Below are 72,089 nucleotides of genomic sequence, written 5' to 3'. Positions count from 1 at the left end.
ACATCAGAGGACAGAGAATTACACTTTACTTTTTTTTTTTTTTTTTTGCGGTCGCCGGTAAACAGTTAATTACCGGCGTTCGCAAAACAGGGGTCGGTAAAATCGACCCCAATCATGCTCTTTGGGGTCTCGGCTACCCCCGGCAGCCGAGATCCCAAAGATTCTCCCGGTGCCGGCCGGTGGGCGCACTGCGCATGCGCCCGCCATTTTGAAGATGGCGGCGCCCACCGGGAGACACGAGGAGCATCGGGGGAGATAGGTGTGTATTGGGGGGCCACCTGGGACCCCTTTTCTCTGTCCTCCGATGTGCGATCACATTGGAGGACAGAGAAATTAAAAAGAGATCGCAGTTTTTTTTTTTTTTTTTTGCGATCGCCGGTAAACGGTTAATTACCGGCGATCGCAAATGCGGGGTGGGTTAAAAACCCCCCGAATCATGTTCTCTGGGGTCTCGGCTACCCCCGGCAGCCGAGACCCCGGAGAAAATCGGCCTCTGGGGGGCGCTATTCACTTTTTCCACAGCGCCGTTAATTAACGGCGCTGTGGTTTAAGTACCCTTAGCGGCCGCCGTTAAAAGGCGTATCGGCGGTCGCTAAGGGTATGTGTCCACATTCAGGATTGCATCAGGATTTGGTCAGGATTTTCCATCAGTTTTTGTAAGCCAAAACCAGGAGTGGGTGATAAATACAGGAATTGTGCATATGTTTCTATTATACTTTTCCTCTAATTGTTCCACTCCTGGTTTTGGCTTACAAATACTGTTGGAAAATCCTGACCAAATCCTGATGCAATCCTGAACGTGGACACATACCCTAAGGGGTTAATGCATATATGGAAATCCAAATAACAGTTCCAACCGCCCATCCCAGGCTTTTATTAATTATTGATGATAGCCTGAGATGAGCTTAAACGTCAGTGATTTGGATTACCACATGTAGATTCAATGAACCAGGGATTCAAGCTTCAGGAGGCTAATTTGCATATTCCAGGTGCCTTCTGGGAGAAGCGAAGTCTCCCTAAGCTAGAAGATCGTTGGGTACAGCCGGGACCAGCTGCTTCGAAAGCATCACCAAACCAGGGATTCAAGCTTCAGGAGGCTAATTTGCATATTCCAGGTGCCTTCTGGGAGAAGCGAAGTCTCCCTAAGCTAGAAGATCGTTGGGTACAGCCGGGACCAGCTGCTTCGAAAGCATCACCAAACCAGGGATTCAAGCTTCAGGAGGCTAATTTGCATATTCCAGGTGCCTTCTGGGAGAAGCGAAGTCTCCCTAAGCTAGAAGATCGTTGGGTACAGCCGGGACCAGCTGCTTCGAAAGCATCACCAAACCAGGGATTCAAGCTTCAGGAGGCTAATTTGCATATTCCAGGTGCCTTCTGGGAGAAGCGAAGTCTCCCTAAGCTAGAAGATCGTTGGGTACAGCCGGGACCAGCTGCTTCGAAAGCATCACCAAACCAGGGATTCAAGCTTCAGGAGGCTAATTTGCATATTCCAGGTGCCTTCTGGGAGAAGCGAAGTCTCCCTAAGCTAGAAGATCGTTGGGTACAGCCGGGACCAGCTGCTTCGAAAGCATCACCAAACCAGGGATTCAAGCTTCAGGAGGCTAATTTGCATATTCCAGGTGCCTTCTGGGAGAAGCGAAGTCTCCCTAAGCTAGAAGATCGTTGGGTACAGCCGGGACCAGCTGCTTCGAAAGCATCACCAAACCAGGGATTCAAGCTTCAGGAGGCTAATTTGCATATTCCAGGTGCCTTCTGGGAGAAGCGAAGTCTCCCTAAGCTAGAAGATCGTTGGGTACAGCCGGGACCAGCTGCTTCGAAAGCATCACCAAACCAGGGATTCAAGCTTCAGGAGGCTAATTTGCATATTCCAGGTGCCTTCTGGGAGAAGCGAAGTCTCCCTAAGCTAGAAGATCGTTGGGTACAGCCGGGACCAGCTGCTTCGAAAGCATCACCAAACCAGGGATTCAAGCTTCAGGAGGCTAATTTGCATATTCCAGGTGCCTTCTGGGAGAAGCGAAGTCTCCCTAAGCTAGAAGATCGTTGGGTACAGCCGGGACCAGCTGCTTCGAAAGCATCACCAAACCAGGGATTCAAGCTTCAGGAGGCTAATTTGCATATTCCAGGTGCCTTCTGGGAGAAGCGAAGTCTCCCTAAGCTAGAAGATCGTTGGGTACAGCCGGGACCAGCTGCTTCGAAAGCATCACCAAACCAGGGATTCAAGCTTCAGGAGGCTAATTTGCATATTCCAGGTGCCTTCTGGGAGAAGCGAAGTCTCCCTAAGCTAGAAGATCGTTGGGTACAGCCGGGACCAGCTGCTTCGAAAGCATCACCAAACCAGGGATTCAAGCTTCAGGAGGCTAATTTGCATATTCCAGGTGCCTTCTGGGAGAAGCGAAGTCTCCCTAAGCTAGAAGATCGTTGGGTACAGCCGGGACCAGCTGCTTCGAAAGCATCACCAAACCAGGGATTCAAGCTTCAGGAGGCTAATTTGCATATTCCAGGTGCCTTCTGGGAGAAGCGAAGTCTCCCTAAGCTAGAAGATCGTTGGGTACAGCCGGGACCAGCTGCTTCGAAAGCATCACCAAACCAGGGATTCAAGCTTCAGGAGGCTAATTTGCATATTCCAGGTGCCTTCTGGGAGAAGCGAAGTCTCCCTAAGCTAGAAGATCGTTGGGTACAGCCGGGACCAGCTGCTTCGAAAGCATCACCAAACCGCGCGCCTTACGGCGCGCGGATTTTTGCCTGTAGGACATTATTGCAAGAGAGCTTGGCTGAGTAGATTACACAAGAAGGAAAACACACAGCAAGTCAGCAGGATCTAGGAGCAACATGGCAGATGTGACAACCTACATGGTGAGCTGCAGCATGTGCTACATGTTCACAGATCGACCAGAAGAAGAATCCAATTTCACCTGTCAGAAGTGTAGACTAGTGTCCCTTTTAGAAGAAAAGGTGCGGGGTCTGGAAGAAAGAATAGCAACTTTGAAACTCATCAAAGAGAATGAAGACTTTCTAGACAGAACAGAAGCATCTCTACTGGTCACAGAAGGTGCAAAAAGTGCCAGAGAACCTCCAAAAGCAGATGAGTGGAAGCATGTGACCAAAAGAAGCAAGAAGACCATGGAGAAATCACCAACCACACAACTGAAGAACCGATATCAAATCTTTGTAGAGGATGAAGATGGCACACCTAAGAATGAAGCAATACCAGCAAGCAAAAAAGAAAAGGGCACACAGCAACAAGTGACAGCAAAAAGTACAGCCAAGAAGCAACGAAGAGTGGTGGTGGTGGGAGACTCACTACTGAGAGGCACCGAAGCAGCCATCTGCAGACCGGACATAACTGCAAGAGAAGTATGCTGCCTTCCAGGTGCGATGATCAAGGATGTGACCGATAGGATACCAAAGCTCTTCAGCTCCAAGGACGTCCACCCATTTCTTCTGATACATGTTGGCACCAATGACACGGCAAGGAAGGACCTACCGACAATCTGCAAGGACTTTGAAGAGTTGGGGAAGAAAGTAAAGGAACTGGATGCACAGGTAGTTTTTTCTTCTATCCTTCCAGTAGACGGGCATGGCACCAGGAGATGGAACAGGATCCTTGATGCAAACAACTGGCTAAGACGATGGTGCAGACAACAAGGATTTGGATTCCTGGACCACGGTGTGAATTACTGGTATGATGGACTCCTCGCCAGAGACGGACTACACCTCAACAAACCTGGGAAACACACATTCGCCAGAAGACTCGCTACACTCATCAGGAGGGCGTTAAACTAGAAGAAGAGGGGACGGGAAGAAAAACATTAGACTCGAACAAAGACGACCCAGGAAAACATACTCAGAAGGGAGGTAAGAACATTTCTAAAACAATCCACAGTGAGGAGATTGGAACAAAACAAAATCCTCTAAACTGCATGCTCGCAAACGCCAGAAGCCTGACAAACAAGATGGAAGAACTAGAAGCAGAAATATCTACAGGTAACTTTGACATAGTGGGAATAACCGAGACATGGTTAGATGAAAGCTATGACTGGGCAGTTAACTTACAGGGTTACAGTCTGTTTAGAAAGGATCGTAAAAATCGGAGAGGAGGAGGGGTTTGTCTCTATGTAAAGTCTTGTCTAAAATCCACTTTAAGGGAGGATATTAGCGAAGGGAATGAGGATGTCGAGTCCATATGGGTTGAAATTCATGGAGGGAAAAATGGTAACAAAATTCTCATTGGGGTCTGTTACAAACCCCCAAATATAACAGAAAGCATGGAAAGTCTACTTCTAAAGCAGATAGATGAAGCTGCAACCCATAATGAGGTCCTGGTTATGGGGGACTTTAACTACCCGGATATTAACTGGGAAACAGAAACCTGTGAAACCCATAAAGGCAACAGGTTTCTGCTAATAACCAAGAAAAATTATCTTTCACAATTGGTGCAGAATCCAACCAGAGGAGCAGCACTTTTAGACCTAATACTATCTAATAGACCTGACAGAATAACAAATCTGCAGGTGGTTGGGCATTTAGGAAATAGCGACCACAATATTGTGCATTTTCACCTGTCTTTCACTAGGGGGACTTGTCAGGGAGTCACAAAAACATTGAACTTTAGGAAGGCAAAGTTTGAACAGCTTAGAGATGCCCTTAATCTGGTAGACTGGGACAATATCCTCAGAAATGAGAATACAGATAATAAATGGGAAATGTTTAAGAACATCCTAAATAGGCAGTGTAAGCGGTTTATACCTTGTGGGAATAAAAGAACTAGAAATAGGAAAAACCCAATGTGGCTAAACAAAGAAGTAAGACAGGCAATTAACAGTAAAAAGAAAGCATTTGCACTACTAAAGCAGGATGGCACCATTGAAGCTCTAAAAAACTATAGGGAGAAAAATACTTTATCTAAAAAACTAATTAAAGCTGCCAAAAAGGAAACAGAGAAGCACATTGCTAAGGAGAGTAAAACTAATCCCAAACTGTTCTTCAACTATATCAATAGTAAAAGAATAAAAACTGAAAATGTAGGCCCCTTAAAAAATAGTGAGGAAAGAATGGTTGTAGATGACGAGGAAAAAGCTAACATATTAAACACCTTCTTCTCCACGGTATTCACGGTGGAAAATGAAATGCTAGGTGAAATCCCAAGAAACAATGAAAACCCTATATTAAGGGTCACCAATCTAACCCAAGAAGAGGTGCGAAACCGGCTAAATAAGATTAAAATAGATAAATCTCCGGGTCCGGATGGCATACACCCACGAGTACTAAGAGAACTAAGTAATGTAATAGATAAACCATTATTTCTTATTTTTAGTGACTCTATAGCGACAGGGTCTGTTCCGCAGGACTGGCGCATAGCAAATGTGGTGCCAATATTCAAAAAGGGCTCTAAAAGTGAACCTGGAAATTATAGGCCAGTAAGTCTAACCTCTATTGTTGGTAAAATATTTGAAGGGTTTCTGAGGGATGTTATTCTGGATTATCTCAATGAGAATAACTGTTTAACTCCATATCAGCATGGGTTTATGAGAAATCGCTCCTGTCAAACCAATCTAATCAGTTTTTATGAAGAGGTAAGCTATAGACTGGACCACGGTGAGTCATTGGACGTGGTATATCTCGATTTTTCCAAAGCGTTTGATACCGTGCCGCACAAGAGGTTGGTACACAAAATGAGAATGCTTGGTCTGGGGGAAAATGTGTGTAAATGGGTTAGTAACTGGCTTAGTGATAGAAAGCAGAGGGTGGTTATAAATGGTATAGTCTCTAACTGGGTCGCTGTGACCAGTGGGGTACCGCAGGGGTCAGTATTGGGACCTGTTCTCTTCAACATATTCATTAATGATCTGGTAGAAGGTTTACACAGTAAAATATCGATATTTGCAGATGATACAAAACTATGTAAAGCAGTTAATACAAGAGAAGATAGTATTCTGCTACAGATGGATCTGGATAAGTTGGAAACTTGGGCTGAAAGGTGGCAGATGAGGTTTAACAATGATAAATGTAAGGTTATACACATGGGAAGAGGGAATCAATATCACCATTACACACTGAACGGGAAACCACTGGGTAAATCTGACAGGGAGAAGGACTTGGGGATCCTAGTTAATGATAAACTTACCTGGAGCAGCCAGTGCCAGGCAGCAGCTGCCAAGGCAAACAGGATCATGGGGTGCATTAAAAGAGGTCTGGATACACATGATGAGAGCATTATACTGCCTCTGTACAAATCCCTAGTTAGACCGCACATGGAGTACTGTGTCCAGTTTTGGGCACCGGTGCTCAGGAAGGATATAATGGAACTAGAGAGAGTACAAAGGAGGGCAACAAAATTAATAAAGGGGATGGGAGAACTACAATACCCAGATAGATTAGCGAAATTAGGATTATTTAGTCTAGAAAAAAGACGACTGAGGGGCGATCTAATAACCATGTATAAGTATATAAGGGGACAATACAAATATCTCGCTGAGGATCTGTTTATACCAAGGAAGGTGACGGGCACAAGGGGGCATTCTTTGCGTCTGGAGGAGAGAAGGTTTTTCCACCAACATAGAAGAGGATTCTTTACTGTTAGGGCAGTGAGAATCTGGAATTGCTTGCCTGAGGAGGTGGTGATGGCGAACTCAGTCGAGGGGTTCAAGAGAGGCCTGGATGTCTTCCTGGAGCAGAACAATATTGTATCATACAATTATTAGGTTCTGTAGAAGGACGTAGATCTGGGTATTTATTATGATGGAATATAGGCTGAACTGGATGGACAAATGTCTTTTTTCGGCCTTACTAACTATGTTACTATGTTACTATGTAACTTCAATGCATGTAAGTGCCAGGATTCTATTTTATCTCCTGCTTTTTCTCCACGAGCATAACTATTGAAAACGTAATGCCAACCCACTTTTTTCTTTCTATCAGTGATTTGAGACTGGGACGGAGGTTCATCCATCAACAAAACATTGACCCAAAGGATACTGCTAAATCAACACTCGAGTGGTTTAAGTGGACACATGTAAATGTTTTGGAGTGGCTGAGTTAAAGCCCAGACCTTAACGACCACCGATACACCTTTTAACTGTGGCAGTTAAGGGGCCTTATTCCTCAGTGCCTCTTTTTAACAGTGCTGAGTAATAAGGGTATAGTGCCTCCTCGCGTGGGAAAATCTCCTGGATCTTGGCTACCGGGGGTAGTTGAGACCCCGGAGAACATGATTTGGGTTGGTTTTTTACCATTTGCAAAAAAAAAAAAAATCTGATTACCCATTCATTTCTCTCTCCTCTGATATGATCTAGCATATCAGAGGAGAGAGAAATGGGGACTTCCAAGCCCCTCTGGTCCACCATCCCTGGACCCTCCTGCTCCATTCCCTGACACTCCGTGTTTTTTTCCTGGAAGAAAATGGTGGGCGCATGCGCGGTGCCCCTGCCGTGATCTGCCGACCGGTATCTGGTGACAATAGGAGATTTTTCCTATTGGTTCATTTTGATCACTGTAATATCACAGTGATCAAATTTAAAAAAATAGTGATCCCCTTAGTTACTTAGTTATTATAATAAAATAAAAAAATTTTTTTTCCATTCTTTGCAGTTAGGGTTAGGGTTGGGGCTAGGGTTGGGGTTAGAGCTGGGCTAGGGTTAGGGTTGGTGCTAGGGTTAGGGTTGAGGTTATAGTTCTGTTGAGGTTAGGGTTGTGTTGGGGTTAGGGTTTTGTTGGGGTTAGGGTTTTGTTGGGGTTAAGATTGTATTGTGGTGTTGGGACTAGGGTTGGGATTACGGGTAGGGTTGGAATCAGGTTTAGGGGTGTGTTGGGGTTAGAGGTGTGTTAGGATTGGAGTTAGAATTTGGGGGTTTCCACTGTTCAGACACATCAGGGGGTCTCCAAATGGGACATGGCGCCTGCCATTGATTCCAGCCAATTTTGCATTCAAAAAGTTAAACGGTGCTCCCTCCATTCTGGGCCCTGCCATGCGCCCAAATAGTGGCTTTCCCCCACATACGGGGTATCGGTGTACTCAGGAGAAAGTGCATAACAAACTTCGTGGTCCATTTTCTCCTGATACCCTTGTAAAAAAATTTAAAAAAATTGTTGCAAGTACATTTTTTGTGAAAAAAGTAAGATGTTCATTTTTTCCTTCCACATTGCTTTAGTAACATAGTAACATAGATAGCAAGGCCAAAAAAAAGACATTTGTCCATCTAGTTCATCCTATATTCTGTCAGAATAAATCCTCATATCTATGTCCTTCTAAAGAACCTTCTCAGGCAAGGAATTCCAAATTCTCACTGCCCTAACAGTAAAGAATCCTCTTCTATGTTGGTGGAAAAACCTTCTCTCCTCCAGACGCAGAGAATGTCCCCTTGTGACCGTCCCCTTCCTTGGTATAAACAGATTCTCGGAGAGATATTTGTATTGTCCCCCATACTTATACATGGTTATTAGATCGCCCCTCAGTCGTCTTTTCTAGACTAAATAATCCTAATTTTGCTAATCTCTCTGGGTATTGTAGTATCCCCATCCCCTTTATTAATTTCATTGCCCTCCTTTGTACTCGCTCTAGTTCCATTATATCCGTCCTGAGCCCCAGTGCCCAAAACTGTACACAGTACTCCATGTGCGGTCTAACCAGAGATTTGTACAGAGGCAGTATAATGCTCTCATCATGTGTATCCAGACCTCTTTTAATGATCCTGTTTGCCTTGGCAGCCGCTGCCTGGCACTGGCTGCTCCAGGTAAGTTTATCATTAACTAGGATCCCCAAGTCCTTCTCCCTGTCAGATTTACCCAGTGGTTTCCTGTTCAGTGTGTAATGGTGATACTGATTCCTTCTTCCCATGTGTATAACTTTACATTTATCATTGTTAAACCTCATCTGCCACCTTTCAGCCCAAGTTTCCAAATTATCCAGATCCATCTGTAGCAGAATACTATCTTCTCTTGTATTAACTGCTTTACATAGTTTTGTATCATCTGCAAATATCGATATTTTACTGTGTAAACCTTCTACCAGATCATTAATAAATATGTTGAAGAGAACAGGTCCCAACACCGACCCCTGCGGTACCCCACTGGTCACAGCGACCCAGTTAGAGACTATACCATTTGTAACCACCCTCTGCTTTCTATCACTGAGCCAGTTACTAACCCATTTACACCCATTTTCTCCCAGACCCAGCATTCTCATTTTGTATACCAACCTCTTGTGTGGCACGGTATCAAACGCTTTGGAAAAATCAAGATATACCACGTCCAATGACTCACCGTGGTCCAGCCTATAGCTTACCTCTTCATAAAAGCTCATTAGATTGGTTTGACAGGAGCGATTCCTCATAAACCCATGCTGATATGGAGATAAACAGTTATTCTCATTGAAATAATCCAGAATAACATCCCTCAGAAACCCTTCAAATATTTTACCAACAATAGAGGTTAGACTTACTGGCCTATAATTTCCAGATTCACTTTTAGAGCCCTTTTTGAATATTGGTACCACATTTGCTATGCGCCAGTCCTGAGGAACAGACCCCGTCGCTATAGAGTCCCTAAATATAAGAAATAATGTCTATTACATAACTTAGTTCTCTTAGTACTCGTGGGTAGGGTTGAGCGAAACGGATCGGCCAATTTCAAAAGTGGGATCGGGTCGGCGGTCGGCGATCTTCGCTCCAAAGTCCGGTTTCGTTTTATATATATATATATATATATATATATATATATATATATATATATATACATATATATATATATATATGTCATTGAGACACATATATATATATATATTTATATTTACTTCAGCGCGATATAGCAGAACAGCCAGTAATTCAATTGCCGGCTTTTCATTTCTCCTTCCTAAACCCGACATGATAGGAGACATGGTTTACATACAGTAAACCATCTCATATCACTGTATGTGCAAAATTTCGGCACTCTAGCTATTAAATTTAAGGGTTAAATCGCGGAAAAAATTGGCGTGGGCTCCCGCACAATTTTCTCCACCAGAGTAGTAAAGCCAGTGATTGAGGGCAGATATTAATAGCCTGGAGAGGGTCCACGGTTATTGGCCCCCCCTGGCTAAAAACATCTGCCCCCAGCCACCCCAGAAAAGGCACATCTGTAAGATGCGCCTATTCTGGCACTTGGCCACTCTCTTCCCATTCCCGTGTAGTGGTGGGATATGGGGTAATGAAGGGTTAATGTCACCTTGCTATTGTAAGGTGACATTAAGCCAGATTAATAATGGAGAGGCGTCAATTATGACACCTATCCATTATTAATCCAATTGTATGAAATGGTTAAAAAAACACACACACAATATTGCAAAGTATTTTAATGAAATAAACACACAGGTTGTTGTAATATTTTATTGCACTCTCAATCCACCTGAAGACCCTCGACCTGTAACAAATTAAAAATAATAAACCAACAATATCTCATACCGAGCAGAAAGACAATCAGTGGAAGCAGCTGCAGACATCTAAATCCAAGGAGCAGCCATTCCACTTAAAACCACCGGAGGGAGCCCAAGAGCAGAACTCACAAAAGTGCCACTTACAACCACCGGAGGGAGCCCAAGAGCGGAATTCACAACAGTACCCCCCCCTTGAGGAGGGGTCACCAAACCCTCACCAGAGCCCCCAGGCGGTCCAGGACGAGCCAAGTGAAAAGCACAAACCAAATCAGCGGCATGGACATCGGAGGCAACAACCCAAGAATTATCCTCCTGGCCATAACCCTTCCACTTGACAAGATACTGAAGCCTCCGCCTCGAAAAACGAGAATCCAAAATTTTCTCAACCTCATATTCCAACTCTCCCTCAACCAACACCGGGGCAGGAGGATCAACCGAGGGAACAACGGGCACCACATATCTCCGCAACAAAGATCTATGGAAAACATTATGAATGGCAAAAGGGGCTGGAAGAGCCAAACGAAGAGACACCGGATTGATAATTTCAGAAATCTTATGAGGACCAATAAACCGAGGCTTAAACTTAGGGGAAGAAACCATCATAGGAACATGACGAGAAGACAACCAAACCAAATCCCCCACACAAAGCCGGGGACCAACACACCGACGGCGGTTAGCAAAACGTTGAGCCTTTTCCTGAGACAACGTCAAATTGTCCACCACATGAGTCCAAATCTGCTGCAGCCTGACCACCACAGAATCCACACCAGGACAATCAGAAGGCTCAACCTGCCCCGAAGAAAAACGAGGATGAAAACCAAAATTACAAAAGAAAGGTGAATCCAAAGTAGCCGAACTAGCCCTATTATTAAGGGCAAACTCGGCCAACGGCAAGAAAGCCACCCAAACATCCTGATCAGCAGACACAAAGCATCTCAAATAGGTTTCCAAGGTCTGATTAGTTTGCTCAGTTTGGCCATTAGTCTGAGGATGAAACGCCGAAGAAAAAGACAAATCAATGCCCATCCTAGCACAAAAGGCCCGCCAAAACCTAGAGACAAACTGAGAACCTCTGTCAGACACAATATTCTCCGGAATGCCATGCAAACGAACCACATGCTGAAAAAACAATGGAACCAAATCTGAGGAGGAAGGCAACTTAGGCAAAGGTACCAGATGGACCATTTTAGAGAACCAGTCACAAACAACCCAGATAACAGACATCTTCTGGGAAACAGGAAGATCCGAAATAAAATCCATGGAAATATGCGTCCAGAGCCTCTCAGGGACCGGCAAAGGCAAAAGCAACCCACTAGTGCGGGAACAGCAAGGCTTGGCTCGGGCGCAAGTCCCACAGGACTGCACAAAAGCACGCACATCGCGCGAGAAGGAAGGCCACCAAAAGGACCTAGCAACCAAATCTCTGGTACCAAAAATCCCAGGATGACCAGCCAACACTGAACAATGAACCTCAGATATTACCTTACTTGTCCATCTATCAGGAACAAACAGCTTCCCCACTGGACAGCGGTCAGGCTTATCAGCCTGAAATTCCCGAAGCACCCGCCGCAAATCAGGGGAGATGGCAAAAAGAATCACCCCTTCCTTAAGAATGCCAACCGGCTCAAGGACTCCAGGAGAATCAGGCAAAAAACTCCTAGAGAGGGCATCAGCCTTAACATTCTTAGATCCCGGAAGATACGAGACCACAAAATCAAAACGGGAGAAAAAGAGGGACCATCGAGCCTGTCTAGGATTCAGCCGCTTGGCCGACTCGAGGTAAATCAGATTCTTATGATCAGTCAAGACCACAACGCGGTGCTTAGCTCCCTCAAGCCAATGTCGCCACTCCTCAAACGCCCACTTCATAGCCAACAACTCCCGATTGCCGACATCATAATTGCGTTCCGCAGGCGAAAACTTTCTGGAAAAAAAAGCACACGGTTTCATCAAAGAACCATCAGAATCCCTCTGAGACAAAACGGCCCCTGCCCCAATCTCAGAAGCGTCAACCTCAACCTGAAAAGGAAGAGAAACATCCGGCTGACGCAACACAGGGGCAGAAGTAAATCGGCGTTTAAGCTCCCGAAAGGCCTCAACAGCCGCAGAGGACCAATTCGTCACATCAGCGCCTTTCTTCGTCAAATCAGTAAGGGGCTTAACCACACTGGAAAAGTTGGCAATTAAACGGCGATAGAAATTAGCAAAGCTCAAAAATTTTTGAAGGCCCTTCACAGATTTGGTTTGAATCCAGTCATGAATAGCTTGGACCTTAACAGGATCCATTTCCATAGACGAGGGAGAAAAAATAAAACCCAAAGAGACCTTCTGAACTCCGAATAGGCACTTAGACCCCTTCACAAACAAAGCATTATCACGAAGGATCTGAAATACCATCCTGACCTGCTTCACATGAGACTCCCAATCATCGGAAAAAATCAAAATATCATCCAAATATACAACCATGAATTTATCAAGATAATTGCAGAAAATATCATGCATGAAAGATTGGAACACAGATGGAGCATTAGAGAGCCCGAATGGCATCACGAGGTATTCAAAATGGCCTTCGGGCGTATTAAATGCAGTTTTCCATTCGTCACCCTGTTTAATACGAACAAGATTATATGCCCCTCGAAGGTCAATCTTAGTAAACCAACTAGCCCCCTTAATCTGAGCAAACAAATCAGAAAGCAAAGGCAAGGGGTATTGGAATTTGACCGTGATCTTATTAAGAAGATGATAATCTATACAGGGTCTCAAGGAGCATCCTTCTTAGCAACAAAAAAGAAACCCGTTCCCAATGGTGATGAAGATGGCCGAATATGCCCCTTCTCCAAAGATTCCTTAACATAACTCCGCATGGCGGCATGCTCTGGCACAGACAGATTGAAAAGTCGGCCCTTAGGGAACTTACAACCTGGAATCAAGTTAATAGCACAATCACAGTCCCTATGTGGAGTAAGGGAACTGGACTTGGGTTCATCAAATACATCCTGGAAATCCGACAAAAACTCAGGGACCTCAGAAGAGGGGGAAGAGGAAATTGACATCAAAGGAATGTCACTATGTACCCCTTGACAACCCCAACTAGTCACAGACATAGTTTTCCAATCCAGCACCGGATTATGTTCCTGTAACCATGGAAAACCCAGTACAACAACATCATGCAGGTTATGCAACACCAGAAAACGGCAATCTTCCTGATGTGCTGGAGCCATGTACATGGTCATCTGAGTCCAGTACTGAGGTTTATCCTTGGCCAATGGTGTAGCATCAATGCCCCTCAAAGGAATAGGGCTCTGCAAAGGCTGCAAGGAAAAACCACAGCGCCTGGCGAATTCTAAGTCCATTAAGTTCAGGGCAGCGCCTGAATCCACAAATGCCATGACAGAAAAGGACGATAATGAGCAAATCAGGGTCACAGATAAAAGAAATTTAGGCTGTACAGTACTGATGGTAACAGACCTAGCGACCCTCCTAGTACGCTTAGGGCAATCAGAAATAACATGAGCAGAATCACCACAGTAAAAACACAGCCTATTCTGATGTCTGAATTCCTGCCGTTCTGTTCTAGTCAAAATCCTATCACATTGCATAGGCTCAGGACTCTGCTCAGAGGACACCGCCATATGGTGCACAGCTTTGCGCTCGCGCAGACGCCGATCAATCTGAATGGCTAGAGACATAGACTCGCTCAAACCAGCAGGCGTAGGGAAGCCCACCATAACATCTTTAAGGGCTTCAGAAAGACCTTTTCTGAAAATAGCAGCCAGAGCATCCTCATTCCATTTAGTGAGCACAGACCATTTCCTAAATTTCTGGCAGTATAATTCTGCAGCTTCCTGACCTTGACACAGGGCCAACAGGGTTTTTTCTGCATGATCCACAGAATTAGGTTCGTCATACAATAATCCGAGCGCTTGAAAAAATGCATCTACATTCAGCAATGCCGGATCCCCTGATTCAAGGGAGAATGCCCAGTCCTGAGGGTCACCACGCAGCAAGGATATGATGATTTTAACTTGCTGAATGGGATCACCAGAAGAACGGGGTTTCAAAGCAAAAAACAATTTGCAGTTATTTTTAAAGTTCAAAAACTTGGATCTGTCCCCAAAAAACAAATCAGGAGTAGGAATTTTAGGCTCCAAAGCCGGAGTCTGGACAACATAATCTTGGCTACTCTGTACTCTTGCAGCAAGTTGATCCACACGAGAAAACAAACCCTGAACATCCATGCCAGAGCATAAATCCTGAACCACCCTGAGATCAAGAGGGAAAAAAAGACAAAACAGAGCACAGAAAAAAAAATGGCTCAGAATTTTTTTTTCCTTCTTTTGAGATGCATTTAATTCATTTTTGGCCACTTGTACTGTTATGAACTGGTGGTTTAGGAGCAACATGAGACGAGCTCTGAAGGAGGTGGTACCTGTACTGACCACAGTCCCTAAGCTCAACACAACACTAGAAGTAGTTGTGGGATGCTCCTGTCACTCCCTAGTCACCCCGTCACAGCCTGAGAATTAACTACCCCTAAAGATAGAAACAGGAAAACTATCTTGCCTCAGAGAAAATCCCCAAAGGATAGATAGCCCCCCACAAGTAATGACTGTGAGTGGAGAGGGAAAAGACATACACAGAATGAAACCAGGATGTAGCACAGGAGGCCAGTCTAGCTAGATAGATAGGACAGGATAGAATACTGTGCGGTCAGTATTAAAAACTACAAAAATCCACACAGAGTTTAGAAAAATCTCCACACCTGACTAAAGGTGTGGAGGGTAAATCTGCTTCCCAGAGCTTCCAGCTTAACTGAATTAATCCATACTGACAAGCTGGACAAAACATAGAATGCACAGAACGATTAAGTCCACAACATGTGGACAAAAAAGAGCAAAGCAAGGACTTATATTTGCTGAACTGGTCAGGATATCAGGGAAATCCAAGAGAGATGTGAATCCAACCAGGAACGATTGACAAGTGGCACTGGCTGAAGGATAGAGCCAGGCATAAATAGCCGAGCAGAAAGACAATCAGTGGAAGCAGCTGCAGACAGCTAAATCCAAGGAGCAGCCATTCTACTTAAAACCACCGGAGGGAGCTCAAGAGCAGAACTCACAAAAGTGCCACTTACAACCACCGGAGGGAGCCCAAGAGCGGAATTCACAACACTCAACCACTGGTGTCTGCTGCTCACAAATCCTTGCCAGCATGTACAGTGTTGCATTCCAGTGTGGCGCCCTAGGAGTTCAGGTACCACAGTGGTATTGTCTTCCTCTCGGGAAGGGTAAGGCCATGCCTGGAGACAGGTGGAATCCCTTTGGCAGGTAACCTTACATGCAACACATTCTGACTCCAGGCCAGAAGGGGGAGCTCTACACCCAACTTCAGGGGAGCTGCTCTCTCTAGTCGGGAGGATGAGGCAGTTGCTAGGCAGACAAGCAGACAGTTGACAGTTGGTAGCAGACAGTGAAGGAGCACAGAGGTACTTAGGAGCTAGAGAAAGACTGCTACTGGACCTGGGCTGAGGGGGACTGCAAGCCCCACGGCAGAACTGGAGAGCAGAAAACTAAAAGAGACTTGCCCACATAATACCTAACACATGCGCCATAACAGGGTGGCATACAGCCCCAGGTTCTACAATGTTCACTCAGTGTGCCATCAGGGAAATGTAGCATCCCTGGCCACAAGCCCTTGTCCACGTCTTGGTTATTAAGTGGACAATCCCAGTAATCACGTTGGTGTAGTATGTTAGCAGGTGCGTAGTATGCAGTGACACACAGGATGCAGAACAAGGGTTAACAGGTTCTTTACATATATAAACGGTAATGGTGCAAGCAGGGGGGTAGCGGATGTGAACTTGAGGATGGGAGAAAGTCAAATGCAGAAGAAAGTAATAGGTTAACTTATTAGTCTCTGTGCGCTGGAGGAAGGTGGCTGGAAGATCCCTAGGCAGCGCCGCAGGCATCGCGAGATGTCTCCGATCCGGTCCCGCAGAAGGGCGATGGTGACGATGAATCCTTCTGGTTCTTCGGCATGGGATCTCCTGATCTGGGCACACAGTGGGGTAGAGGTAATGGTCGGCTTCACAGTGGGAGAAACGGAAAGTTCAGTAGACAAGGCCGCAGTAGGAGCACACAGTCCATGGGACACAGCCACAGGCATGGGCCGGTCCTCAGCAGGCACTGCAAGGATGGGACTATAAGCAGTGCCTCCACAGTGGTGAGCGGAGCCAAGGAATGTACTCTATCCTGGTCACTACCTGGTGCAGATGTCTCTTTGGGCTGGGGGTAGTATGTGTTGGCAGTATAGCTAGCCGGGAATACAGGGACAGTCAGCTGACGTGGGTCCGTCGAGAAGGAGTCAACTGTCTCACTACTCATAGACTCGTTCCCCGCCAAAAGTCTCATCTTCCTGCTCAGACTGCTATTTATGTCGGACCCACCCCCATCAGGTAGGTGTCCTGAATTGCTCCGGTCTGAAATCTCTTCCCCCTGAAACACTGGTGACAGTCCCAACATGCAAGACACGGAATATGTTGGCGCTATATAAATAATATTATTATTATTAGTTGGCTCTCCTCCCTACATTGGTATGGGCATGGGTGATGTTCCTGGACATGTGCTGGTAGAAGGTGGGGACGCCACACCGGGAGAAATAGTGGTGGCTGGGGACTGAGTACTGAGGGATCAAATTTCTACACCGTAGCAGGCCATTTTTTGTTTTTATTTGTGAACAACGAGTTTTCACACAAACTAAGTTCTACTGTGTATATGAAAATAGTAAATTTTTGAAGAACTAAGTTTGTAGCAGGCCAGTTTTTCTTTTTTATTTCAATCCAATTAAATTTCACACAAGACAGATCCTGCAGTGCGCAGGCGCTGGGTCTCTGAACTTTGCCGGCACCTGCTCACTGCAGTACTTTGCTGGCAATCACTGCATGCTTATTGGCTGTGTAATAGGTGCAAACAAGTGGGGAGGGAATTCGCGCTTCAAATCCGAGCACCAACCAATCCTGTCGAGTGCCAAGCACACTGGGGCATCCAGTCATATCTGAGTATCACCAATCGCATTCGTTCATCTCAAGTGGCAAGCCAATACATTACTATATACAAACCATATACATATCTATAATTATAGATGTGTAAAGCGATAGTATAAACCATGCTGTACCATTACAGAGCAAAACATCCAGCGCAAGAAGGCTTTGTGTAAATAATACGGCCACAACTTGACATCTGGAAAATTGAAAATAAATAATTGATATGATGGGACTTCTCCATAGAGTATAAATAATGCTGGGAATATAATTGGAAAGATGATGGGAAAATCTCTTGAACAAGTCAAATAAACTTCTCCACGATTGTCTATTACAACACCTAACTTTCTTGTATCATCAGCTTTTCTACAGGTTCCTAGCGGTGGACAATATGGATAAATACAGACATCCACCATTCAAGGTGTTCAAACAACCCAACATCAGCAACTCCTTTACGACGGTCTTTCCAATGAAGTCCAGTTTATCAGAACTTCTCAAGCTCATTGACTGGCCTGAGCCTCCATCAACTGTCAGTCACGTTAATTTCTCGACAAGTCCCAAGAAATGTGATTACCATTTGTTAAATCCACGGGATACGTATAGGGTTGGTGAGTTTCTGAAAGTGTTAATCATGGCTCGTGATCACTTTGGACAACCTAAGAACTATGGTGGAGATTTCTTCCAGGCTAAGCTTCATTCCAGAAAAGTGAAGGCCGGAGTGACAGGGCAGGTTAAGGACCATGGTAATGGTAGTTATGTAGCTACGTTCCTCCTTCCGTGGACAGGGGATGCTGAAGTGCACATCAGGCTAATTCATTCCAGTGAGGCCGTGGATGTTCTGAAGAAGAAGAGAGAAAGTCATCCTGAAAAGGTGATCCAGCTTATAAAATATCTAGTCACATCTAGATCAAATTTGTGATCATTCTTGGACAACCTAATTTCCCTAGTGACCAGATTGTATCTGTGTTTGTGTGAAAGTTCTCATGAAAGACTGTATTCACATCTGTATACTATCTTGGCTCTGACCATTAATAATTCTTCCACAGCTGTATTACCTGAGGAGCCCGTGAAGTCAAAGGAGCACTTCATTTTTTTTCATTTCTTCATTTGTTGGCAGTCAGGTCTGTATATGTAATTAGTGCAGTAATATACTCACCAGTTGCCATCTTCTGCTGTTTGTAACCTCATTTGTAACCTGCCAAATCACACAGTGACTTCTGTGTGGAGCGGCAACTTTTTTCAATGTAAGTCTATGAAACTTAGACTGAGATTCTCTATAAAATTTGAACAAATGCTGTGTGATTCGGCAGATCACAAATGCGGTCATGTGATACTGGAGCTCTGCTGGAAACGTCAGAAAAGGACTACTGGTGAGTAAATTACTCAACTGTCATGGTTTCATCACTGACTGTGGCCTAGGAATGCTGTGAGTGAGAGCTCAGCCACCCCATGGAATCTGTAGTGTGCTGGACTGTCAGTTTTGTGAGTGACAGTCCAGTCATCCAATCTGATCCTGTGGCGTGCTGGGCTGTCAGCATTTTGATTGACAGCCCTGCTGCTCAATCTGATCTAGCCTGTGGGCGTTTCCACACATCTCCTGTTCTCAATTATTTGCACGCTTTTTAGCTTGCTGTGATCAGCACACTGTCAGTTGTAGCTTAGCTTGCTTAGGTGTGTTTGCTTGCTCTCTGTATGACTTTTTGATCTTGTTTCTGAACCTCGGGCTTGTCATGACACTTCGTTTGGATTATCCCTTCTGCTTTTGACGCTCTCTGACTTCAGGTATCTGATCCTGGACTTGGCTCCTGACTATGTCCTCCTTTGTCTTGATGTACCCTCCTGGCATTTGACCTGGACTGTTATCACACCATGCCCTTTCATTATCCCTATGTACCAAGAGCTCTCCTGGTATCTGACCTCAGACCTTTTGACCAGGGTTGGCATTAGGTTGGCATTAGGGGCAGGCCAACTAGGCATTTGCCTAGGGCCCACACTACCCCAAGGGCACCAGTCAGTGGCATACTGCTAATAGCAGCAGACCACATGGCCACTATGCGGCCTGTGAGTGAGGGGGGGCCGGTGCCAGTGCCCCCCCACATTCAACTGTATCAGCATCATAGATGCTAATACAATGGAAAGCAATGATGGAGGAGAGCACAACAGCTGACACTCCGTCTCCTATCATCCCCCCTTTGCCTTTGACATCACTTCATCATGCAGTGGAGTTGCTAAGGTGAGGAGATGCCCTGCGGAGACCGGGGCAGGGAATGAGGAGAGGAGTATTGCATTTATTTATTTATTTTTTAAATCAGTGAGTACATGTGTTGTGAATTCTGTTCTTGGGCTCCCTCCGGTGGTTATGAGTGGTAGTGCTGCGGTAGTTGGATCGCAGCATTTATCAGGTGTTTCTATTTTTTGCAATTTAGGCTGGGCTATTTAGTCCTGCTTTATCCTTTAGTCAGTGCCAGTTGTCCATTGTTTTTGGAGGATTCACATCCATACCTGGTCTCTTCTATTCTGCTGTTCATTTCAACAAAGAAAAGTTCTGGCTTTGTTTTTGCTGTGCACCTGCTGTGGACCTTATAGTTCTGTGCATTTTCATGTTTTGTCTAGTCCAGCTTTGTCTGTGAAGGATTTTTTGCAGCCAAGCTGTGTCTCTGGAGATGCAGATATACCCTCCATGTCTTTAGTCAGATGTGGTGATTTGTATTTTCTGTGGTGGATATTTTCTAGTGTTTTAATACTGACCGCATAGTACTCTGTCCTATTCTTTCTTTTTAGCTAGTATGGCCTCCTATGCTAAATCCTGATTTCATGTCTGCGTATGTTTTTTCCCTCTCCTCTCACAGTCAATATTTGTGGGGGGCTGTCTATCCTTTGGGGATTTTCTCTGAGGCAAGATAGGTTTCCTGTTTCTGTCATTAGGGGAAGTTAGTTCTTAGGCTGTGTCGAGGGGTCTAGGGAGTGTTAGGTACCCCCCACGGCTACTTCTAGTTGCGCTGCTAAGTTCAGGGTTTGCGGTCAGTACAGGTACCACCTTCTCCAGAGTACGTCTCATGCTGCTCCTAGGCCACCAGATCATAACATACATGGTGGCAATAATACTGAAGGATTATGGCCTGCATTATACTATATGTACTCTATGGGGCTGAATTATACTCCTCTGGAGTTTCATTATACTCCTATGAGGCTGCATTATACTCTGGTGGTGCTGCACTGTATTATATAGGGCATCATTATATCTCTGTGGGACTGCATTATACTGTATGGGGGCTGCACTATACTGTACGGGGGCTGCATTATTCTAGATGGGGTGGCATTATACTTTATGGGACTGCATTATACTCTATGGGGTTGAATTACATTCCTGTGGGGCTGCATTATACCTGTGGGGCTGCATTATACTGTATGGAGGCTGCATTACACTATATGGAGGCTGCATTACACTATATGGGGGCTCCATTATACTCTTTAGAGGTTGCAATATACTTCATAGGGCTGCAATATACATTATCGAGCTGCAATATACTCTATGGGACTGCATCATACCTCTGTGGTGGGACTACATTATACCTCTACGGGAGCTGCTTTATACTCCTGTGAGGTGCATTATACTCCTGTGGGGCTGCAATATACTTTATGGGGCTACAATATACTCTATGGGGTTGCATTATACCTCTCTGTGGCTGTATTATACTCCTGTGGGGCTGCATTATTCTCTTGTGGGGCTACGTTATACCTGTGGGACTGCATTATACTCCTATGGGGCTGCACTATACTCCTGTGAGGCTGCATTATAGTATTGTGGGGCTGCATTATACTACTGTGGGGCTGCATTAAACTTCTGTGGATAAATAAAAATGGTGTGCAGTCAGTCTGGTAAGAACGTGGTGCTGGTGTAATGGATTGTAAAAAGTCCCCGAACATGAGATATATAGACACACTGCACAATCTCTTGGTAATTGCATGCAAAATATTATAAGGTTTTATTCACATAACATCAGTATGGGAGCAAAATCAAATATGTACAGTGAGCGACCAAAATATTTTGACGTTTCGACCCTCCCGAGTCTTACTCATGAAGTCACTTCAAAGTAGAATGTAGATTTAGGGTAGATCCCTAAGAGGGTATAAGGGTTGCTGCTGGTATGCAGTATTAGTATGAATAGAGAAGGACAATGTCCAAATTAGGTAAGAGACCTGGTATATGCTGATGCTCAGCATTGCTGAAGCGGGAAGCGACTTTGAGTAAGACTTGAGAGGTTTGAAACGTCAAAATATTTTGGTCGCTCACTGTACATGTTTAATTTTGCTCCCATACTGAAGTTATGTATATAAAACCTTATAATTTTTTTGCATACAATTACCAAGAGAGTGTGAGGTGTATCTATATATCTCTTAAATTCCTGTGGGACAGCATTAAACTCTATGGAGCTGCATTATACTTTATGGGGCTGCATTATACTTTATGGGGATGCATTATACTTTATGGGGATGCATTATACTCCTGTGGGGCTGCATTATACGCCTCTGGGGCTGCATTATACCCCTGTGGGGCTGCATTATACTCCTGTGGGACAGCATTAAATTCCTGTAGGTTTGTATTATACCCTTGTGGGGCTGCACTATACCCCTGTGGGGCTGCACTATACCCCTGTGTGGCTACATTATACTCCTGTGGGGCTGCATTATACTCCTGTGGGGATTTATTATACCCCTTGTGGGGCTGCATTATACTCCTGTGGGGCTGCATTATACTCATGTGGGGCTGCATTATACCCCTGTGGGGCTGCATTTTACTCCTGTGGGACAGCATTAAATTCCTTTGGGGCTGTAGTATACCCCTGTGTGGCTGCATTATACCCCTGTGTGGCTGCATTATACCCCTCTGGGACTGCACTATACCCCTGTGGGGTTGCACTATACCCCTGTGTGGCTGCATTATACTCTTGTGGGGCTGCATTATACTCCTGTGGGTCTGCATTATACCCTGTGGGCTGCATTACACCCCTGTGGGGCTGCATTATACCTCTGTTGAGGACTATGGGGTGCATTATGCTAAACAAGCAAAATGCTGCTGATTCTGATTGGATTGTTTATGTCGATGCAAAAAAAATTGTTCTCAGCAGCACATCGCCCTGTGAAAACTGCAGATATGCTGCTGATAGCATAATACTGTCTGGGGATAGATTGATCTACTAGTGAATGTGATAGTTCTGTCCCCATCATTCTTCCTAAGCCGAAGTAAAGAAGCCAGGAAACAAGCGTCGTACGACTTCTATATTATCTATCACACTCGTTTAACAGCCTGAATCCTGCGTATGTAAATACAACCGAAATGTTTCAGTGTGATGGTCCAATATGTGAGCACTTGGGACCCCACTTTAAACTTTTGTCTAAAAGCGGCACTGCTCCTGACTGCCCTGTCTCATGGCTTGCACACAACTCATTACAAATACAGCTCTGGCAAAAAATAAGAGACCACTGCAAATTTTTCAGTTTCTCTGATTTTTCTCTTTATAGGTATATTTTTCAGTAAAATCTAAATTGTTCTTTTATTCTATAAACTACTGACAACATGTCTCTGATGTTCCTAGCAATAAATTTTGTATTTATTTTCTGAAAATGAGAAATGGTCAAAATAACAAACAAATCCATTGCTTGCAGACCTCAAATAATGCAAAAAAAAAAAGTTCATAATCATTTAGAAACAACAATACTAATGTTTTAACTCAGGAAGAGTTCAGAAATCAATATTTTGTGGAATAGCCATGATTTTTAATCACAGGTTCCATGCGTCTTGGCATGCTTTCCACCAGTCTTTCACACTGCTTCTGGCACAAAAATGTCAGCAGTTCTTCTTTGTTTGATGGCTTATGACTATCCATCATCTTCTTGATTACATTCCAGAGGTTTTCAATGGGGTTCAGGTCTGGAGATTGGGCTGGCCATGACAGGGATTTGATGTGGTGGTCTTTCATCCACACCTTGATTGACCTAGCTGTGTCCTGCTGGAAAAAAACAGTCCTCAGAGTTGGGGAACATTGCCTGAGCAGAAGGAATCGTCTTAGACTTGATACATCCTTTCCTCAATGACAAGTTGTGGGTTCCCGTCACTGTGAGGCTTCCTTTCACCAATCCTAATTTACTTTTGTGAGTCTGAAACTGTGGAGAACCTCATTTGTTTTATCCTGGTCAAAAAACTCAAATTTTTCCTGTCATTGCTCCATGAAACCCTATGAATTTAATGTAATGGATGATGATTTATCACATGTTACCAGTACATTGATGTTCTGCATTCCGAAGAGGATACACTCCAAATTCTTCAGCCTCTCCCTTCTTCTTTGCTCTTAGATTTCACCTGGTTTAGCTGTCCAACCAGATCTTGGGATGACTCCTATATCTGTCAATTTCCACCTGAACCAGGTTGCATTATTCCACTCTGAAACAATTTACCCTCTGACTGGGTTTCCAACTCTTTATCTATAGTTTGTAGTGATGGGCGAGCATTAAAATGCTCGGGTGCTTGTTGCTCAGGTCGAGCAAATTGGAATGCTCGGGTGCTCGACCCGAGCAACGAGCCCAATGTAAGTCTATGGGAAGTCCGAGCATTTTTACCGTGATCCTCCCCGTGGTCCTTTTAGAATCTAAAAACGTCAGAAATCGATGGGAACAGTGCCCAAATGACATAATGGGGAATACCCCTGGAAGCATTTCTGACTCCCAGGTCACAGCTGTGAACAATGTTGTTAGAGTCTTACGCCATTTTTACAGGCGCACAATAAAACATACAAAAACAAAACCAAGATGGATTTTCCTGGGAAATATGTTAAGGAACATCCTTTCCAGGGTAATGATCTGTATGTAAGGTGAGTCACCCGCCTGCGCAGTGGGGTACTCTGTACCGGGTCCGGTCTAAATAGGGATGTCACGGTGGCTGCGACCTGGTCCGTAGCTCTGGGTGCCCAATTAAAGGGAAAAGTCTTTAAGGGGATTTGTAATGTTTATGTTCGTGATGCCACCTGTGGTTTTCGGTCAGTAAGGATCGACGCTGCTTAAAGGGGTCCTCTGAGGTGATATTATGCAGCAAGATGGTGACGCTTCCCACAGGTGAAGCGGGGTCCCCAGGGCTTCCAAGGTGTATGGCACAGATGATGTGGTGGATGGTATAGTAAAGAACCAGGACACAGGTTTGCAGTCTTTACCTGGTTTACTGATGGTAGCAGTCAGCCTCAGTCCAGGGTACCAAGTGCAGGGGTAGCTGTGGTCCGGTCGGCTTGGAGGCAATAGAGGGTCCCTCTCCCAGGTGAGGTCCGTAAGCCTTTCCTATTTGCGCTAGTTGGCGAGGTCCCTGCTGCTTGTAGCTTGCTTGCAAGGTTCACTCTCTCCTGTCCTGAGACAGATGTCTGTACGATAGACAGTGCGAGCCGTTTTATAGAGTCTCTATCATGACCCAGGCTCTCAGGTTACTGCTTCACCTCAGACTTGGTGTGGGCAATTAGCATATAGTCCTATGAACCGGTTCTGCCGTGCATCCTGGAGAACAACACGACCTCGGGCTCCCAGTTCCCTGTTTCTGCATTCTGGCCAGCTCCTCCATCTCTGCACCGAGGAGCTCCGGATCGATGGTGGTCATCAGGTCTGGGGTTTCTTGCGGCTGCTGACCGGGGACACCATGTCTGGTGTTGGCAGGTCCCAGTGGTTCTCCACTTCTGCCCACCAACTCATTTACCGGGTAGCGTGCAGCCATGCTGCAGCCACGCTTTCCTGTGTCTTCCTCCATTTTGTGGATGGTCTCTCCCCCACTTTCCCGCCTGACATCTCCAAGGGCAGTGCCGTCCTGGTGACGGACATGTTTTATTTGCATCAAAGTCACTGTAGTGGGTAGATCCAGCTTTCGCGCCGGTTCTTGAACTCCACCCATGACAACACATCTTCCTCCTTTATCCGCCTCGTGGTGCAATGATGGAGGCCACTACACAAATCAATACAGTCCATTACAGTCCATGATGCACAGAACCAATTCCAATGGGTCGGTCAATCCTGTTTGTGACACCAAAGTTCAGTCGCCCACCTGGGCAGTGGGGTACTCGGTACAGGGTCCGGTCTTAAAGGGGATGGCACGGTGGCTGCAACCCGGTCCATGGCCCTGGGCTCCCAATTAAAGGGAAATGGCTTTAAGGGGACTTGTAATGTCTATGTTCATAATGCCACCTGTGGTTTTCCTCTCAATCTCCACTGCATTCCAACCCTTCTGGTTTACTTCTTTCCCTGGAGCTGCAGCTCCATCCTGGCTGCCAGCTCCGCTGTCTGCTCTCTCAGACTTCCTTCTCTCTTCAGTGTCTCTCAACCACTGCCTAACTCCTCTGTTGTGAATTCTGTTGTCAAGCTCCCTCCTGTGGTCATGAATGGTACTTTGGCTGGTTCTGTCCATGGGCTTCCTCTGGTGGTTGTGAGTGGAGCTGCTGCTTCTGAGTTTCCTTCCACAGGTGACGAGGTTAATTCGTTAGCTGGCTGCTCTATTTAACTCCACTTAGATCATTGCTCTATGCCACCTGTCAATGTTCCAGTATTGGTCTTGTTCTCTCCTGGATCGTTCTTGTGACCTGTCTTCCCAGCAGAAGCTAAGTTCCTGTTTGCTTTTCTCTGGTTTGCTATTTTTCTGTCCAGCTTGCTGTTTTGATTTTGTCTTGCTTGCTGGAAGCTCTGGGACGCAGAGGGAGCGCCTCCGCACCGTGAGTCGGTGCAGAGGGTCTTTTTGTGTCCTCTGCGTGGTCTTTTTGTAGTTTTTTGTGCTGACCGCAAAGTTACCTTTCCTATCCTCTGTCTGTTCAGTAAGTCGGGCCTCACTTTGCTAAATCTATTCCATCTCTGTGTTTGTAATTTTCATCTTTACTCACAGTCATTATATGTGGGGGGCTGCCTTTTCCTTTGGGGATTTCTCTGAGGCAAGGTAGGCTTTATTTTTCTATCTCTAGGGCTAGCTAGTTTCTTAGGCTGTGTCAAGTTGCATAGGGAGCGTTAGGAGCAATCCACGGCTATTTCTAGTGTGTGTGATAGGATTAGGGATTGCGGTCAGCAGAGTTCCCACGTCTCAGAGCTCGTCCTATATTATTAGTAACTATCAGGTCATTCCGTGTGCTCTTAACCACTAGGTCCATTATTGTCCTAACCACCAGGTCATAACACTCCTCCTCCAGACCAGAACACATATAGCTGGGGGATGCTCCCCTGAATCCAGGTTCAGAGCTCCCCCTTCTGGCCTGGATTCGGAATGTGTTGCATGCAGATGCTTACCTCGTAAAGAGAATCCTCCTTGCCTCCAAGAATGATATCGCGCTCCCCGAAGGGAAGGCAACATCACTGTAACAACTGGTTACCTGGGGTGTTACATAAGGCAAAATAAATAACCCAAAACAAAATATTCCTCCATCACTTGGGCTATGTTCACACATAGCGTTTTTAATGCGTTTTTCAACTTTATAATTGCTTTCAACCACTACAAATGCATTCACTGGGAATTGTCATTGTAACATTTTACTACCTTATCTGGCCATGTGGTGTGTGACACATCATCAGACACATCCTGTTTCATTTTTGAAGGAGGGACTCTGAAACGTACAAAGTCTATTTTTATAGGGCCAGCAGTCGGCCCTCACTTTTCTTAGAGAGCCATCAGCCGGCTATGCTCTGTTGTTCCCATTATTAAACAGTGGTTCTCCTATACTGTTATTGCGCATGCAGTTAGTGTACGGGCTGCACAAAATTTGGACGCACCTCAACAGACATCATAGATGACCACATGCAACCAGAATTCTCATTATTCATTTGGTACTCCCATACTGTTTGCTTATGCATTGAATACAAGGCCTGCCCTCCACTAAAGTTACACGCACCCCAATAAGCCTTTGAGCACACGTACTGCATGACCACATGAAACCAAAGTTTCCATTATTTTTTTTTTAAAGTCACCTAAAGTTTGCCCCTGAAGTGAACACAAGGCCTGCCAAAAATTTGCACGCACTCCAATCCCCCAAGGAAGAAATGTGGAGGATGGCCTCTGAAAAATGTTTTCCCAGTTTAAAGGAGCGGGTCTCCTATACTTGTATTGCCCATACACTTAGGAAACACAAAACCAAGCAGAGCGACCTCTTGGCACCCCGCAGCATAATACGCGGGTGCAGTCTCCCTCGGCAACCGGATGCATTTACAAGACTGTCTTGTCTCCCGGCTGCGATCCGGAGGATACCGTTTTTGTTTGTAAGTTTTGGCCATTAAAAACTATGTTTACTTTGAACTTTCTTAGGTCACTGCCTCATCACTGCACAGTGAGGGCACCGATGCACTATATTTCCTATTGATCTCTACTGTAAACTGCTCAATTACATTAAGAGGCCTGGTACTTTACTATTAAGTTGAATTGGAGCCGACAATCTGATTTGCATCAAAAATGACAAACAATGGAAGATGACCTTCTTCACTTAAGTTGAGCACTAAAAGTTTCTTGCGCAGCCTTTTTGTCTCTGTTATGGCCCTGCTGTCTTTCAGCCATTTGTTGTCTTTTATAACTATGTTGAAGTCTATTTGGATAACATTTGACATTGCCTAATCTTCACTGCGAGGCCTTGGGCACATTTTTCTCTTGTCTTTGGTTATCCAGAAAAGTATATAAGTGAAGTACTTTCCTGCTCATATACATGGCCAGGCTGGAGAAAAGATACTAAGAAAATCTACAGGTCTTCTGCCCGCTGACCAACTGAGCCTTGGAATATCTTGATGGACTCCATTTTCAGAAACTCCTAGTAATAAAAAAGGATCAGTTAGCAGTGCCTCCAGCATTTATACAACATTGTTCTTTGATATGTACTAGTAAACATGTCACTACCCATGGTTCAGCCAAAGGACTATTTGCTATTCCAATAATAAAGTTGAAAAGTTGAATTTATTAGTTGCCAAAAGTCAAATAAAGGCTTGGGAAATATCGTCTATATACCTGCTCTTCGCATTGTTAAATTGGGCACATCTTTTCATGAAATTCCCCCATCTCCAAAAAATTGTTCCCATCCTTAGTAGACAAATAATTTTATGATAAACATTAAAACTTAATATTTATCTATAATTGGATTCTTATCAATAAACTATAAGCTTTAACATAGGAAGCTGCACAATTTTCACACCATTTTGATGGAACACTGCTCAATGACGTATATAACTGCAGGAATTTATGGCTAATATTTTGTTTTCTTCACTTCTTGTCAATGAATTGGAACTTGTTGATTTCTAAACATTAAAAGCGTGTCCCGGTCTTGGGTAGACACAATGTTGTATAGCTTATATGACCAATTTGTCTTTCTATTTAATGACAGCAGCCAAAATCTTTTAAGAATTTAAAAAATAAGATATAAAATTATCATAAAACTTCATTGTAAAAGTTATTTTCTAAAAATATGTTGTGGAGAGGCAAAGATTATACAAAGGTGTCTTGAAATGCGAGCTTCTGGGATGTCTGAAGGATGATTCTAAGCATAATGGGGGGTTGGGGCTTAAACAGAGATTTAATGAGAGCATATATAATGTTTTTTGAATACAAGGAAGGTTCTTCCTCATGGATTTTATCATTACGTTGTCCTTTTCCTGCTCTTGGTTAAAGCAAAAGAACAAAATGGGCAGAGATACAATGAAAATGACAAGGTCTACACTCTCTAGAGATTATACAAAATTGGAAAAAACATCACATTTTTGTTCCAGAGACTGCTCCACTCCGGTCTTCTGGTTGTATGTGCTGTTGCAAGTCACCTGTACTCAATTTATTGAATCTAAGCTGCAATACCTGTCTCAACCTGAAGACAATTGTAGTATTATTTCTTGAAGTAAGCAAGCAAATTTTTCTAATTCTGTTCAATTTCTTTAGTGTTTTCATTCCATTCTACTGGTAATGGTTTTTCTCAATGTGTTTTGATTTTTAGGTATATTTCAGTGGATATTTCCGCTATAATGGCACCAGCGCAGTGGCAGAGTGCAATCTTCAGTCTGTTGGAAAAGATGTCTGCACATACATAGATCCTGTTAGCGGTGACAAGTGGCATTGTGTGAGACCTCAGAACCTGCCATGCCATTCACTAATATTTCACTCGATGGGTGGATACCGAAAAGTGACAAACGCTCTGGAGGACTCTCTTCTTAGTGCGTGAGTGATGCCTTCTTTCCACAAAAATTTTCATCACACCTTTATTTCAGTAAATAGAAAAGACCAATAAAGTCGTGCAGTGGAAGTATCTATGGACATCACAACTACATGGACTTGTTAGACAATATAAAGTAATCAGTGTCAGGCAACTCCGCCAAGGAATTTTCCACTAATATTAGGCAATTAACTGATTCATGTGGATCTTAACTTCTTCTGGATCAACACTGTCAGACAGTAGAATCTCCTGGAGGGTTTTACCAAAGACAAATCAGTGGAACCAAGGTCACACGTGATTTTTGACAATGTCATTAAGGTTCACTTACCACCTCACACACTTTAGCGTCTCCTGGTTCAGGAATACTCTGGCTCACATTCTCGGGTAGCTCTAGCTTATGCAGTAGAAGATCATCACGTCTAAGGTTCCCACAATTAGTTTTGGGGAGTTTTGCATAGTGCACATTTTTGCAAAAAAAAAAATACCCCCAGCATCTTACAGTTCGAGAAAAGCATATGGGATTTATAGAAATTTCATGATTTTTTTTTTTAACAATGACCTGCGGTACATTTTTGGTATCTGCAACTTTCTTTTGCTGGTTTGTGTAGATTTTCCATCAAACACCAGTAGCCTAATTTAGCTAATAGTGACTGAAGAAAAACGTGACTCCATCGTCCAGGATGAACTCTTGTTCTTTATTCAAAAAATCACATGCATAGACAACATTTAAGAAATAGATCACAGACTGCACAAGAGTCAACCGTGTGATGCAGCAGCAAAAACGGCAAACCCAGTTCAGTGATGTATTACAACCTCGATCATGACAAGTAATTATCCCCCCTCTACTCATCCTTGGTCAGGCCTCATCTGGAATCCTGTGTCCAGTCTGGGCACCACATTTAAAAAAAAGATATCGAAAAACTGGAGCAAGTTCAGAAAAGAGTGACCAGGATGGTGAGCGGACTGCAAAATATGTCCTACGAGGAACGATTAAAGAATCTGGGAATGTTTAGCTTGCAAAAAAGAAGGCTAAGAGGAGACTTAAAGCTGTCTACAAATATGTGAAGGGATGTCACAGTGTAGAAGGGGTCATCCTTATTCTCATTTGCACATGGAAACACGAGAAGCAATGGAATGAAACTGAAAGGGAGAAGATACAGATTAGATATTAGAAAAACAAATTGACAGTGAGGGTGATCAATGAGTATAACAGGCTGCCACGAGAGGTGGTGAGTTCTCTTTCAATAAGATGGCTTAGTGAATCCTGCATTGAGCAGGGGGTTGGACACGACGACCCAGGGGGTCCCTTCCAACTCTGAAATTCTATGTTTCTATGAACTACTGTACTTATTAAAACATCTTATGCATTTCGGAATACAATTCCTTAATCATAGCTGTTCAATACATGTTACCATCACCTTTAAAAAGATTATATCATACCCATCCTCTTTTACATTTCAGGTCAAATACAAAAAAAACAGACAGAAAACACAAAAAAATAAATAAAAATTTATAAAAACAGATGCCTCGATAAACCAATCAATAATGGTGAATAAGATCTTGTCTCAAGTTTAATCCATTAGACTGTGAAAAAAATATCCGGTGGGCTTCTGTGTTTAGTAGAACCTCCTACGATCTCCTCCTCTGACATCTCTCTGACATCCATTTTTTTCCCTTTCTATCCCAGTAACTTCCATGCTAATGACATCTCCTGTGTGAACAACGGCAAGATGCCATGAAACTGCTAAAACACCCTTAAGATCTTTTTTGTCACTGTCCGCAATATATGCCCCCAAATTCTTACTGTAAGAGGGCATGTGGGCCATCCAACATACTGTACTTTGCACTTATTGTAATTTATTAAATAGTCTACAAAGTTACTGTTACAATTGATATAGGATTTAATGGGGAATGTCTGACCTGTTTCCATTGACATATATTTAAGACACAGATAAAAACCTGCATAATTTACATATATTGTGCCCCCATTCATAGCTACCGATGCTTTTTAGCCATGAATCTCCTGTTTTATCTGAACTCTGAAACAGCGTGGGAGACAATTTTTGTGATAAACTTCGGAATAATGCATATTCCTTTTGTAATGATCTATCACAACGCCAGTGGCGTATCTAGGGGAGGCAGCCGGGGCATTTGCCCCGGGCGCAGCCGGCAGGGGGGCGCAGTCGGCCGCCTAATTCGGCGGTCCGCAGTGTCTCCCCCGGCGGCTGCATTCTGCCGCCCCCCGCACTGGGAGTCAGCTGTTCTCTGTGCCGACTGTCAAGCTGACAGCCGGCACAGAGAAGCTGCAGAATGCCGGCTCCCAGTGTGTGCAGAGGGGGAGGGGAGCCCCTGCAGAGTGGCTGCGGCGGGCAGGGAGAAATCCCGGCAGCTCCACTGCCCAGCCGCACGATCTGTCTTCTTCCTGCTTCCTCTCACACAGACGCGCCGCTGGATGACGTCATCATTCAGCGGCCGGCTGTGTCAGAGGAAGGCGATGGAGCTGCTGCGCAGAGCGCGAGGAGAGGTGAGAGGAGTGTGTGTGTGTATGTGTATGTGAGTGAGTGTGTCTATGTGTGTGAATGTGAGTGTGTATGTGTGTGAATGTGTGTGTGAATGTATGTGTGTGTGTGAATGTGTATGTGTGTGAGTGTGTGTGAATGTGTGTGTGTGTGAATGTATGTGTGTGTGTGTGTGAGTGAATGTGTATGTGTGTGTGTGTATGTATCTGAGTGTGTGCGTATGTGTGTGTCTCAGTAGTGTGTGTGTGTGTGTGTGTATCGCGCTGCAGGGGAATGTGCAGAGAAGTGAATGGTGTGTGTGGGGGGGGGAAGGAGAGGGCAATGATGGGGCTGACGGGGGGCATAGGCCCTTGGAGGGGAGGGCGCCAAAATGAATTCTTGCCCCGGGTGCCAGAAACGCTAGATACACCTCTGCACAACGCTATATCTTGTTTCAGGATAGATAAATTGTTACAAAAGATTTTAATGATGTAATTAAATTCATTTATGAACCTGATGGAAAAGAAAATTTCCCCGACATTGTTATCCAAAGCATCGTCATCAATTTCATTTTTTCTTCTTTCTATATGTACCTTGTCTGTCCTAGTTTTCTGTTCCACTATTTTAATCACTTTATCAGTTGACCAAGAGGGGTATCCTCATTCCTCTAGTCTAAAGGCCCCTTCACACTAAACGACGCTGCAGCGATACCGACAACGATCCGGATCGCTGCAGCGTCGCTGTTTGGTCGCTGGAGAGCTGTCACACAGACAGCTCTCCAGCGACCAACGATGCCGGTAACCAGGGTAAACATCGGGTTACTAAGCGCAGGGCCGCGCTTAGTAACCCGATGTTTACCCTGGATACCATCCTAAAAGTAAAAAAAAACAAACGCTACATACTTACCTTCTGCTGTCTGTCCCCGGCGCTGTGCTTCTCTGTACTGGCTGTGAGCACAGCGGCCGGAAAGCAGAGTGGTGACGTCACCGCTCTGCTTTCCAGCCGCTGTGCTCACAGTGACTGCAGGAAAGCACAGCGCTGAGGGACAGACAGCGGTAGGTAAGTATGAAGTGTTTGTTTTTTTTACTTTTAGGATGGTATCCAGGGTAAACATCGGGTTACTAAGCGCGGCCCTGCGCTTAGTAACCCGATGTTTACCCTGGTTACCAGCGAAGACATCGCTGAATCGGTGTCACACACGCCGATTCAGCGATGTCAGCGGGAGAGCCAGCGACCAAAGAAAGTGCTGGCCCTCTAGCCCCGACCAACGACATCACAGCAGGATTCTGATCGCTGCTGGGTGTCAAACTGATCGATATCACTAGCGAGGACGCTGCAACGTCACGGATCGCTAGCGATATCGTTTAGTGTGAAGGTACCTTAATGCAAACTTTATCACGTTCCCCATACCAGTTATCAGGATCAGAGCAATTTAGTTTAGCTCGTGTAATTTCTCTTATGGGGATAGCTGACTTTACATGCTTAGGATTGCAAGATGTCGCATGCAATAATGTTACCCAAGACTGTTTTTTTTTATACAATATGTTGTGGTGATTATTTTATTAGTCACAGTATTGACTAAAATGAATAAATCCAATTAAAAAATAATTCTTATGATTCCACTCCACAGTGAATTGTACATTATGATTATTGATGTTGAAATAGGACTGTAGGTCTGGCACAGCCGATACATCTCTAGAACATGTGATGATAATATCACCAATGTATCTACCGTACCAGATAACTCAATCAGGCAACTCATTATGAGAAAGAACTTCGCAGTGAATTGTACATTATGATTATTGATGTTGAAATAGGACTGTAGGTCTGGCACAGCCGATACATCTCTAGAACATGTGATGATAATGTCATCAATGTATCGACCGTACCAGATAACTCAATCAGGCAACTCATTATGAGAAAGAACTTCGCAGTGAATTGTACATTATGATTATTGATGTTGAAATAGGACTGTAGGTCTGGCACAGCCGATACATCTCTAGAACATGTGATGATAATATCACCAATGTATCTACCGTACCAGATAACTCAATCAGGCAACTCATTATGAGAAAGAACTTCGCAGTGAATTGTACATTATGATTATTGATGTTGAAATAGGACTGTAGGTCTGGCACAGCCGATACATCTCTAGAACATGTGATGATAATGTCATCAATGTATCGACCGTACCAGATAACTCAATCAGGCAACTCATTATCATAAAAAACTCCACAGTGAATTGTAAATTATGATTATTGATGTGGAAATAGGACTGTAGGTCTGGCACAGCCGATACATCTCTAGAACATGTGATGATAATGTCATCAATCTATCGACCGTACCAGATAACTCAAGAAAGAAATATGAAATGATGTTCATTCCAAGCCATAAAAGTATTGGCAAAAGAGTGAGACACCTTCGATCCCATGGATGCTTCAGTTATCTGTAGGTAGTACTGTCCATTAAACATTAAAAAAATTGTGGGTTAAGAGAAATTCCAATGCAACCATAATGAATTCTTTCCCATCTCACTCAGACTAGAAAAAAAAGCGTTGAAAGAACTATAATCTAATACATCCATTATAATAAGAAAAGCAAATAAGGGCAGGTCTGTAGCGACTTTAGATAGAAATCTTCTAAAATTGCTAATGAACAACTTTCTAATGATACAACTACTTACCGTAGGCTAGAAGCTAACCCCACCAATTTATACAAAAATGTTTTGATGAGATTGATAATCCAGGGTTTTGATTTAGAGATTTTCAATGGAAAAAAAAGAGCTTATGGTACCTGAGTGCCTTAAAATGGCCATTTTTCATTCTCTACCAAAATTGCATAAAGGCATTTTTCCACCCCGTATGAGACATCTTGTAGCCGGGAAAATGTAAGTGCCTGGTTAGATCGTATTTAACAACCTTGAATTAAAAATATCTTGGGCTACATTAAAGACACTCTGGTACTTTTGGATAAATTTATCTGGAAACCAGAATATTGTAGGATAACTTGTGATGTTCACCGTATATGACTTTTAAAGCGTATACACTCACTAGTAGATTCACATAAAATCACTGTTTGTTAGTATCAATTAAAATGCAAAAAAGGACAAGAAAATAAATAAATAAAAAAATCAATAAACAAAGAAAAAAGAGAATCCTCAGTCAAAGATACTATATCCAAAGGTATAACAAGGCTGTTGATACAGGTGGGAGGGCAGTAACCCTGTAGTATACCCTAAACTGGTCCCTACCGGTCAGCGGAGGTTGGCACCCTCTTGAACGCAAATGGCACAACCACTCCACGATGGCTCTCCCTGAGGGTCCCTGTAAGGCACTACTGGTTTGATATAAAATAATAATAATAAAGGGAAGCGAGCCAATCTAAACACCTCTGAATGGATATTTAAGCCTTGTCCACTGGACAATAGTTCAAACAGGCAACTCGCCAGCACAGGTATGATCAAGTATCATATGTATATTTAATGGTCTCAAAAATGCCAAAAAATCAATAATCTAGAAAATGCAGAGTATGCAGCACTTGACACGTTTCCTCTCAAAATATGCTCATCGGGAGCACATAAAAAAAATCAAAAAGAGTTTGAGACTACTTGGCTCGTATAGAAGTTGATGGCCTCAGTAATAAAGTGCCTTGGGCAAGCTTCTGATGAGCCTATTTTGAGGAGAAACCAGAGAAGCCTACCGGATTTTTGTTTCACAGACCAGGCAGCCCAATGGGGTAAGCTTGAGACGCAAGACCTTGTTCACCATCATTGATGGGTTGATCCAGGCATCTGCTTTTATTAATTTTTGATTGATGTTTTTGTATTTTGAGTTTGTGCTTTATACATATAGGTTATCTCTATGTGGAGAATGCACACGCATTAATTAACTGTAACCTGATTTGAGAAATGTTAAAGGGGGGGGTGCGATATCATCTTTTTCAATGGTGATGGTAAGATGTACTGACCAGCTATGATTCAGGACATTTTTTTCTGAAACGCATAAGATGTTGTGATCCGCATTTTTCAAACGTTGTCTTTTTACATGATTTTTTGAATTAAGATCAAGAGTTCTTCCTAGAGGACGAAGTGCCGACTTTTTCTTCAGTCACATTTATCTTTGTGCCTCCTCAGGCTGCCGAGCACCTGAAATGTTAATGATAGAGGTGTGGTGAGCTGTTCTTTTTGCTTGTGCATTAATTTAGCTAATAGATGCAGAAATCCTGAAATAAATCTGGGTCGTCAAACACTCATCATGGGAACGTAGCCTTAAACAGACGTGACAGCACACTAGCTTCTTGGATTTATCTTCGAACTTTTTTTGATTCATTGAAGAATAACCTCATTGCTGACGAAAACTAATCTTCCTGAACCTAATATTTCCATTTCAATGTGATACTAACATAACTCCTGGCCAAGATGCCTGACTTCATAGAGCTATGTTAGACCCACATGTTTTTTTTACTACTTACCGTATATACTCGAGTATAAGCTGACCCGAGTATAAACCAAGACCCCTAATTTTGCCATAAAAAAACTGAGAAAACGTATTGACTCGAGTATAAGCCTAGGGTGGGAAACGCAGCAGCTTCTGGTAAATTTCAAAAATAAAAATAGATACCAATAAAAGTAAAATTAATTGAGACATCAGTAGGTTAAGTGTTTTTGAATATCCATATTGAATCAGGTGCCCCATATAATAGTAACATAGTAACATAGTTAGTAAGGCCGAAAAAAGACATTTGTCCATCCAGTTCAGCCTATATTCCGTCATAATAAATCCCCAGATCTACGTCCTTTTACAGAACCTAATAATTGTATGATACAATATTGTTCTGCTCCAGGAAGACATCCAGGCCTCTCTTGAACCCCTCGACTGAGTTCGCCATCACCACCTCCTCAGGCAAGCAATTCCAGATTCTCACTGCCCTAACAGTAAAGAATCCTCTTCTATGTTGGTGGAAAAACCTTCTCTCCTCCAGACGCAAAGAATGCCCCCTTGTGCCCGTCACCTTCCTTGGTATAAACAGAGCCTCAGCGAGATATTTGTATTGTCCCCTTATATACTTATACATGGTTATTAGATCGCCCCTCAGTCGTCTTTTTTCTAGACTAAATAATCCTAATTTCGCTAATCTATCTGGGTATTGTAATATATATATTACAATATATATATATATATATATATATATAATGCTCCATACAGTTCATGATGGGCCCCATAAGATGCTCCATACAAAATACGCCACATATAATGCTCCATACAGTTCATGATGGGCCTCATAAGGTGCTCCATATTAAAATATGCCCCATATAATGCTGCATAAAAGGTTAATGATGGCCCCATAAGATGCTCCATAGAATATTATGCCGAATATAATGCTGCAAAAAGGTTGGTGGCCCCATAAGATGCTCCACAGAATATTATGTCCCATATAATTCTGCACAAAGGTTCATGGTCCCATAAGATGTTCCATAAAATATTATGTCCCATATAATGCTGCACAAAGGTTGATGGCCCCATAAGATGTTCCATAGAATATTATGTCCCATATAATGCTGCACAAAGGTTGATGGCCCCATAAGATGCTTCATAGAATATTATGCCCCACATAATGCTGGACAAATGTTGATGGCCCCATAAGATGCTCCATAGAATATTATGCCCCATATAATGCTGCACAAAGGTTGATGGCCCCCATAAGATGTTCCATAGAATGATATGCCCCGTATGCTGTTGCGATAAAAAAAAATGACATACTCACCTCTCGTCGCTGGGTGCCAGGTGCTGGTCTCGCCACTGGCTCAGGCCCCTGGCACTTGCGATATTCACCTGTCCCTGTTCCACCGCCGCGCACCGCTGTGTCTTCCGGGTCTCTGCAGTGACTGTTCAGGCAGAGGGCACACATTAACCACGGCATCGCGCCCTCAGACCTGAACGTCACAACCAGAGGACACGGAAGATAGAGCCCGGCAGTGGAACGGGGACAGGTGATGAATATCGCATGGCTCATCCTCCCCCGTCATACTCACCCTCCCGGGGCGGTCTCTCTGTATGTCCCTGCTTCTCCAATGGTCTCTGGCGCGTGCCGGCAGCTTGTTCCTGTGTTCAGCGGTCCCATTGTACCACTCATTGAAGTAATGAATATGCGCTCCACGTCTATGGGAGTGGAGTCGTGTCCATATTCATTACTTTAATGAGTAACCGCTAAATACAGGAAGAGCTGCGGGCACCATCGGAGAAGCAGGGAAGTGCAGAGACCGCCCTGGGAGCAGGTGAGTATGATGTGACAGCCGCGATATGATGTGACAGCCGCCACTCCTGCCACTCCCCCACCCGAGAGAGGTACTTTTAGCCTAAAAAAATGGGCTGAAAATCTCAGCTTATACTCAAGTATATACGGTATATTGAATCACTCAAAGCAACATGTCACATGCACTTCACAAGCATCTCTAGAATCTTCTATATTCTTACCCTAGAAACTGCAGAAATTATTACTGTCACTTTGATTAATTCTTCTCTTGATTACTGTAACTCACTACTAATCAATCCTTCGCACAACAAATCCCCCTGTCTCCAATCTATCCTAAACACAGCAGCCAGGCTTATCTTTCTGTCCAGCCACTACACACATACTTCCTCGCTGTGCCAGTCATTGCACTAGTTGTCCATCTACTATAGTAAACAACATAAACTTATCACCTTCACCCTCAAAGCTCTCCACAGTTCTAAACTGCCCTACATCTCATCTTCATCTTTATCTACTTCCATATTCATTCTCTTCACAGTGCGGCAATACTTTAAATTACATTGCTCGTCTGCCTATCTGTCTACCCATTCTCTCCACTCTTATTCATTGCCCTATGTCTCTTCCTTTTGTTCTGTCTACCGCTCTACCCATGCTTTCTGTTCTGCTAAAGATCTAAGAGTAACATGCTCCACAAACTAAACCTACCATTGTCAACTCCAATTCTTTCCATGTGCTGCACCAGTTCTCTGGAATGTTCTACATAGTCTATATCTATTACCGAATCTGTTCTGGAAAGTTCTACACATTTACTTCAACAGATCCATTTTGATACACATAGATGTGATCAATCCATACATTACACCGTACACATTTAGTTATGGACAAGCGGATACATTCTCAGCAGGTCAGTATTCCATGACTTGCTAGCGGTAGTTTCGCAAACTGTTTCCTATCTGCCAGCATCTTCAGCTTCTGTTTTGATTAGCCAGCCTCACTCAACATCATTTTAATGCACATATGATGTCACACCAGGACGACTAATTGAAAGAGGAGTTGAGTATGCGTGCAAGTAAGAACAGGTTCACAGGGCTCCCATTCGGTAGCTATGTGATACTGACATGGCTTCTCTAAAAGGACCCTATGAATCAATTTTCTCCTGTATAAATAAAATGCAGGAAATGATTTTTGGTTTAGATTGGTGGTGGCGGCTCAGACAGTCTCTAGAAATAAGATTAGTCACTGTTCAGATTATCTATGATTTTCCTCCTTTAGCCCTGTCACCGACAAGACTATATCTGGTTCCGTTCCTCCAATCATCATCAAGCCAAATGAGAGCTTCTCTGGTAAGGTTGTAGACCACCATACACTTAGGATATGTTTTACTTAAATACAGCTAAATCTTCTTAAAAACATCCAAGGTCTCAGTTTCAAGCCGGTGAACAGAGTACATCAATCCACAACAGATCTCACTCTTGTCCAAGGACAGGGTGAATCGGTCCAGAAATAAAAGTTTTGGCACCCCTAGTCAAAATTACTGTTATTGTGAACAGTTAAGTAAGTTGAAGATGAAATGATCTCTAAAAGCATTAAAGATGACACATTTCCTTTGTATTTTAGGCAAAAAAAATATATATATATTGTCATTTTTTTACATTTTAAAAATTACAAAAAGAAAATGGGCCAATGCAAAAGTTTGCGTAACCTTGAAGATTTGTGTGCTTAGATAACTTTCACCAAGGTTTCAGACCTTAATTATACTGTTGGGGTTATGGCTTTGTAAGATGCCCGAGCAAGGTAGCCGTGGGCGAGATTCTGTTCCCACTTACTTTGGCATCCTTCAGAGAACACGTGTCCCAGTCCCAGTGTACTGCTGTGTGTGGGGTGCATCAAGCTTACTACAGGGCCGCAGGCCTCTTCAAATGCCAGGAATCCCTCTTCTGGAACCAGGGCAAAAAATCAATCCAGGAGACACGAGGTTCATAAAAAGTAAGAGAGTAGATAATGTCGCTATATAGTGGTCGAGGTACTAGTGTTGTATAACGCGGTGTCCACCGCTGGTTACTCCCTTACTCCATTGGGTATCTGAGGAGCCCCAGTTAAAGGCATTCCAATTCATGAGTCCTGTGGTTTTTTCATAGGTTAATAAGCAGGCCCTTAGTCTTGCTTTCTCATCTTTTCTCTGCATATACAATTAGCAGTCGGTACACTGATGAAGGTCCGTGTTGGACCGCAATGTCTGGATACTGTACTACTGTTTGGCTGCAGTAAAATTTTCTTCATTGGACCTAAATTTGAGAGCCAAGCTTACTTTTCACTACTTTAGTCTTGAACTTAGAGAAAATGTTATCCCTTACGCATCCTCCTCCTCTTCCTCTGGGACCACCATCTCCTCCCGCAGTCTATTTAAAGTCTGCTCCAGCATGTAGATGACCGGAATAGTGATGCTGATGATGGCGTCGTCAGCGCTAACCATCTTAGTAGCCATTTCAAAACTGTGCAGAAGGATGCAGAGGTCCTTAATCTGCGCCCACTCTGTAAACATGATATGTCCTAATGATGGGAACAATGTTTTCAGGAGGCCCTCTTGTACGTCTCTTCAAAGGGGTATTGAGGTGCATCTAAATTTTGGCCAGACCATGCATTCACTGCATAAGCAAATAGTATGGGAGAACCACTAATAATGGGTGTTAGGCTCTTGGTTTGTGGAACCACTTTGCATAGAGCTTGGAGGAGCGTGACTAAGCGATCACCTGACTATTCACTAGAGCCTCTGATGGTGAGGTTAGACTTGGCTCCTGATGAATGCCAGGTACCACTCCAGGGCAGACCAACGGTCGCGCAGCAGCTGGACCCAAAGGACAGACTGAATTGAGTGGCAGGCAGAGCTTGTATCAGAGACAGAGTTTGCATGGGAGTTCAGCAAACGGGATTTGTACTTGGAGTACGGCAGGCAGGATTTGTATTTGGGGTACAGCAGGTAGGATTTGTACTAGGAGCACAGAAGGCAGGATTTGTATTTGGGGTACAGCAGGTAGGATTTGTACTAGGAGTACAGAAGGCAGGATTTGTATTTAGAGTATAGCAAGCAGGACCTGCACTGGTATGTGACCGTACACAACATAGACTGAAAGAGGAATGTTGCTCAAGCACCTCCCCAGTGGAGAGGAAACAATATATACATAATGCCTCAAAACCATTGGCTGGGGAGGAAATAGCAAGTGCACATGCTGGACCTTTAAGAGGGCGGGAGCGTGCACGTGCCCTTAGAACATAGCCAGAGACCCGGCTGGAAGTGCTGCTGGGAGCATGTGGAGAATGAGAGGAAGAGAAACCAACTGCAGTGCGGGTGAGTGAACTGACACGCCGGGAAGCTGGCATGGTGCTAACAATGGGAACATTGTTTTCAGGAGGCCCTGCTGTACGTAAAGGAGTATTGAGGTGCGTCTAAATTTTGGCCAGGCCTTTCATTCACTGCATAGACAAACAGTATGGGAGAACCACTTCCTAACAATGGGAACATTGTTTTCAGGAGGCCCTCCTGTACATCTCTTCAAAGGGGTATAGGGGTGCGTCCAAATTTTGGGCAGCCCTGCCACTCACTGCATAGGCAATAACAGTATAGGAGACCCACTGTTTAATAATGGGAACAACAATGCATAGCCGGCTGATTAATCTCTAAGAATAGTAAAGGCCGCCTGATGGCCCTATAAAAATAGGCTTTCTAACTTTCAGAGTCCCTCCTTCATAAATGAAACAGGATGTGTCTGATGAGGTGTCACACACCACATGGCCAGCTATGGTTGTAAAATGACATTTCCCAGTGAATTCATTTGTCTTGGTTGAAAGCAATGCTAAAGTTCAAAAACTCATCAAAAATAGCCCAAGGTGTGGAGGAGCATTTTTGTTTTTGGTTATTTATTTTGCCTTATATACAAGTCATTACCCTGGAAAGGATGTTCCTCAGGAAAATCCATTTTGTTTTTGTTTTTGTATGTTTTATTGTGAGTCTGTAAAGGTGGCGTAAGACTCTGACAACATTGTTCACAGCAGTGACCTGGGAGTCAGAAATGCTTCCATGGGTCTTCCCCATGATATTACCATGTCATTTGATCACTGTTCCCATCGATTTCCACAATTTCTAGACCCTCTAAAGACCACCAGGGGAAGCCGATGCAAATATACTCGAGTTTCCCATAGACTTACAATGGGCTCGTTGCTCGGGTCGAGCACCCGAGCATTCCAATTTGCTCGACCCGAGCAAGGAGCACCTGAGCATTTTAGTGCTCGCCCATCACTATTGGCTGGTTGTCAAAAATGGGAGGGAACCCATGCCATATTTTAAAATTATTTAATTAAATAATTTTAAATACAGGCGTGAGACCGCTCCCTTCTTGATAACCAGCCATGATAAAGCTGACAGCTGATGGTTGCAACCTCAGCTGTCAGTTTTACCTGCGATGGTTGTTAAAAATAGAAGAGTCCCCACGTCATTTTTTTTTTTTACATTTATGTATAGCTCAGGAGCCGACTAATGAATTCTCCCATCAGCGGTGCCTGCTCTCGCTGTTTTCAATGACAGTGGGAATAAGCAGAATGGAGTAGTACTCTCTCATCAGCCAATGCCTGTGACCGGAGATAAACACTTTACCGCTGGTCACAGCTGCTGGCTCATACTGTCATCTGACGGCGTGGGTACCGCAGCTCTCTGACTGACGGTAATAATCTTATTAATCAGAGCCTGTGTTTGCTGCATTGTCATGCAGATGACAGCGTGGGAAAATCAACAGATGTTCGGGCCCCCATTCAGTCCGAGTACCATTCTGGTACTCAATCCAAACTTTTTTTTAGATGTTCGGCCGAACCCACCAGACCCGAACATCCACGGGTTCGGCCATCACTAGTAACAATGGCTGTTCAGACAGGCAAGAGAATGTCACTAAGTAGATTACAACTTCCTGGGAGGGATTATCCTTGGATAAAGGGTTACCAGAACCAGACCTTCTTATTCATTGTGACAATATCATTTTGTTCTTTTGAATCTGTGTTTAGCAATATTAATACCTGTTGTCCATCTTATTATACTTAGTATCTGTGTCATAGACCAAACACACTCCCTACCATTTGTAAATGTTGCTTGCCACCGACCTCTTCATTATTTGCTTTACTGGTAGAGGTGGGTGCGCTTTGTTTTCAGTTTATATGTCACCATGCAGGTGACAGTAATGTTGACCTACACCTTTGTAAGTCTAGGTTCACTTATTTTTGTTACCCAATATAATTTTGCTTGTACGCATCAATTAAGAATATCTTTGAAACTTTGCATGTCGTGATATGAGGCCATGTTTTTATGGTTTTCCATCTGCTGGCCCCTCAAATATAAAATGTTCAGACTTTACTAGAAAACATGGATGGGATGCCTTGGAATGGATTTGAGTCAGCGTGACCCATGGCTTGACACTAAGAATGTTTATCCTATTTACCCCGCCGTTGGAACATTTAGTAACTCCAAAGGCCACATACAGGGGCTTCTCACACAATTAGAATATCATCAAAAAGTGAATTTATTTCAGTTCTTCAATAGAAAAAGTGAAACTCATATCTTATATAGAGTCATTACAAACTGAGTGATCTATTTCAAGTGTTTATTTCTGTTAATGTTGATGATTATGGCTTACAGCCAATGAAAACCCAAAAGTCATTATCGCAGTAAATTAGAATACTTTATATCACCAGCTTGAAAAATTATTTTAAACCCCAAAATGTTGGCCTACTGAAATGTATGTTCAGTAAATGCACTCAATACATGGTTGAGGCTCCTTTTGCATTAATTACTGCATCAATGCGGAGTAGCATGGAGGCGATAAGCACTGCTGAGGGGTTATGGAAGCCCAGGTTGCTTTGATAGCAGCCTTCAGCTCGTCTGCATTGTTGGGTCTGGTGTCTCGCATCTTCATCTTGACAAAACCCCATAGATTCTCTATGGGGTTAAGGTCAGACGAGTTTGCTGCCAATCAAGCACAGTAATACTGTTGTTTTTAGACCAGGTATTGGTACTTTTGGAAGTGTGGACAGGTGCCAAGTCCTGCAGGAGAATAACATTTCTATCGCCTATAGGCTTGTTGGCAGAGGGAAGCATGCAGTGCTTTAAAATTGACTGGCGGATGGCTGCGCTGACTTTAGTCTTGATAAAACTTAGTGGACCTACTCCAGCAGATGACATGGCTACCTAAACCATCACTGATTGCGGAAACTTCACACTAGACCTCAAGCAGCTTGGATTGTGGCCTCTCCACTCTTCCTCCAGACTCTGGGACTTTGATTTCCAATGAAATGCAAAATTTACTTTCATCTGAAAACAACACCTTGGACCACTGAGAACAGTCCAGTTCTTTTTCTCCTTGGCCAAGGTATGAGGCTTCTGGTGTTGTCTATTGGTCATGAGTGGTTGACACAAGGAATGCGACACTTGTAGCCCATGTCCTGGAGACGTCTGTGTGTGGTGGCTCTTGAAGCAATGACTCCAGCAGCCGTCCACTCCTTGTGAATCTCCCCAAAAATTTTCAATGGCCTTTTCTTAACAATCCTTTCAAGGCAGCGGTTATCCCAGTTATTTGTGCACCTTTTTCTACCACACTTTTTCCTTCCACTCAACTTTCCATTAATCTGCTTGGATACAGCACTGTGTGAACAGCCGGCTTCTTTAACAATGACCTTTTGTGGCTTCCCCTCCATGTGGAGTGTGTCAGTGACGCCTTCTGGGCATCTGTGAGGTCAGCAGTCTTCCCCATGATTGTGGAGCCTACTGAAACAGACTAATGGGCCTTTTTAAATGCTTAGGAAGCCTTTGTATGTGTTTTTTGTTAATTCACTGAGAAAATGACTTTTGGGTTTCATTGGTTGTAAGCCATAATCATCAACAGTAACAGAAATAAACACTTGAAATAGATCACTCTGTTTGTAATGACTATATAATATATGAGTTTCACTTTTTGTATTAAAGAACTGAAATAAATTCACTTTTTGATGATATAATACATTTTGCGAAAAGCACAAGTACATGCTGGGAGCTGTGCCAAGAAGAGATTCATGCCCATCCAAACAAAGAAGGGAAACCTTTGCCAAACGTTTTGATTGTTCAAGCACTAAATACACAGCAACAGGAAATGACCTCAATACATGAGCATAGAAGAAAAATCTGGTGACAATATTCCCTGGTGTCAATGATATCAGAAAGCCTAAAAAGAGCCAAGGTTACACTATAGTTTGAATGAATCACACTGACCTGTGTAGACATTAACTTTGGTCAATCCATTGTCTTGCAGATCTCCTCTCCAAGCTTCCCACCTGTAGATCTGGACTAAATGCCTCCCAACCATCTGGATTTTATTATGGAGACAATTGGACATCCTTGGTGTGCCAGGTGCATCATTTTCCTCAGTCTTCAGATGCCCTTGCTTGTCTTAAAGGAAAAGACATCCATATGTTTGGGGACTCAACTCTGCGACAATGGTTTGAGTACCTGGAGAAGTTCATACCTAGTAAGAACTAAAAGGTGGTATTTCTGTGATTTAACATCCCAAGTAGGATAGGACGTGAATATATGAATGGTGGGATTCCCAATTCTATGACCTCCTTCAATAAGCAGATGTGATGTCCATATGAGTGTGACTATGACTGGTGCAGCAGCTACACGCATTAAGATCCAAGACTTTGAGGGGAATAACATTAACTCCCTTTGAAACTTGGTCTCCCAGTTTCCCCCACCCAAGACACTTTTTCTGTTTGCATTGTAAGATTGCTCTCACTAAGTGTATTGGGGGACACTCGCTTGGCACGGGATTGACGTAGTCAGGCACGATTTTTGAACACAAAACAGTCCATACGGTTTATTAAAGGGTCATAAACCAGGTTGTGCACAGTTCATATTATACATTTCATCAAACACAATAGGCACCAACTGGTGATATTAACTTGCAGCTTTGTCTTAAACACTTCAAACATGGCTTTGTCTCACGGACACTAAACATGCTTGGCCTCTCACTTCGCCCAGTTACCATGGGTGTCCATACGCCATACACTTCACCAATGTCCATGGAGCACAACAGGCACCATCATACGTCATTACGCTTTGCAGCAACTATACACGCTGGTCCTCTCCTGACCAGTTGCCGTGGGTTACCACACAGTTCATATCACAAGTACCAACAGTCTGTACAAGTACCTGATGGGAGCTCCTGCTCCACCTGCTGACTCCTTGTCAGACCTCTGGGAAAGCTGCCTCACGGGAATCACCAACTTGCCTCTGCGGTATATCTTAGTCAGTCCAGACCCACCGAAGTACGGTAGCTTCCCCAACAGTTCCACTGGCACTTTTCAGGGATCCAGTCCTACTCCCAGGACCTCCCAACACACAAGCGTGTGGCCTGTCCAGGTGCTATTCAGGACCACTGTCCAACACCCCAGACCACCAGGTCCAAAGCCCCACCATGTGCTCTTCAGGACTCCTACTCCCAGGAAATCCAACACAGGTGGTTCAGTGTGCTATTCAGGGATCCGGTCCTACTCCCTGGACCTCCCAACACACAGGCTCTCCAGGACCTTCCACTGGAACCACACAGGACCATGTGACCCACACCCTGGTCACATTGTATACCCTTAACCACTCCCCTGGATGGGAGTGTGGATGTGTGGCTAGTTTGTCCTGCCCATCTCACATAACTAGCCCTGCCAAACCTCCCATGACTATTATACAACACTATAACTATAGGACTACAGGTCCCAGAACACCACATCGCTTCAGGCTGGCAGCGCAGAGTCTCCTCCTCTGCGACACATATATCGGCCATTCACCACAATGCCGGACTTTGTCACATAATCACATCCATGCATGCAACTGCCATGCACTCTCACAGCCTCAATACGCCTCCATACGTATACTGGGGAGACCATGCAGCGCCCCCTACCTGTTACAGGGGTCACTGCATGACAGCATTGACTTCTAGAGATCACCTTGAATAGGAGCCTCCTGTATTTATTAGTTCTAGGAGACCGAGATTGACGAGACAAAAGACAATGAGGAGAAGTGTGGAAAGCTTTAATTTTAGCATTCAACTTCTTGTTTTGCACATAAAAAGAACTTTAATCTGCTCATTTGACCTTTTCCTTGGTTGAAAACTGATGGAGAGAATTTGGAAGGAAGGCATCATGATACACATATGGTGGATCTGGTGGATCTACATTAGATTACAACCTCATTGGGATAAAATCTTTAATATGGAGTTGCAGTCATATAGCAAGCTAAGCTGCCCCTTGTTTCTACTTATCAGAGATGCCATTGCTTTATTGAAGTTAGAGGCTTAGGTACCACACGGGCTGCATTGCCTTTTGGGCACTTGAATTACAGTCCCAATGATTTAGAAGCACCATCAACGTAGCTCATGAATTTCTCAGTTAAGGTGACACCATCATAGCTGCATCATTCTAGAGATCAGGAGGATCTCCACTCATTGACCCCACTGACGTGGCTCAGTGACTAGTCACACAAAAGGTGAACCACCAGTGGAAGATATTGAACATATAGTAAGAGAGTGACATTATTCATGTAGATGTTTGGAGTCAATTTTAGATTTCTGTGTAATAAAGGTTGTCCATTCTTCCTAAACTGAAATCATCCTGGCATCCATTAATATTGTCAGCATGCAATGAATAGTGCAGAGCAGAAACAATGTGATCCATAGTATATGGGAAAATCAATCAACTCTCATAGAAATTATTTTATTGGATGCTCTGGCTGAAGTCAGTGAGATCCATCAACAAGCTTCTTAGAATAACAAGGAATGCATATAAATCACTTGGAATAACATTATACAGCTAAATATGGACTAAGTACATTTTCTTTTCTCTGTAGGCCTCAAAAGGATAGACCTGCATGTCAATTATCAGTCAGGACCTCTTATAGCTGTGGAAGCTAATGCTGGTCTGGTCATGCAATGGCGAGCTCATGGATTACCTTTAAGGGCCACCAAGACCATGATGTCCGATCTTCACTATGAAGCGGCTGACTTGGCTGGGATCGGTGGAGGACCCCACACTGTGATCGTGCTCACCCTATGGGCTCACTTTACCTCCTACCCTGTGATGGTTTATCTAGAACGGCTGGATAGAGTTCGACAGGCAATCTCATCTCTGCTTTTTCGAAGCCCAGAGACGACTGTGATCATCAAATCGGCCAACACCGGTTATAAGTCAATATTCGGCAGTGACTGGTTGTCTCTTCAGCTGGATATTTTACTGAGGGCGGCCTTCAAGGGAATGGGGGTGATAATCCTGGATGTCTGGGACATGACATCCTGCCACTATCTTCCCGACAACATCCACCCAGGACCCCCAGTCATCAAGAACGAGGTGGACCTTATGTTGTCCTATTTATGTCCACATTAATGAAAAAGAGACATTTTATTTTAGTGATTGTTGAAATTGGGGTAAATGTAAAAAAATTTGCAAATTATTTATATCCTGTGTGAGATAGCACTCACGGTTTGGGGAATACTCGCTTGGTAACAAGATACACTCAGGCAGGTACGGTTTTTCACTTAAACCGTCTATCCAGTTTATTTTATGCAGCATAAATCGGGACATGCACAGTTCATTATATACAGTACATCATATTCAGCTTCAACTCACAGACACTAAACATGCTGGACTTCTCACTTCGTCCAGTTACCATGTGTGACTGCCAAACTGGGATCACCAACTTGCCTGGCAGGCACACATCAGTCAGTCCAGATCCTCAGGCGGGCTGTAGCTCCCTCAATGCAGTGCCATCACAGACTCTACACACACTCCTTCCCATGTGCTATTCAAGAAGTCCTACTCCCAGGACTTCCAACACAGGCCACTGCGTGTGCTGTTCAGGACGTTCGTCCCTACCGTCCAACACATCAGTCTCTAAGTGCGCTGTTCAGGGATCCGATCCTACTCCCAGGATCTCCCAACACACAGGTCTTCAGATACATGGCTTCACAGTGCGCTTTCCAGGGATCCAGTCCACACTCAGAACCTCCCAAAACATAAACTGTCCAGGATCATTCAGGTCCATACACAGGAACCGCTATAGACTCCATTTTAGGAACCACTACCGACCATGTGATCCACACCCTGGTCACATTATCAACCTGTAACCACTCCCATAGATGGGTGGTGTGTGTGGCTAGTTCGACCCGCCCAGCTCTCAGAACTAGCCCTGCCAGCTTCCCTCTAAAAAAACACAATTACTTGCAGAACTACAGGTCCCAGAATATCCTTACTTCAGGCTGACAGTGCAGAGTATCTTCCTCTGCGACACACATACCGGCCATTCACAATAATGCCGGACTTTGACTCATCACCACAGTTATGCCTGCGATTGCCATGCATTCCTATGGCCTCAATATGCCTCCATGCGTATTCTGGGGAGACTATGCAGCGCCCCCTACCTGTAACAGAGGTCACTGCATCACACCTGATATTTATAATTAGTACAGTTTATTTATTTTAACAAATTAACGGCCTTGGTTATTTTAGATTTTTCAACATGATTTGTTTTATTTTTACTGATCGTGTACTGGCTTAAACCACTCTAAAATATACATGAATTAATAGAGAATATAGTTCAATACCTCTGAGATTTTTAAATGAACTCTGTGGGATAAATAGGGGTGGTCCTTCCTTCAGTCTCGCCCCTTAAATACCACAATCTCAGAGAAGAGCAGATGTTCTACCAGCGAAGATCAGAGGAACAAGTCAATGGGTTGATTGGGGATATACACTTTACATTGAGTACTTGAATTTTTTTATGCACTGTTTCATACTATTTTAATTCTATTTTATCTATATGTATATCTATAAACTGATAAATAACTGAATGCCACCTACTCCTCCATTATTTGGTGGTGTAGTTTTAACAATAAAACTTTTTTCGGATGGAGGTGAAGCTGACCCATGTCTTAAATTCACATAATTTTCCAATCCTTCTTTAATATGCTTTCAAGCATTACTATAATTATTTCGATCTCTGAAACAGGAATTTAAAGGGCCAGGGGCTTGAGTATGAAAACAACTGAGTGTAGCATCCTTAGAAATTAACCCCTTTATGACCCAGCCTATTTTGACCTTAATGACCTGGCCGTTTTTTGCAATTCTGACCAGTGTCCCTTTATGAGGTAATAACTCAGGAATGCTTCAACGAAATGTTTTTTCGTGACATATTGGGCTTCATGTTAGTGGTAAATTTAGGTCGATAACTTTTGCGTTTATTTGTGGAAAAAATGGAAATTTGGCTAAAATTTTGAAAATTTCGCAATTTTCAAATTTTTAATTTTTATTCTGTTAAACGAGAGAGTTATGTGACACAAAATAGTTAATAAATAACATTACCCACATGTCTACTTTACATCAGCACAATTTCGGAAACAAAAGTTTTTTTTGCTAGGAAGTTATAAGGGTTAAAATTTGACCAGCGATTTCTCATTTTTACAGCAAAATTTACAAAACCATTTTTTTTAGGGACCACCTCACATTTGAAGTCAGTTTAAGGGGTCTATATGGCTGAAAATTCCCAAAAGTGACACCATTCTAAAAACTGCACCCCTCAAGGTGCTCAAAACCACATTCAAGAAGTTTATTAACCCTTCAGGTGCTTCCTCACAACAGAAGCATCATGGAAGGAAAAAATGAACATTTAACTTTTTAGTCACAAAAATGATCTTTTAGCAACAATTGTTTTATTTTGCCAAGGGTAAAAAGAGAAACTGGACCCCAAACGTTATTGTACAATTTGTCCTGAGTACGCCGATACCCCATATGTGGGGGGGAACCACTGTTTGGGCACATGGTAAGGCTCGGAAGGGAAGGAGCGCCACTTGACTTTTTCAATGAAAAATTGTCTCCAATCTTTAGCGGACACCATGTCGCGTTTGGAGAGCCCCTGTGTGCCTAAACATTGGAGCTCCCCCACAAGTGACCCCATTTTGGAAACTAGACCCCCCAAGGAACTTATCTAGATGCATAGTGAGCACTTTAAACCCCCAGGTGCTTCACAAATTGATCCGTAAAAATGAAAAAGTATATTTTTTCACAAAAAATTTATTTAGCCTCAATTTGTTTATTTCCATATGGGCAACACAAGAAGATGGATCCTAACATGTATTGGGCAATTTCTCCTGAGTACACCGATACCTCACATGTGGGGGTAAACCACTGTTTGGGCACACGGCAGGACTCGGAAGGGAAGGAGCGCCATTTGACTTTTTGAATGAAAAATTAGCTCCAATCGTTAGCGAACACCATGTCGCGTTTGGAGAGCCCCTGTGTGCCTAAACATTGGAGCTCCCCCACAAGTGACCCCATTTTGGAAACTAGACCCCCCAAGGAACTTATCTAGATCAGGGGTCCCCAACTCCAGTCCTCAAGGCCCACCAACATGTCATGTTTTCAGGATTTCCTTAGTCTTGCCCAGGTAATAATTGCATCACCTGTGCAATGCAAAGGAAATCCTGAAAACATGACCTGTTGGTGGGCCTTGAGGACTGGAGTTGGGGACCCCTGATCTAGATGCATAGTGAGCACTTTGAACCCCAAGGTGCTTCACAAATTGATCAGTAAAAATGAAAAAGTACTTTTTTCACAAAAAAATTATTTTAGCCTCAATTTGTCCATTTCCACATGGGCAACAGGATAAAATGGATCCTAAAATTTATTGGGCAATTTCTCCTAAGTACACTGATACCTCACATGTGGGTGTAAACCACTGTTTGGGTACACGGCAGGGCTCGGAAGGGAAGGAGCGCCATTTGACTTTTTGAATGAAAAATTAGCTCCAATCGTTAGCGGACACCATGTTGCATTTGGACAGCCCCTGTGTGCCTAAACATTTGAGCTCCCCCACATGTGACCCCATTTTGGAAACTGGACCTCCCATGAAACTAATCTAGATGTGCGGTGACCATTTTAAACCCCCAAGTGCTTCACAGAAGTTTATAACGCAGAGCCGTGAAAATAAAAAATCATTTTTCTTTCCTCAAAAATTATATTTAGCAAGCAATTTTTTATTTTCACAAGGGTAACAGGAGAAATTGGAAACCAATAGTTGTTGCCCAGTTTGTCCCGAGTATGCTGGTACCCCATATGTGGGGGTAAACCACTGTTTGGGCACACGTCGGCGCTCGGAAGGGAAGTAGTGACGTTTTGAAATGCAGACTTTGATGAAATGGTCTGCGGGCATCACGTTGCATTTGCAGAGCCCCTGATGTGCCTAAACAGAAGAAACCCCCACAAGTGACCCCATTTTGGAAACTAGACCCCACAAAGAACTTATCTAGATAGTGGTGAGCACTTTGAACCCCAAAGTGCTTCACAGGAGTTTACAATGCAGAGCCGTGAAAATAAAAAAAGCATTTTTCTTTCCTCAAAAATGTTTTAGCAAGCAATTTTTTATTTTCACAAGGGTAACAGGAGAAATTGAACCCCAATAGTTGTTGCCCAGTTTGTCCCGAATATGCTGGTACCCCATATGTGGGGGTAAACCACTGTTTGGGCGCACGTCAGGGCTTGGAAGGGAGGGAGCACCATTTGAATTTTTGAACGCAAGATTGGCTGGAACCAATGGTGGCGCCATGTTGAGTTTGGAGACCCCTGATGTGCCTAAACAGTGGAAACCCCTCAATTCTAACTCCGACACTAGCCCCAACACACCCCTAACCCTAATCCCAACTCTAGCCATAACCCTAATCACGACCCTAACCCCAACACACCCCTAACCACAGCCCTAACCCCAACATACCCCTAACCCTAATCCCAACCCTAATCCTAACCCTAATCCCAACCTTAACCACAACCCTAACCCCAACACACCCCTAACCATAACCCTAACCACAAGCCTAATCTTAACCCTATTTCCAACACTGGCCCTAATTCCAACCCTAACTCTAATTCCAACCTTAACCCTAAGGCTATGTGCCCATGTTGCGGATTCGTGTGAGATTTTTCCGCCCCATTTTTGAAAAATCCGCAGGTAAAAGGCACTGCGTTTTACCTGCGGATTTACCGTGAATTTCCAGTGTTTTTTGTGCGGATTTCACCTGCGGATTCCTATTGAGGAACAGGTGTAAAACGCTGCGGAATCCGCACAAATAATTGACATGCTGCGGAAAATACAACGCAGCGTTTCCACGTGGTATTTTCCGCACCAGGGGCACAGCGGATTTGGTTTTCCATAGGTTTACGTTGTACTGTAAACCTGATGGAAAACTGCTACGAATCCGCAGCGGCGAATCCGCAGCCAAATTTGCACCGTGTGCACATAGCCTAATTCTAAGGGTATGTGCACATGCTGCGGAAAACGCTGCAGATCAACAGCATTTCCGCAGCTGCGGGTCCGCAGCAGTTTCCCATGAGTTTACAGTTCAATGTAAACTTATGGGAAACAAAAACCGCTGTGCACATGCTGCGGAAAAAACTGCGCGGAAACGCAGCGGTTTACATTCCGCAGCATGTCACTTCTTTCTGCAGATTCCGCAGCGGTTTTACAACTGCTCCAATAGAAAACCGCAATTGTAAAACTGCACTGAAATCCGCAGAAAAACTGCGGTAAATCCATGATAAATCCGCAGTGGTTTTGCACTGCGGATTTATCAAATCCGCTGCGGAAAAATCCGCAGAGGACCAGAATACGTGTGCACATAGCCTTACCCTAACCCTAACCCTAGCCCTAACCCTAACCCTAACCCTAGCCCTAACCCTAACCCTAGTTCTAACCCTAATCCTAGTGGAAAAAAAATATTTTCTTTATTTTATTATTGTCCCTACCTATGGGGGTGATAAGGGGGGAGGTTCATTTACTATTTTTTTTATTTTGATCACTGTGATAGGTTTTATCACAGTGATCAAAATGTACCTGGAACGAATCTGCCGGCTAGCAGATTCGGCGGGAGCACTGCGCATGCGCCCGCCATTTTGGTAGATGGCGGCACCCATGGAGAAGACAGACGGACACCAGGAGGCTCGGTAAGTATGAGGGGGTGGGGAGGAGCACGGGAGGGTGGATCGGAGCCCGGGGGGGTGGATCGGAGCCCGGGAAGGTGGATTGGAGTCCGGGGGAGGTGGATCAGATCAGAGCCTGGGGGGAGATGGATCGGAGCCCGGGGGCGGATCGGAGCACAGGGGGGTTGGATCGGAGCATGGGGGTGGATCGGAGCACGGGGGGGGGGGTGGATCGGAGCATGGGGGGTGGATCGGAGCACGGGGGTGGGATCGGAGCACGGGGGTGGGATCGGAGCATGGGGGTGGGATCGGAGCACGGGGGTGGGATCGGAACACGGGGGTGGATCGGAGCACGGGGGTGGATCGGAGCACGGGGGTGGGATCGGAGCACAGGGGGAGCGGACAGGAGGACGGAGGGAGCGAAGCAGTGTACAGGACAGAACGGAGTACTGAGGAGGAGATCGGTGGCGGTGGGGGGGGAAGGCAGATCAGTGTTTCCAGCCATGGCCGATGATATTGCAGCATCGGCCATGGCTGCATTGTAATATTTCACCACTTTTCATAGGTGAAATATTACAAATTACTCTGATTGGCTGTTGCACTTTCAACAGCCAATCAGAGCGATCGTAGTCACGTGGGGGCAAAGCCACCCCCCTGGGCTAAAGTACCACTCCCCCGTCCCTGCAGATCGGGTGAAATTGGAGTTAACCTTTTCACCCGATCTGCAGGGACGCAGTCATTCTGTGACACAGCATATGCGTCACAGGTCGGATTGGCACCGACTTTCATGACGCATACGCTGTGTCACAGGTCGGGAAGGGGTTAATGAGAAGTACTCAAACGCTGGAGGTGGTAAAGCTATACTGGCTCCATCATTCAAATCTTCTATCACTCCTTTTTTGAGGTATGGCGGGAGAAAAGGGTGAGGCTCTATTCTCCATTTTCCTTCCCCTGGACCCCCTAAATTACTGAATATTCACCCCAGGGGATTGGGAAAGAAGTAGGCCAGGCTGTTCCTATGCATTTGCACAGCTGATAGCAAGAAAATGGAAACAAAGAGCCCCCCATCCCATTTAGTCTAGTTTTTCCCTGGAGAAAATAGGTATTTGATATACTGACGATTTTGCAATTTTTCCCACCTACAAAGAATGGAGAGGTCTGTAATTTTTATTGGAAGTACACTTCACCTGTGAGAGACAGAATCTAAAAAAAATTCCAGAAAATCACATCGTTTTGGAGCACAGAGCACAGAGGCTCCTTCTTCAGGCAGAATTACAAATGAATTAATAAAGACAACAAAAATTATCCCATATACATGTATATTTCACCATAAAGTAACAAGATAATGAAACTCCGAAACAAAGCTTTACATATGGCCAAGTATCAATTTAAAACAATTAATCTTTATTATTAACAACATGCAAAAATGAGTAAACGTGTAAGACAAAAAATACCACAGGTACAATTAGGTGGATAACCCAGAGAAAGTAGTAGTCCTCACAGACTAATAAGACTCTTAGATGTAATACATAAACATGTTAATGCGTAATTTATTCATTGTACAACCCCTGGCAAAAATGATGGCATCACCGGCCTTGGAGGATGTTCATTCAGTTGTCTAATTTTGTAGAAAAAAAGACGATCACAGACATGGCAAAAAACTAAAGTCATTTCAAATGGCAACTTTCTGGCTTTAAGAAACACTAAAAGAAATCAAGAACAAAAAATGTGGTAGTCAGTAATGGTTACGTTTTTAACCAAACATAGGGGAAAAATTATGGAATCACTCAATTCTGGGGAAAAAATTATGGAATCATGAAAAACAAACAAACAAAAAACACTCCAAAACATCACTGGTATTTTGTTGCACCACCTCTGGCTTTTCTAACAGCTTGCAGTCTCTGAGGCATGGACTTAATGAGTGTCACACAGGACTCTTCATCAATCTGCCTCCAACTTTCCCTGATTGCTGTCGCCAGATCAGCTTTGCAGGTTGGATTCTTGTCATGGACCATTTTCTTCAACTTCCACCAAAGATTTTCAATTGGATTGAGATCCGGACTATTTGCAGGCCATGACATTGACCTTATCTGTCTTTTTTTTCAAGGAATGTTCTCAGTTTTTGCTCTATGGTAGAATGCATTATCATCTGCAAAAATGATTTCATCACCCCCCAAACATCCTTTCAATTTATGGGATAAGAAAAGTGGCCAAAATATCAACATAAACTTGTGCATTTATTGAAGATGTAATGACAGCCGTCTCCCCAGTGCCTTTACCTGACATACAGCCCCCATATCATCAATGACTGTGGAAATTTGCATGTTCTCTTCAGGCAGTCATCTTTATAAATCTCATTGGAACGGCACCAAACAAAAGTTCAAGCATCATCACCCTGCCCAATGCAGATTCGCGATTCATCACTGAATATGGCTTTCATCCAGTCATCCACAGTCCACGATTGCTTTTCCTTAGACCATTATAACCTTGCTTTTTTCTGCTTAGGTGTTAATGATGGCTTTCGTTTAACATTTCTGCATGTAAATCCCATTTCCTTTAGGCGGTTTCTTACAGTTCGGTCAAAGAAATTGACTCCAGTTTCACCCCATTCGTTCCTCATTTGTTTTGTTGTGCATTTGGTGTTTTGGAGACATACTGCTTGAAGATTCCGGTCTTGACGCTTTGATGTCTTCCTTGTTCTACCAGTATGTTTGCCTTTAACAACCTTCCCATGTTGTTTGTATTTGGTCCAGATTTTAGATACAGCTGACTGTGAACAACCAACATATTTTGCATTCCATAATTTTTTCCTCAGAATTGAGTGATTCCATAATTTTCCCCCTATGCTTGGTTAAGAAAAGGAACCATTACTGACTACCACATTTTTTGTTCTTGATTTCTTTTAGTGTTTCTTAAAGCCGGAAAGTTGCCATTTGAAGTGACTTTAATTTTGTGCCATGTCTGTGATCTGCTTTTTTTTCTACAAAATTAAACAACTGAATGAACATCCTCCAAGGCCGGTGATTCTATAATTTTTGCCATTGGTTGTATATGTTCCATTATGCATACATATTATGGTTACTATCTCATAAAAAGGAGATGTATCCTCAGTGTATCAGAAGGCAATATTTATTAAAAAAGACCACAGTACAAAAACACTACATTACAATAGCCCCTATCGTATAGCATCAAGGTTGCAATAATAAGGTAAGGTATGCACAGCTGTCCAGTAGTGTGGCACAGTAAAGAAGCCTAAAGGTAACTAGTTGCAAAAGGATGGTCTAATTACCTGAGATCAGAAATCGAGGGAACCAACACATCCAACGTGCATTTCGCTTTGAAATGCTTCGTCCAGGGGTCAAAGTGAAACACAAATCGCATCGGGTGAGGTGGGTGCCCACAGCATTTAATCTTAATTATACCAGATGTCTATTTTCAGTAGGCCAGGAGACATAGGCTATGTCTGAATGTTGACTATTGAATTTATAATTTTTTCTTCTGTGGGTCAAGAAACATACTGTTGTCATATGACTTGTGAAATTGATGCTTGTGAATCGTTGAATGGTAGCTGTTTACCTCTTATATCAACTCCTACAGGTTATTGTCTGGTATCTTTGGAGGACAGTGACATAGGGTCTTTGAACTATCAATGTTTGCAGATCAAAAAACTGCATGGCCTGGTATAATGTTTAATCAACATATTAGCAAACAGTGAAAGACAAACTATGCAGATTGATTAAGTACTCAAACAATGAGAGCTGACCTCCTGCCATCTTCACCCAAACCTGTGGAAAAATGCCTGAATAAGAACTGTGAACAATAAAAGGGGGATCTGTCTATGTTTCAAGAGAGTCTCTACAAAACCACAGCCAATGCACAATGGCATTCTCAAGGGGAACACAGATTTGACATTCTGGATACCAACTTAAGATCTATAGCCCTTCTTAGAAGAATACAGATCTGCTCCACTGACCATCACTGAACCCATGGAGACATTCGGGGAAGTGAGGTTAGAACCCTCAGGTCACCTGGCCACATGCATCAAAGCTTCTTATGCTTGGCGTTACATCCTCTCTTTGTGGGAGCCTGCCAAAGGTGAGGTGCCACTGGTGGGGGTAGATGGCCCTGGAAGACCTGAAATTGCAGCTGCTCTAATCCCACACTGTCAGCGGAAGGGTGGCTCTGTAATTTTGCACCAGTTGGGTATTTTTCTAGGAGTGTTCTATATGTTATTGTCTGTTGATGGTTCAATAAAATATTGCTATACTGTTTTTCCCTCTCCTTGTGTTGTCTGATTAGTTTTATGCCCATGAGAAAGAGGTGTGGGTGTTCAGTGGGATGAGCCGTGGTCCATGCGGCCATGTGCCAGCGGATGAGAGCACCCACTGACCCTCAAGTCTCCAAACTTCAAAGCCTTTTCACCTATGATGAGCCTTATTTTGCTGGGATTGTTCTGTATGTTACATCTGTTGGCAGATCAATAAAGTATTCCCACGCTGTTAACCTTCATCCTGTGTTGTCTGAGCAGTATCATGCCTACGGGAAAGGAGAGCAGGCATTCAATGGGATGAGCCCTGGTCCATGTGGTCATGGGTCAGTGGATGAGAGCACCCACTGGCCCTTGTGTCTTTAAACTTGGGGGCAGCAGTGGAATACTACGCAGTCCCACAGATCCGGGGGAGCGGCAGGGGACTTGTGTTTGTAGGCACCATCCAAAGGGCTCCACAATGAGGAAGGGATATACACAGAACCAGCGGACCATAGATGACGCATACACAGCAGGTTTTGGATGTACAACCCCATCAGATCTGCCTTGAGAAGAGGACCGGAGAGGGTGCATAACCGCAACTAGAAACGGTAACTACAGGAGCTGTGCCAGCTTTGATGGATTGAATACCAGGCCACTGACACTTGGTCGGATTTTATCCAGGAACCACCACATGCAGGGGATGCCATGTGTAGACCCAATGGATATGAATTGGTTTTCAACGATTACGTAACATAGTAAGGAGTTACCCAGGTCAAGCCGATGACCAGGAGAAGGATGAATGGAATCCTAATATGTTTGATAATTAAGATGGGGGAGCAATGTGACGACACAACATTTAATCTTAATTATGACAGACGTCTATTTTCAGTAGACCACGAGACATAGGCTATTGTCTGAACATTGACTATTGAATTGATGTTTTTCTTCAGTGGGTCAAGACACATAGACTGTTGTCATTTGTGTCTGAACATAGATATTGAACATGATATTTGTGAATTGTTGAATGGCTGCTGTTTACATCTTATATCAGCTCCTACAGGTTATTGTCTGCTATCTTTGAAGTACAAGGAGGTACAGGATTATTATACAATCAATGTTTGCTGATTTGTTGATTACCTTTGTACCAGGCCATCCAGTTTGTTTATCTGAAAACAGTGCAGGACAAACTACGCAGATTGATTAAATACTCAAACAATGAGAGTTGACCTCCTACTGCCTTCCTTACCCAAATCCTGTGGGAAAATGCCTGAATAAAACTGTGAACTATAAAAAGGGAATCTGCTGGCTTATGTTTCAAGAGAGTCTCTATAGAACCACAGCCAAGGCACCATCAAGGGGAACACAGATTTCACATTCAACAGGACACCAGTTTAAGGGCCACAGTCCTAGTTGGAAGAATACAGATCTGCTTCATTGACAATCACTGAACCCATGGAGACCTTTGGAGTAGCCAGGTTGAGACCCACCTGTCACCTGGCTCCTTGAATACATTTGGGGAAGCCAGGTTGCAACCATATGGTCACCTGGCCCCATGGAGACATTCAGAGAAGCCAGGTTGGGACCCTCCAGTCACCTGGACACCTGCCTCAATGAATTATCAGCTTCCTAAGCTTGTCGCTAACTCGTCTCTGTGGGTGCCCGCCAAAAGCGTGGTGCCAATGGTGGGGGTAGACAACCCTGGAAGCCCTGAAGTTGCAGCTGCTCTAATTCTGGTGAGTCAATGTAAGGTTGAGACTCTATAATTTTGCACCACCTTGGGTATTTTGCTGGGGCTGCTTTACATGTTATTGTCTGTCGTTGGTTCAATAAAGTATTGACATGCTGTTTTACCCTCAGCCTATATTGTCTGAGTAGTATTATGCCCATGGGAAAGAGTGGACATTTAGTGGGATGACCCCTGATCCACGCGGTCTCCGGCAAGCAGACAAGAGAACCCATTGATCCTTGTGCCACCACACAGGTTTACTTTTTCTTGCAGTAAACTAGTTATAAGAGATGCACAAACAATAATCATCAAGCACATCATGTAATCAAAGGCCAAGGGTATACTACCATGAAAACCCTCCCAATATATCCAAACAGTATATTGCCAGGTGAAATACTCCAGAAGACATATTTTATACTAAATGAGAAGAATATCAACAACACCAAGAAAGTAGCTAATTAAAAGTTAATCTTTATTGAACATATACCAAGATCACATATAACATAATACAAAGTAAATAGAAAAAAAGGAGGAAACAAAACAGGTACACAGAGGGAAGGTCACTTGTCCACTATATGACCTGGGAGAGCTCATGAACATATGATTATATAGACAGTCAAAAAAGACCGGGTGCACAAGTGTTCCCAATCATGCAGTAATCTTAGGACTCAAGAACCAAAATTATTTAAAAATATCAGCAGTCTCAAGGTTACAACTCCATCTCCAGAGATCTTGATGTTCCTTTGTCCACGGTGCACAACAACGGCAAAGAAAAATTGATGAAAGGTTCTAACACAAGATAGTTTTGGATGGTGGATAAGCAGTCCCAATCAAATTCCAAAGAAATTCAAGTTGTCCTTCACGCTTAGGGTGCATCAGTGTCAGTGCGAACTATCCATTGATATTTGAATGAAATAAAACATTATTACATGAGACCCAGGAGGACCATATTGCTGACACAGAGACAGAAAAAAGCTAGATTGCCAAAATGTACGTTAGAAAGCCAAAGTCCTTCTGGGAAAGCATCTTGTGGACAGATGAGACCAACATAGAGCTTTTTAGTAAAGCACATTATTCTACTGTTTACTGAAAATGGAATGAGGCCTAAAAAGAAGAGAGCACAGTACCTACAGTCAAATATGGTGGATGTTCAAAGATGTTTTGAGGCTATTTTGCTTCCTCTGGAACTGGGTGCCTTGACTGTGCACAAGGCATCATCATGAAATCTGACGATTACCAGTGGATTTTTGGGGAAAATGTAGTGCCTATTCTCTGAAAGCTGGGTTTGCATCCTATGTCATGGGTCTTCTAGCAGGACAATGACCCCAAACATACTTCAAGAAGCACCCAGAAATGGATGGAAAGAAAGTGCTGGATAGTTCTTAAGTGTCCAGCAATGATTCCGTATCTAAATCTCATTGAACATTTGTGGAGAGATCTTAAAATTGCTGTTGGGAGAGACCTGGAGCAGTTTGCAAAAGAAGAGTGGTCCAAAATTCCAAGTGAGAGGTGTAAGAAGCTTGTTGATTGTTATAAGAATCGATTGTAGTCATTTATTACAAATATTAAGTTGGGGGTGCCAACAATTTTGTCAGTCCCATTTTGGGGGTTTTGTGTGAAATTCTGTCCAATTCACCTTTTTTCCAGTTCTTTTGTGTTGATCCAATTCACAAAAGGAAATAAACATTTGTATAACAAAACGTATAATTGCAATAAAGTTCTGGGAGGACTACTTCATTTTCGGGAACAATTTCAAGGGTGTCAACACTGTTGGCCATGACTGTATAGTGACATCACCATAGAATATAGATGTATTTTAGTGGTAAAACAAGAAAAAACTTAGCCGGAGTATGACTTGAAAACATGCATGTTCAAACTGGCCATGGAAACAAACAAAACCAAAGAAAAGACAATGTGTGCATGTACAAATACAGTTAGGCCCATATATATTTGGATAGAGACAACATTTTTCTAATTTTGGTTATAGACATTACCACAATTAATTTTAAACAAAACAATTCAGATGCAGTTGAAGTTCAGACTTTCAGCTTTCATTTGAGGGTATGCACATTAAAATTGGATGAAGGGTTTAGGAGTTTCAGCTCCTTAACATGTGCCACCCTGTTTTTAAAGGGACCAAAAGTAATTGGACAATTGACTCCAAGGCTATTTCATCAACAGGTGTGGGCAATCCCTTCATTATGTCATTCTCAATTAAACAGATAAAAGGCCTGGAGTTGATTTGAGGTGTGGTGCTTGCATTTGGAAGGTTTTGCTGTGAAGTAAACATGCGGTCAAAGGAGCTCTCCATGCAGCTGAAACAAGCCATCCTTAAGCTGCGAAAACAGAAAAAACCCATCCGAGAAATTGCTACAATATTAGGAGTGGCAAAATCTACAGTTTGGTACACCCTGAGAAAGAAAGAAAGCTCTGGTGAACTCATTAATGCAAAAAGACCTGGGCGCCCACGGAAGACAACAGTGGTGGATGATCGCAGAATAATCTCCATGGTGAAGAGAAACCCCTTCACAACAGCCAACCAAGTGAACAACACTCTCCAGGAGGTCGGCGTATCAATATCCAAATCTACCATAAAGAGAAGACTGCATGATGGTAAATACAGAGGGTTCACTGCACGGTGCAGCCACTCATAAGCATCAAGAAGAAAAAGGCTAGACTGGACTTTGCTAAAAAACATCTAAAAAAGCCAGCACAGTTCTGGAAGAACATTCTTTGGACAGATGAAACCAAGATCAACCTCTACCAGAATGATGGAAAGAGAAAAGTATGGTGAAGACGTGGTACAGCTCATGATCCAAAGCATACTACATCATCTGTAAAACACGGCGGAGGCAGTGTGATGGCGCGGGCATGCATGGCTGCCAGTGGCACTGGGTCACTAGTGTTTATTGATGATGTGACACAGGACAGAAGCAGCCGAATGAATTCTGAGGTATTCAGAGCCGCCATACTGTGTGCTCAGATCCAGCCAAATGCAGCCAAACTGATTGGTCGTCGTTTCCTACTACAGATGGACAATGACCCAAAGCATAAAGCCAAAGCAACCCAGGAGTTTATTAAAGCAAAGAAATGGAATATTCTTGAAAGGCCAAGTCAGTCACCTGATCTCAACCCAATTGAGCAGCATTTCACTTGTTAAAGACTAAACTTCAGACAGAAAGGCCACAAACAAACAGCAACTGAAAACCACCGCAGTGAAGGCCTGGCAGAGCATCAAAAAGGAGGAAACACAGCGTCTGGTGATGTCCATGAGTTCAAGACTTCAGGCAGTCATTGCCAACAAAGGGTTTTCAACCAAGTACTAGAAATGAACATTTTTACAATTATTTAATCTGTCCAATTACTTACGGTCCCTTTAAAAACTGTGTGGCACAAGTTAAGGAGCTGAAACTCCTAAACCCTTAATCCAATTTAAATGTGGATACCCTTAAATGAAAGCTGAAAGTCTGAACTTCAACTGCATCAGAACTGCTTTTTTTTTTTTTAATTCATTGTGGTAATTTCTATAACCAAAATTAGAAAAATGTTGTCTCTGTCCATATATATATGGACCTAACTCTATATAAAAAGCAAGTGCATTAAATAATTAACAAGGTATACCCAGCTGGGCAGTTCATATATAGTCCCTCAAAAGCTGGGAGTCCGGTTGGGACCCTGTGACTCTCTACCAGTGTTCACACTAGGTAGGTTTTAACATTAGAGATTGTAGGTACAGTCCCAATTGGGTATACCTTGTCGCGGTGGGATAGCTTTATGCTTTTTTTTTAACAAAAAGAGTGTTTACTAAATACCCTATGTTAATTATTTAATGCACTTGCTTTTTTACTTATTTATTTCCATTAGGGTACGTACACACATTGTCTTATCTTTGGTTGTATTTTAGAGGTAGTCAATTTTCTAATGCAATACAATTATTTTTGGTTTCACAACAAATGCTACCTACAGAAAAATTGTGTTTCAGTGGCTGCCAAATATTCTCCCTCAGTAGCAAGCCTGTTCATGAGTTGTAGGGAGGAGTTATAGATTTTTTTATTAAAACAATCCATTTGTTAAAGATCTGTGGTGGTACGGCAGATACATAGATGACATCTTTACGATATGGAATTCAAACGTATCTGCTGTAAAAAATCTAAATGACTTCTTGAACAACAATCCCTTAAATTTAACCCCTTCAAGTCGCGGCCCTTTTTCATTTTTGCGTTTTCGTTTTTCACTTCCCTCCTTCCCTGAGCCATAACTTTTTTATTTTTCTGTCAATATGGTCATGTGAGGGCTTATTTTTTGCGGGACGAGTTGTACTTTTGAACAACACCATTGGTCTTACCATGTCTTTTACTAGAAAACGGGAAAAAAATTCCAAGTGCGGTGAAATTGCAAAAAAAGTGCAATCCCACACTTGTTTTTTGTTTGGCTTTCTTGCTAGGTTCACTAAATGCTAAAACTAACCTGCCATTATGATTCTCTAGGTCATTACGAGTTCATAGACACCTAACATGTCTAGTTTATTTTTTATCCAAGTGAAGAAAAAAAATTCCAAACTTTGCTTAAAAAAAAAAAAAAGTGCCATTTTCCGATACCCGTAGCGTCTCCATTTTTCGAGATCTGGGGTCGGGTGAGAGCTTATTTTTTGCGTGCCGAGCTCATGTTTTTAATGATACCATTTTTGTGCAGATACGTTCTTTTGATCGCCCGTTATTGCATTTTAATGCAATGTCGCGGTGACCAAAAAAACGTAATTCTGGCGTTTCGGATTTTTTTCTCGCTACGCCGTTTAGCGATCAGGTAAATGCTTTTTTCTAATTGATATATCGGGCGATTCTGAACGCGGCGATACCAAATATGTGTATGTTTGATTTTTTTTAATTGTTTTATTTAGGATGGGGCGAAAGGGGGGTGATTTAAACTTTTATATTTTTTATATTTTTTTCATATTTTTAAAAACATTTTTTTTTTACTTGTGCCATGCTTCAATACCCTCCATGGGAGGCTAGAAGCTGGCATAGCTTGATCGGCTCTGCTACATAGCAGCGATCATCAGATCGCTGCTATGTAGCTGAAATGCAGGTGTGCTGTGAGCGCCGACCACAGGGGGGCCTCACAGCAGGCTGGCATCAGTAACCATAGAGGTCTCAAGGACCTCTATGGTTACCTTCCTGATGCATCGCCGACCCCCGATCATGTGACGGGGGTCGGCGATGACGTCATTTCCGGCCGCCCGGCCGGTTGCGGTAGTTAAATGCCGCTGTCTGTGTTTGACAGCGGCATTTAACAGGTTAATAGTGGCGGGTGAATAGCGATTTCACCCGCCGCTATTGCGCGCACATGTCAGCTGTACAAAACAGCTGACATGTCGCGACTTTGATGCGGGCTCACCGCCGGAGCCCACATCAAAGGGGGATTCACGGCATGCGCAGTACTAGTATGGCGCATGTTGTGAAGGGGTTAAGCTTCAAAGTAGAATCCAAAATGTATTCAGTTGAATTTCTAGGCCTAAATCTTACAGGTCAAGCATTTTCAACAGTGACTACAACCACACCTAGGAAGCCAATAGCAGGAAATATGATTTTGCACACTAGTAGTCACCACCCCAGCCATACCATGTGCACTATTCCAGTGAGAGAACTAATTTGCGCAAAATTGCAACATCATTGAAGCTTTTCTAGCTAAAGAACCGAATATACAACAGAGACTAAAATGTAGAAGTTTCAAAAATTGGGTCCTACAAAGAACTAATAAAATAGTTGAAGCCAAACCACGCTTTAGAACCAACATACCTATCTAAAATTTGGATGTAATTCCATCCACTTTAGTGCTCCGATACATCAGATGATTTCACCAAATTAAGCAATTTTTTTTTTATAAAAATCTGTCCATTGTGGACGATGGTCAAGATTTAGTCAAAATGATCAAAAACAATTATTGTGTTGTATCTAGACGTGCCACTTCTCTTGGTCGTTTGTTATCTCCTAGTTTTGCATGATCAGCAACTTTCATACCAACAATTGTCAGTCAATTAAGGGTTTTTTTCAAATGTGGATCCAAATGTTGTAAAATGTGTCCCTACGTGAAAAGATGTGACAACATCATGGACTCAAAAGGAAAAAATAATGTCCACATTAAATCTTTCCTTTATTGCAGAACTTAATTTGTCATACAGTATATATAATTAAATGTACTACGTGCAGCGTGAAATGTGTGAGAAGCACCAAACAACATGTTCAAACTAGAGTAAGGGATAATTTATACGACTAAAAAATGCTAATAACATTAGAAATATGTCACAAGATATTTCATCAACAGCCAAAATACTTGCTTAACTATAATTAAAATTTATGCAATAGAGAAGGTTAAAAAAAAAACATGCAAGGGTGGAGATTTTGATCAAATACTAAGGGCTAAACCTGCAGAAATACATTATGTTACACTACTAACCCACCATTTTTTTCAACTTCTTTCATCTTATAACTGACAAAAACAATGATGAAATAATACTTAGTAAATATATCTCCCAGCAATATGCGCTCCTCGAGGATGATGATGGAACTCGATATTCTGATTCAAGGATGATTTTTATTTCAAACTAAAATACAACCGGTTTCGACTTCTTGGAGTCTTCCTCAGGTAAAATGTCATGCATATAAACAGATCTATCTGAACACATTTTATAGCAGAAATCCCTGCATGTCAATTTGGGTAAGGACTGAAAGATGTTTGTCAGAAACACCCAGATACTCAGATACGCAGGATTTTGCACTCTGAGGAATCGAACAAAATTCATTTACCAAGTAAATTTTATACACAAGTTTTTTCACACAAGAAAACATTTTTTACACACAAATTTTTCACTAAAAGAATTTTTTCTTTTCTAATAAACACTATAAATATAATTAAACTATATATAAAATTTCTGTTAAAATGTTATTAAACGTACTAACGTGTGATTTCATACTAAAATGTAAAATCCTACAAACAGAAACATTACATCAACAAAGAAAAAAAAACAAACACTTCCTTTTTTCATATTGTGACTATTTCCAAATGCCAAATATAATTTTTCGATATTTTATTCCTGTCAAAACTAAAACAAAACAAACAAACAAACAAAAAAGCTAATGCAGCGCCCCAGAGTCCTGGTCGTTGCAGTAATGTCGCTCTGCCACTAAGGGGAGTGATGTTATGTCTGATTGCACTAAAGGAGTTCACCTGACCAGGTATCACAGTCACACATTACACTTCACACTTCGGCCACCAGGGGGAGCAAAAGGCACTATGTATTAGGCCACTCCTCACACTCTGGTAAAACTGGGGGTTGGACAGGAAGTTAGAGAGAACGCAGCCTGGGAGAGCTCCAGTGAGGACCTGTAGGGGTGGGTTCCTGGCAGGTACCTAGCAGAAAGGACTGGACTGATCATTACGGAGCCACGCCGGCACTACCTTGCGGCAGCATTCTAAGGAAGGACACGAAGCGAAGGATATTGTGGAGAAGTGAGAAACGAGATCACAGCACAAGGAGATAGAACAAGTAGGAGTCGTGCCCCGAGATCGACAACATCCTACTGAGGCGCGTAGCCGGTGGCCGGAACGCCGAGGAAGTAACAGACTTCAAGCATTACTTCAAACAGCGGCAGGACAGTTGATTATAGGTTGGTTGTCTACCTTAAATCACCTAAGCAGACATAGGGGGCAATTGTGGGAGAGGGGAGTCTCTAGGGTCCCAGAATAACTCCAGGCCTTCCCGTCAAATGGGTGCGTCCTAGCCAGATAAACTGGGGGACGGAGAGAGAGAGAACGAATGAATACAAAAGTTGTGAGGACTATCTGCAGCGCCCCAGAGATCTGGTCGTTGCAGTATGACACTCTGCCGCTAAGAGGAGTGATGGTACGTCTGATGGCACTAAAGGAGTTCTGACCAGGTATCACAAACACACATGACACTTCACACTCCGGCCACCAGGGGGAGTGGTTCTATCTAGTAGGCCATTCTTCACACTCTGGGGGTTGGACAGGAAGTTAGGCAGAAAGAGCCCGGGAGAGTTCAGGAGAGGATCTGTCAGGGGTGGGATTCTGACAGCGGTCTAGAAAGAGAACAGATCGTTACGGAGCCGCTCCTGCACTACCTTGCGGCGGCATTCTAAGAAAGGACACGAAGCGAAGTTGATTGTGGAGAAGTGAGAAGCGGGATCACAGTGTAAAGGAGATAGAGCCAGTAGGAGTCATGCTGTTAAACCGAGGCAACATCCTTCTGAGGCGCATAGCGGTGGCCGGAGCACCGAGAAAGTAAGAGACTTTACGCATTACTTCAACACGGCAGGACAGTTAATTATAGGTTGGCTGTCTCACCTAAATCACCTAAGCAGACAAGGGAGGCAACTGAGGGAGAGGGGCGTCTCTAGGGTCCCAGAATAACTCCAGGCCTACCCGTCATACGGGTGCGTCCTAATCATATCATCTGGGGGATGAAGAGAGAGAGAAAGAGCAACGAACACAGACACAACAGTTGTGAGGACTATCCCGTGGTGCTCAGCAGGGAAGGACTACAACACACAGGCGCTAGTGGGTAGGCACTGATTTCCACCTGCAAAGGAAACTCTGGATGTGCCTTCGGACCGGCCGGTCTCAGCCAGCCCTGTTAGCAGTGCTCTGGATTGCGGATCCCAAAGCCTTCAGTAAAGAGGTAAAGAGACTGCAACCCTGTGTCCTTGTTATTCATCGCGCCTCGCACCACGCATCACACCATCACCTTTCATTGGGCGCCCCTTAGCAGGGTCAGGGACCGGGTCTAGCCACCGTGACGACCCCAATACAGAGACTGAGGGGCCCGGTATCGTGAACCCGTGGCCCTGTGTCTGGGGGCGCTCCAACTTGGCATCACGAACAGGATCTACTTAAGCCTGAAAGAATCAGGTCATGTGTGCCTTGGAACTGTGTTGAATTGTACTTGAACTGTGATCCCTTGCAAAGACTGTGTATTGCTAATTGCCGCCAAAATCCACCATTGCCGCGCCGAGTGGGGCGCGAGGGGAGGAGCCATTGTTTCGTTGGCAGAGCCGGCCGAAAAGAGCGCGGAACGAAAAGGCACGGTGAAGTGCCGATTACGGAAGTGGAACTCCGACCCCGGGGGGGGGGGGTTAGCAGGAAGGAGAAACGGCCATGTCAGATCCAGGAGAAGCGGTGGCCACAGCCACGGGGGCACTTCCAGACCCCATAGTAGACGCAGCCGCGGGCCTGTTACCACCGCCGGAAGCCGCAGGGCCTGCCGCTCCCATCGGCCAGCTGGACACTGCTGCAGCCACAACAGCCATAATGCCCTTCTCCATGCCGTACCTACCAGGAGCCACCTGGCTCCCGCGATACTCCGGAGAAGCCCACACGTTCACTGACTTTAAAGAGGGGATTTGCAGCCTGCTCGAGTTTTATCCCCTGACAAAGCCTCAGAAGGTTCATATGATAACTGGACAGCTCTTTGGCGCGGCTTTGAGAGAAGCGAAGTCCTGGCCGCCGCGGATAAGAAAACTGCACAGCAGGTCCTTGCAAAGCTAAAAACCACCTTTGAAACCCGCGCCGCTACGGAAATTAAATTGACATTCTATGTGTGCAAGCAGAGGCCGCAGGATAGCTTACGGGACTATGCCCTCAATCTTCAGGAGGCACTGCGGGCCATCAAGCAGAGTGACCCCAGCAGCATGCAAGATGAAGATAAACTCCTGAATGAGCGGTTCATCGAGGGGCTCCTGTGCAGTAACCAAAGGGCTCAGTTATATTTCTTAGCCATGCAGAACCCAGACCTGACCTTTGCGCAATTCAAAGATAAAACCATCCAAGCACTCCCAGAGCGACAGCCCAGCCATGCTGTACTCCCCAGGCGTCAAGCCCTCACGTAACAACAGGAGGTGGCGCCAGATACACCCGTCTCTGCTGAGGCCGATGCCCAGACTCTGGATGACGACTCCCCTGCAGGACTACGCCTCTAGATGCAAGAGCTGACCAAGAGCGTTGCTGCCCTAGCCCGGACCGTCCAGTCCCTACAGGAGGCCCCCAAGGAGAAGATCCAGCTGGCTTCCAGACCAGAGGATGTCCCCTGGCAGCAACAGAGGAGGATCCCGTCGACCAGAGGCCGAGACGACGATCGCTTCCATCGGGATGGACGACCGATTTGACGCCGCTGTCACCAAGTGGGCCATCTTGCAAGGTACTGTCTGTTGTGAATTCTGTGGCTGAATTCACTCCTGTGGTCACAAGTGGTACTGCAGCTTCTGAGCTTCCTCCCTCAGGTGTTCTGGTGAGCTCGTTAACTGCTTCATTACTTAACTCCGCCTGATGCTGCTATCCTTGCTCCTTGTCAATGTTTCAGTGTTGGATCTGAGCTTCTCCTGATTGTTCCTGTGACCTGCTGCTCTGTATAGCTAAGTGCTTTTTGCTTTTTTGTTGCTTTTTTTCTGTCCAGCTTGTCTTTTGTTTTGCTGGAAGCTCTGAGACGCAAAGGGTGTACCGCCGTGCCGTTAGTTCGGCACGGTGGTTTTTTTTTGTCCCCTTTGCGTGGTTTTGCTTTAGGGTTTTTTGTAGACTGCAAAGTTCGCTTTACTGTCCTCGCTCTGTCCTAGAATATCGGGCCCCACTTTGCTGAATCTATTTCATCCCTACGTTTTGTCTTTTTCATCTTACTCACAGTCATTATATGTGGGGGGCTGCCTTTTCCTTTGGGGAATTTCTCTGGGGCAAGTCAGGCCTATTTTTCTATCTTCAGGCTAGCTAGTTTCTTAGGCTGTGCCGAGTTGCCTAGGTAGTTGTTAGGCGCAATCCACAGCCGCTTTTAGTTGTGTTTAGGATAGGATCAGGTGTGCAGTCTACAGAGTTTCCACGTCTCAGAGCTCGTTCTTGTATTTTTGGGTATTTGTCAGATCACTGTGTGCGCTCTGATCGCTAAGCACACTGTGTTTCTGGATTGCCTTCATAACACCTGTCATTAGCAAACATAACAGTACAAGGAGCCTAACTAATGATTCTCAATAGAGGGAAAGAAAAAGTTCTGACATAATTTTTTTTTTTTTTTTTCTGCTCTGTGTTCACTTTTTTTTTTCCCCTAGACATTTGGGTGATTCTGGACACAGGTGTGGACATGGATATTCAGGGTCTGTGCTCTTCAATGGATAATCTCGTTATAAATGTACAAAAAATTCAAGATACTATTGATCAGAAATCTATGTTAGAACCAAGAATTCCTATTCCTGATTTGTTTTTTGGAGATAGAACTAAGTTTCTAAGTTTCAAAAATAATTGTAAGCTATTTCTGGCCTTGAAACCTCATTCTTCTGGTAATCCTATTCAACAGGTTTTGATTATTATTTCTTTTTTGCGCGGCGACCCTCAAGACTGGGCATTTTCTCTTGCGCCAGGAGACCCTGCATTGAGTAGTGTCGATGCGTTTTTCCTGGCGCTCGGATTGCTGTACGATGAGCCTAATTCAGTGGATCAGGCTGAGAAAAATTTGCTGGCTTTGTGCCAGGGTCAGGATGATATAGAAGTATATTGTCAGAAATTTAGGAAATGGTCAGTACTCACTCAGTGGAATGAATCTGCGCTGGCAGCTTTGTTCAGAAAGGGTCTCTCTGAGGCTCTTAAGGATGTCATGGTGGGATTTCCTATGCCTGCTGGTTTGAATGAGTCTTTGTCTTTGGCCATTCAGATCGGTCGACGCTTGCGCGA

At 43.7% G+C, this 72,089-nt stretch overlaps 1 protein-coding gene across 1 annotated transcript; it reads left to right on the top strand.

Moving 5' to 3' along the window:
• The first annotated feature begins 17,811 nt into the window (after positions 1 to 17,811).
• Positions 17,812 to 50,337, top strand: LOC138674353 (NXPE family member 3-like). The gene is made up of 5 exons (XM_069762208.1): positions 17,812 to 18,315; positions 29,411 to 29,631; positions 39,646 to 39,716; positions 45,696 to 45,911; positions 48,281 to 50,337. Exons 1-5 carry the CDS (start codon positions 17,836 to 17,838, stop codon positions 48,811 to 48,813), a joined length of 1,521 nt encoding a protein of 506 aa, XP_069618309.1. The 5' UTR covers positions 17,812 to 17,835; the 3' UTR covers positions 48,814 to 50,337.
• The last annotated feature ends 21,752 nt before the right edge of the window (positions 50,338 to 72,089 follow it).

The sequence above is a fragment of the Ranitomeya imitator genome, chromosome 4, assembly GCF_032444005.1.
Source record: "Ranitomeya imitator isolate aRanImi1 chromosome 4, aRanImi1.pri, whole genome shotgun sequence".
In the NCBI taxonomy this organism is placed as follows: Eukaryota; Metazoa; Chordata; class Amphibia; order Anura; family Dendrobatidae; genus Ranitomeya; species Ranitomeya imitator.
This window is presented reverse-complemented; position numbering and strand designations above follow the sequence as displayed.

Coding starts and splice junctions, on each gene's coding strand:
- LOC138674353 (XM_069762208.1), top strand. CDS start 17,836: ATGGATAAATACAGACATCCACCATTCAAGGTGTTCAAACAACCCAAC. Junction 39,717..45,695: donor GCCAAATGAGAGCTTCTCTG/GTAAGGTTGTAG, acceptor ATTGTCTTGCAG/ATCTCCTCTCCAAGCTTCCC. Junction 45,912..48,280: donor CCTGGAGAAGTTCATACCTA/GTAAGAACTAAA, acceptor TTTTCTCTGTAG/GCCTCAAAAGGATAGACCTG.